The sequence below is a fragment of the Vombatus ursinus genome, unplaced genomic scaffold (assembly GCF_900497805.2).
Source record: "Vombatus ursinus unplaced genomic scaffold, bare-nosed wombat genome assembly UNPS02014870.1, whole genome shotgun sequence".
NCBI lineage: Eukaryota > Metazoa > Chordata > Mammalia > Diprotodontia > Vombatidae > Vombatus > Vombatus ursinus.
In genome coordinates, this window is record NW_020954648.1 from 4,517,477 (window position 1) to 4,589,565 (window position 72,089).

Genomic DNA, 72,089 nt, shown 5'->3' on the forward strand with positions numbered 1-72,089 from the left:
TATGTACGTATTAAATGTGTGTGTATATACACACACAAATGCACATTTGGTGCTTTGGGGTGGAGGGGTGAGATGAAAATTGATACCCTAACTCCTACTCTCATTCAGCATAAAAACAGGCCCCATGTTATTGTGGATCCAAAGCATTTACAAATAAGAATTACATGACATCACCATAAATTAAGAGCCATGCTTTTAGGCAAATATTGCCAGGACTAGAAGCCTTGTGTCTTGAAGGCCAGATGACCACTTGTCAGGTATGTTGGGCAACATGGCCACTGATATCCCTGTCCACTCTGAGATTCCATGATCCTGTGAAATTCAGACGAGTCAGAGCACTTCATCATAGTCATTTGAGGAGGTCACATGTTTATTGCCATGTTGCTGCCTTTGCTCAAAGTATTTCTGTCTCTCTCCTTTTCGAATTGCCTTTACAGCCATTTGATGTAGCTCATGAGAAAAATCAGTTACATTACTTTATAGCCGTACCTCAAAAGGCCCCAAAGCCAAGAAAAATAACATGTGTATTTCATTTTCAAAAAGTTAAATTTTAAGATTGATCCAGGATTTATAAAAACTGCTTTTTAAAAATGAGTTTAACCTTTCTGAGTGTGCTATAAGAACTGGACATTGGCCACTTGTGGGGAAAAATAAATACGTCTAGAGAGAAAATATTGTTTTAAGTCATCCATCAAAGGAAACAGATAAATTTTATTGGTAAAGAACAAGGCAATTTAGAAAACTTATGAAGCAGAAGAAATTGGTGGGGAGAGTCAGTAAGAGGTTTCAGTTGGTGGTGGATAGAGTCAGAGATGTAGGTCAGGAGATTAATACTACCATTGCATCCACAAAGTGAGGGGGATGAAGTTACCTCCTTGAATACCTAAAGTTCTGCCCTTATTCTAACAGAATGACTCATTAATTCCAAGAAAAAGAAAATGTTTCTGGCCTTCCCATTGTCTTTGCAGACTAAGACTCATCTACATGAAAGTTTATGACAGAAATTATTGTTCTCTTATCAGACCTGACCTCAGGATTCAAGCATTCTAGTTATCTCGGCTACCTTTGGAATAGAGCTTTGCTATACCTTAATGGTGAGTTCCTGCCATTAGCAACCTCAGTGTATGTTTCTCACTTCCTTATAGGGCACTGGGCTTATAAACACTTCATTTATCTCTTGACAACAAGTCTCGTACTTCCTGTTCACAGTCAGGTCAATAGGGCCTTAGTGGTCATTCAGGCAACCTCTTCATTTTACAGATGAGTAAACTGAGGTAACAGCTGGTATTTGAAACCAAGTCTTCTGACTCCAAATCTAGCACTCTTTTTACGATGCCATGTTGATTAAGTTCTTTTGGCCGTCTGTGAACTCTTTTTACCTATCAATAACAACAAAAAGTTCTGTTCAGTGATATTGAAGAGAAAGGCGAGGTTTGATATAATCAGGGTTCTGTATGACATCTTCCATGGGCATTCATGCAACTTGGTTTCTAGGCCCAAATAAACCAAAGTGCCAAGTCTCACTATGCTCTCCTACCTGTGTATATGTAACAATATACTCCTGCCCAAAGTGTAGAAGAGTAGAATGATTGCTGGAATAGGAATCAAAATGTGATTCAAATCAAAGGGTTTGAATCCTGAAGCTCTGCTATTTGCTGCCTATGGATCTTGGAGAAATCATCTCTTCCCTCTTGATGCTTGATTTTCCTAATCTATAAAATGGATTAGATAAATACAAAGATCATTTCTGATTCTAAATCCTTTGGTTGTTGTTGTTGTTGTTTGTCCTTTGTTCTCGAAGAGAACATGACATCAGGAAGATGATGCCATGACTTGCAAGTGAGTTGGATTTAAGTGAGGAAGGACTGTTCAAGGTCATTAGCCTCACTTTCTCTTCTGGAGCCATTTGGGACCAGCGGCAAGATACAGATCAGGACAACTGGACCACAAATCCTTTGGTAGGAGAAGGGGAAAGAAGAGTGCACATAATGAGGAGGTGCGACATTATGTTGTAGTACAACAGCATTCTTCCTCTAATGACCCTCTTTGGCTAACTCTGGCTCTGATCCCCAATCCTTTTTATAAACTGGTAAAAAGATGGTCAGGTGAGTAGGTCTTACTGGACAAAAGATCAACAAATCCACCAACAACCATTTCTCCAAAAGAGTCCTCGTTATTTCATTGCAGAAATTTTACTCAAGGCAGTAAAGAAAATGGTGAAGGACAGGACGGAGACTTCCCTTAAGCAGCCTAAACTCTAGTTAAGCTCATCTGAGTTGACTTGTTAATTGCCTTGAGAGCCACCAAACCAGCTGGGCTGCCAACTGTTTTTCTGGGGTAGGGTTTATATCTCTTTCCCTCCAAGAAGAGGGTGAATTAATTAATTTCCTGATTTCTAGTAGGAGGAACATTTGTGGGGAAAGAATTGGATGAACAGGAGAATAAAGGGAGTGTTTGGAGGAGGCTACATGGAGCACTGGGCCTGGAGTCAGAAAGACCTGAGTTCAAATCCAACCTCAGATCCTTACTAGTTATGTGACCCTGGATAAGTCATTTAAACTTTCCTTTTCTTTCTTTCTTTTTTTTTTGCCTTACTCTTCTCATCTGTAAAATGGGGAATAATAGTATCACCTGCCTGCTAGGGTTGTTGTGAGAATCACATGAGATAATATTAGTTTCTGGTATATGGTGAGTTTGTTTTTATTTTATTATTGTTTAGTTGTTTCTAAATCTTTGGGACCCCATTTGGGGTTTTCTTGGCAAAGATACTGGGGTAGTTTGCCATTTCCTCCTCCAGCTGATTTTACAGATGAGGAAACTGAGGCAAACAGGGTTAAGTGACTTGCCCAGGATCACACAGCTAGTTAGTGTCTGAGGCCAAATTTGAACCCAGGAAGATGAGTTTTCCAGACTCCAGGCCTGGCATTTTATCCACTGCCCGCCACCTAGCTGCCCTTCCTAGTACAAAGTAGATTCTATTTAAATTTTAGGTATTATTTTAACAAATAAATAAATAATTTAATAAAAAGAGACTCTAATGTGGATTCCTAAGATCTAGGTTCAGGTCCTTACTGCTTTTTATTTGCTGTGTAACATTGGGCAAGTCATTTAATCTTTCTGAGACTCATTTTCCTCATTTATATAAAATGGGATGATCATGATACTTATATTACCTGTCTTTCCCAGGTTTTTTTGTGAGGATCAAACCTGAGGTGCATAACATGATGTATAAATGTGAACTGTTACTAAAGGCAGGAACATGGGATTCTGGGCACAGACTCCTGTTTTTCTATACCCCTCCCCCAACTCTATTCAACTTTCAGGCTCTGGTCTACTTTGTCTTAACTGCAAATACTCATTACTGTTGGAGAGAAGTTAAGCTTGATTGATGCCAATGGAAAAGCGCCCTGTGCCAGGCTATTGAAAAGGCTATAAACAGGGTGGCTTACCATATTAAGCACTTAATATACGATATATATGAAGTTTCCTCCCTTCCCATACTATGTGCAAAGAATTCTAGTTAAAATTATGCTAGTGATGTCTCTTTCCAGTTATAAACTTATATCATGCTGGAAATTATGGCCTGGAGAACAGTCAGAATAGATACTAGCTACCTCTATGAAAGAGGCAGGAAAAAAAAATCTCCTCATGCTAGATTACTAGGCAGGATTTCTAGGGACAAGAGAATGGAATGGAAAGGTTTTTAGTCTGGGGACCTGGGTTTGAAATCTGGTTCTTCTAGTTTACAAGTAATTTCTCCTTTCTGGGCCTCAGTTTTCTCATCAATAAAATGATGGGGTTGAATCACTAGGGAATGTTAAAGTGGAGATTCCTTTCATTTGTGGGTTGGATTAAATGGCCACTGACCAACCCTAAAATTCTGTGATTCTATCATCAGATGCTTTCTAAAGTCCCTTTCACCTTTTGATCATAGATTTAGAGGTAGAATGGACTTTGGAGGACATAGAGTTCTACCCCTTCATTTAAATTTGCCTGAGAGAGATTAAATGATTTCTGAGGTAGAATTCGAATTTGGGACTTCCTGACTCCAGGTCCAACACCCCCCCACTGAACCATCTATAGCTTTGCTGAGCTTTCTCCTCCAAGGAAACTTTTTTTTTAGGCAATTGGGGTTAAGTGACTTGCCCAGGGTCACACAGCTAGTAAGTGTCAAGTGTTTGGTCTGAGGCCACATTTGAACTCAGGTCCTCCTGACTTCAGGGCCAGTGCTCTATCCACTATGCCACCTAGCTGCCCCTTCCTCCAAGGAAATTTAACAAAATTAAGGCTAGATCGGATCATCCTGATAATAAGGGACCCAATGATTGCTTTTTAAAAAGAATGTTTTCATAAATATAGCATATTCTTCAAGGGACAAAAAAAGCTTGACAAGATATCAAGAATAAAAAATACACAATAAAATTCCTTACACCAACCCAACATGGAAAAGTGTCTGTCATACTCCAGGTTGAATTAGCTGTCACCAGGTCTCTTTTTAGATGGTTCTTGTTGTCCAGTGCTTCTAGCCTCCTCCAGGATCTCTTCCTTTATTCCTTCACATTTGGTAAAGGCTTTGGAGGCATCCCACTCACTACCGTTCACAGTACCTGTCTGCATCTAGGCAAGGAGAATTACCTTTCCCTAGTTGAAAGAGGTCCGGAGGGGAGGGGGCTGTCCAGAGCCCTGACTCCACTGTAGACTGGGTGACTGTAGCAAAAGTGGGGAAAGCAACCGGTTTTTTTTCCCCAAAAGCATCCTCAGAAAACCATCATGTCTTATGACCTCTGATGTCGTTTAAGACACTTAGATCACAGACGTCTATGCCAGAAGTATCTTCCTAGCAAGATTATTGTTTTTAATAGCCTATCTCATTCCTGTATTAATGCTAGCTTCTCCTATTGCAGTAAGATCATTTCCTTCTTACTCGCATCCTCCATCCAAGGTTTGGAGTTACCCACGGAGCATCCTAGATTAATTTCCAGGCCAAAGGGCTTAATTTTTTTTCCCAGTGGGCCCTGCTAAGCTTTTTGGCTTCTCAGTTTGCAGGGAGCTGGGAGACATACCAGGTGTCTCATCACACAGCCTACTGGCTCTTACAAGTGCCTGTCTCTACAGAGGGCCAATGAAAATGTTACTTCCTATCCTGGAGGCTTGGGAACACGAAAGGCCTTTGGCCAGTGTCTTGGAGCCCGTCCCACTTGCCAGGGCTGGGGCTGTTGTCTCGGAGAGCCAGCTGGGATGGCGGAGTGACAGCGCAGCCTGCCAATGGGCAGGCCCAAATAACCTACCCTCCCACCCCTGGCTACTTCTATATGAGCTTGTTTGAGCCTGGCGAAGCTATGAGGAGTCGAGGCTGTTGCTGGCTACTCGGAGGAGAGGGAGAGCTTAGTGGTCTTTGGTCAGGCAAGTGCTTTCTGCTGGGGTTAGGTCGGTGGGAAGGAGCTCTTAATGACTGGATGCCACTGTCATACGTATTTGCACAGGAAATTAGGTGCTTTGGGAGGGAATGAGAAAGGAAGATCATTTTTTAAAATTACCCTGGTGCAGTTTGCATTTGTATGAGCTCACCCTGTGCAGCCCCAATTGCCAACCCCTTGGAAATTCCCTTCTCTTCTCTTCCCTGCCCGCCAAAGCTGTCTTTCCTCTCTCTGAGGCTTTCTGGCAGCTGCCACTGTGACAGCCCTAGATAGAGATCCCACGTGACTTGTAGTGGTGCCCTGGAAGCCAGAGTAAGTAGGAGTTAACGTGAGCAGTGAATGGGCTTCCCTTGTGCTTAGGGATGTAGCTGAGGCTGGGGGTGATGAAGGCCCCTTGACGTGAACCTTTCATTGGAATGCTAGGTACTGTGCTACACATGATGTTCGGTCCAGAATTGGACCTGGCCTGAAGTCTAATTTAAAAGACTAGACTCAAAAGTCTAGTTTTAGTAGCTATTAGTACTTAGTATTTAGTAGCTATTATTTAAATGGTACTATTAAACAGCCTATTGGACTCATTAATTTTTTTAAATGTCTATTTTAAAATATCATAGCCAGAGCCATGGTATTTTATTTTATTTTTGAAAGACCTAAAAATAGGATACCATAATCAATATTATCAGATCTACTTCTGGGTTGACAGTGGAAAGAGCACTGACTCTAGAATCAGGATCTGGGTTCATATCCCATCTCTGATACTACCTTTATGACCTTAGATAAGGCCTTTAACCTCCCTGGACCTCTGTTTCCTCATCTGTAAAATGAAATTGCCCTAGCTAGCCCCTGAGATTCACCCTCCCCCCCCCAGAGCTCTAGCTCTATGATTTTATGAATTGTTTAAAAGCAGTAATTGAAAAAAGCCTAAATGGTGTTATCAGGAACAGGTCAATCCACAGGCAAAGTACCCATTATGGGCCACACACTGAGGGTACAAAGATCTTCCTGCCTTCAGTTCTGTTGGTCACATCAGCTTATTTTTTACATACACACACACACACACACACACACAATATATGTATATATATGTATAGATAGGTAGACAGATAGATACAGATTTAGTAGATTGGTAAGTCAGGGTAGTTCTGTAGAAAGAGCTTGCTCAGATTTTTACAAAGCATTTGTCAGAGTGCCTTGTCCTATTTTTGTGGTCAAATGGAAAGATGTAGGATTCAGAAAGATGTAGGCTAAGATGTGGGAAAGATGTAGGTTTCAGAATTAATTGAATGGTTAGACCTAGACTCAAAGAATAGTCATAAGTGTTCCATATCAATTTGGGCTCTGTCTAGTGGAGGACCCCAGGGATCTAGGTTTTGTTCTGTGCTGCTTAACATGTTTATCGCTGACTTAGATAAAGGTATAAATGGCATACTTATCACATTTATAGGTGACGTGAAACTGGGAGACAAAATCAGGACTCGAAAAGACCTTGATAGGCTAGAACATTGGGTAAAACTCAGGATAAATATAAAGTCATCCTTGGGGTTCAGAAAGCAAATTTCATAAGCACAGGAAGGGTGAAAGATGGCTAGACCATTTGAAAAAGACCTTGAGGATTTAGTTAACTGCAAGCTTAATATGAACCAACAGTTTGAATTAAACTTCTTTCTGTACCTCTGTTTTGAATGTTCTCAAGTGTTGGCATATATACTTGATAGGTGTATGTGTTATGTCCTCTGATAAAATGTAAGTTCCTTGAGGGTAAATACTGATTTTTGTTTGTTTGTTCTTGAAACCCTAATAGTCTAGCAAAATTCTGTCTGAGATGATCACATGTAGTTTCCTGGGCTACATTTTAGGAAGGTCATTAATAAGCTGGAGAGTGATCAGGAAAATGAAGAGTTTCATGATTTTGTTGTATAAGGACTAACTAGAGGAACTAGGAATATTTAGGCTGAAGAGATGACTTAGTAGTAGTCGTGAGGGGATAGGTGTGAATGGGCGCAGGATAGATGTCTTGAAGTATTTCAAGGATGGTCTTATGAAAAAGGGATTAAATTGGTTCTTCTTGCCCTAGGAGATAGAAGTAGGAACAATGGTAGAAGTTGTAAAGAGATAGATTTGATGGAAAGGAGAAAATGAACAAGAACTTACCAACTGACTCCTGTGTTCTGAGGACTATACTAAGTGCTTTACAAATATTATCTTATTTGAGCTTCACAACCCTGGAAGGTAGATGTTATTATCACCCCCATTTTATAGTTGAGGAAACTGAGGCAGGCAGAAGTTAAGTGAATTGCCCAGGGTCACATAGCTAGTAATTATCCAAGGTCAGGTTTGAACTCAGGTCTTTCTAATTCCAGGCCCAGTGAGCCACCTAGCTGCTTGCAAGGAAAAGTATTTCCTAAAAATGGGAAGTATCCACAAGTGAAATGGTCTGCCTTAGGAGGGAAGGAATGGCCCTTCACTAGGGATTAGTCTTCAAACAAAGGCTGGAGAACCCTTCTAAGGATGTTGTAGAAAGGATTCTTGTTAAGGTATAGGTTGAACCTGTTGGCCTCTTGGGTTCTTTCCAACCCTGAAATTCTGTTACTTTATCTAGTGGAGCAGAACAATTACTAAACCCGTGGATAAAATTTCTATTTGTAGCTGTCTTTTGAATGTTCCTCAAGTGTTAACAGGTACATTTTATGTGTGTACAAATTGTTTCCCCTGATAGAATATAAGCTTCTTAAGAGTAAAGATTGATTATTTATTTATTGGTCTTGGAAAGCTAATAGCCTAGCATAGTCCCTGGCATTGAGGAAGTACTTTGTAAATGCTTAATGAGGGTGATTGAATGTGAAATTATTGACAATCTGAGTTCTTCCTTGGCAATGCAATCATTCGGTAATAGGCACTGAGATAGTAAGAAAGGCAGAGGAGTTTATTGTAAACAAAGACCATTTGATGAGTAAAGAGGCCTTAGCACTGGTTCAGCTGTGGTCACTAAGTTTTGTGTGCTTGGACAAATCACTTTTGACCACAAAAGACCTAAATTCCCTTCTCTCTAAGGTGAGCCCCAAGCGTGGGGAACCTGGGGCCTCAAAGCCAAATGTGGCCTTCTCAGGCCTTGGGTGTGGCCTTTTGACTGAGTTGGAGTCTTCTGTGAAGTTTGTATTAAAAAAAAAGTAGTGTGGCTTTAAGGGATCCAACTCAGTGATGTTCAAAGTTCTTATATGAGGGCATATAATCTAAAAAACTAACTAGGATTGTTAAACCCTGATTTACAAGTAATTCTTCCTTGTAGTGGGCCTTAGCCCTTCATTATCTGCTGCTAGAGACACAAGACATATATACATTAACTATTAAGAACATCAAAATCTGTAACAAAAATGTTTCCAAGCCCCAGGATGTTGAGTCTTTCTGAGTAGTAATTGCTACAAAAGATCTCTAATGTGGCCAAAGAGTTTGGATGGACCTTCAGAGATCTAGGAGATCCTTACCCTATGTGAAGGGAGAAAGAATAGTAGGTTCAATTTCATTGAAATCTGGCTACCAACGTGGTATAGTAATTCTTAATAGAAAACAAACTGATTAAATGGTAACCAGAAGCCTAATGCATTTGTGTTAGGGTAGGCCTAAGACTTCTATGTGCTCCTAGCAAGTTTTTAAATTCTGCCTCATCTAACTCTGTAAGCTCATCTCCCATTTTCTTTTCTTTTTTGGGGGGGGGGCTAGACAATGGGGTTAAGTGACTTGCCCAGGGTCACACAGCTAGTAAGTGTCAAGTGTCTGAGGTCAGATTTGAACTCAGGTCCTCCTGAATCCAGGGCCGGTGCTCTATCCACTGCGCCACCTAGCTGCCCCTCATCTCCCATTTTCAACCATAACTTGTGTTGAGTCCAGTGGCATGCTGCTAAATGTTTAACCACTGGTTCTCCAGAGGAGAGTATGTACCTAAGGACATAACTTTTAAATTTAATCTACATTAACATTTTCCCCATCGCTTTCTTAAGTCTAAACTATTCACAACCAATGAAGCCTCAATTTGTAGCATTTGCCAATTTCCAAGATGCAGATGCTCACACGAAGAATTTAACAATCAGCTCTCCCTTCACACTTGCTTTATCACACTCTCGGGTAGTGTCCTATATCACCTATCTCCCCCACATACTTGCTTCATTTCTCTGCCACCCTTTCCACTCAGTTTGTAGGCTGAGCAGAGGGACTGTGACTGGTGTGGGGTTAGGAGAGCTCGTCACTCCTAATTTCTGTCTGACTTGCACCTGGTTTCCCACCTGCCGAGTGTTTGCCAGAACTGCTCTCCTTCCTTTAACCACCTCTGTGTACCTGTGATCCTAGCCAAGGTCCTAAATATGGGGGGAGTAGGAGCTACAGTGTGCTAGTGGATTGGAACTGTGTGTTATTTAGAGGAGACCAGCTTGGCATTGGGGGTGTTGCCCAGGACAAGAAATAATCTTTGTTAAGCCCTGGCTTCTGCTGATCCAAGTATGCCAGTTTTTGACAATCTGTTTGTTTCCTGAGTCAGCATTCAGTTCTCTCAGTTTGTTTAAAAAAGAGACTAAGGGGAAAGGAGTGTAAATTTGGGGGGAGTATTTGAATGGGAAGGGTGCTGGAGTAATGTCACCTACTGAGTGTCCCCTTTGACAAGTATAAGGGCACATGGGCAGGGAATCAATATTCTCACTGATTAGATGTTGATTTTTTTTTTTTTTGGTAATTCACTTATACTTAAGGAAAGGTTTAGGAATGAGCAAATGAAAAAGCATTTCTTAAGTGCTGGGGAAATAAATAGGACCGATAGGCCTTGCTTTCTAGGAACCTGTTATATTCAGATCGGAGGAGACTTTGTAGAAGGGGTCAGCAGCCAGGCAAAAGGTAGAGTGCAAGGTCTGCCATTGTACTGGAACCGTTGTAGCTGGTGTTTACTCTAGAACAGACCCTTGACCACTTTTTAGCAGTGTGATCTTGGTGTAATGAAAAGAATCCTAGAGCAGCAGGGTTCAAATTCCACTTCTCATGATTACTATACTTGTGACTTTGGGCATATCACCTAACCTTCCTAGGCCTCCATTTTCTCATCTACAAAATGAAGAGATTACCCTAGGTGGCCTCTAGGTCCCTTCCAGCCCCAGCTCCATAATCCCTATGATTCTTAACCTCTCTGGATGTTAGTTTTCTCATCTGTGAAATGGGGGGATTGGACCCATGGCTGCTTCCAGCTCTAAGCTTGCATGAACCTTTGCCAATAGACAAGTGCTTACGGACATATAATTGTGATTGGGTTGTTGTGTTTTTGTTTTTTAATCATTCAGTTTGGCTTCCTTGGGTAAGGAGGATTTTTTATTTAGAAAGCTAAGGAATTCCTCTACTTCAACTGAGATAAGGCTTACTGTATTGTAGTCTTCTGCCTCATTGTCATATATTGATATCTCCTCCTAGGAACCAATTGATCAGCCAATAAACATTTACTAAGTGCCCATTAAGTGCTAAGCATTGTGCTGAACGCTGGGGATTTAAGAATGAAAAAGAGGCAAAAGATAGTTCTTGATCTCAAGGAGCTCACAATTTAATGGGGGAAGACAACATGCACATATACATATATATACACACATGCATATATGTGTGTATATACACATGCACATATACATATATACACACACATAAGTAAGCTAGATACAGGGTAAACAGGAAATAATTAGCAGAGGAAAGGCACTAGAATTAAGATGGGTTGAGAAAGGCTTCCAGTAAAAAGTGGAATTTTAGTTGGAACCTAAAGGAGAGGTCACTAGTTGGAGTAGAAGAAGTAGAGCATTCCAGGCATGGGAGATAACCAGAGAATACACCCAGAGCTGGAGCCCAGAGCTCGAGTGTTTTGTTCATGGAACAACCAGGAGGCCAGTGTCACTGGGTCAAAGCATACCATCAGGGAGTAAGGTGTAAGAAAACTGGAAAGGTAGGAGAGGGCTAGGTTTTGATGGACTTTGGGTGCTTTTGTTCTAAGTAAACTCAAGAGTTGATAAAATAGGCCACTGGTTCACTTTATAGGGATATATGCATTAGAGGATTTTCAGTTGGTGTTATGTAGCATTAGATAGCAATGCCTGCTAGTAAGTTGTGGTAACTGCAGGCACTTGGACAATGTAATAAGAAAATGACCCATGGATACTTAGAGAAAGAAGAAAACTCACCTATGGGAGGTACACAAATAGCTGTGGTAGTCTTCAAGCTTGGGAACACTTACTCGGGACTGTTGAGGTGGATATAGTGGCAAAAGAGGAAGCCTAGCTTTGAGGGGAAAGTAGCAGGAAGGTTTGGATTTGAGTCTCAGCCCCACCACTTATTAGCTGTGTAACCTTGGGCAAGTCACCTAACCTCTGTCTCAGAGCCCCAGGTTCCTGTTCTGTGGAGTAGTGACAACTGTACTTGGAATTTTAGGGTATATCATGAGGACCAATAGAAATTATATGTGTGAAAGGATTGCATGCAGGCATAGAAGCTACTATAATGGATAGAATAATATGGAAAGGGCATCTTCCTCTGCCCCTTTCCCAGTCCTCTGTGTCCAACAGGTCATGCCTTCATCTTGAATTGTCCTCTGCCAAAAAGTATGTCCATTTGGAGGACCACTATAAAATTAGAAAACTGTCCCAATGGGGAAATGAGGTTTTCTTAAACAGTAAATATATTTCCCATAAGCAAGGAATACTCAATTCTAGCGTGTTAGTGTGATTTCTCGTGTATGCTTGTAGAGTGGATTGTTTCCTCAAACCACTTTTTTTTTTTATGAGATGACTGCATGGAAACTGCTTCTGAGCACACATGTGCTGACTAAGGTGGCGCTCAGCAAAGCTTCTATCAAGTGAAGGCTTCTCACAGATGGATAACATTCTCATAATGCAATAACAATAGATGGGGGGGGTTACATATATAACAACTGAAAGAGAGAAAATATTTCATCTTTCACTGTTTCATAAGTATTCCTTCCAAAGAAACTCCCCAGCAAAAAGACCTGTTAAGCATCTAAATGTTCAGTAAGATGAAGGAGAAGAGTTGTTTGTTTAATGGGGTGGGCTCCAGACCTGTGACTTCAACAGGGTTCTTCCACCTATGGAGACCAGGGACTCCCCTACCTGCAACTTAGTTTTAGTTGCCTGAGGTCATTCAGAGGTTATGGGACTTTCCCGGCTTCCCCAGGCTGAGAGGGAAAAATGGAAGGCTCAGCGTAGGAACAGGGCTCAGCATTCAGAACAAAGAGAAAGGCTGATCATGGCTATCTTGTGGGCAGAACACTAGGGATGCCAACTTGAGTCAGAGATCCACTGACTTTGATCAGAGCACAAGGCAAAGATAGAAAAGGGCCCTTTTTCTTTGTCCAGGGATCTGGAAACAGAAAAACCAACCTGGGCCTGTGGTGGGAATTGAATGAGCTAGTTACAAAGACAGGGACTTTAATAGTCTGCATCTAAAGGAGACTTTTACCTGGAGAGTCTAGAAAAGAGAGCATAATGCTTTAAATAAGGGGTTCTTAGCCTTCTTGTGTGCCATTGACCCCTTTAGGCAGTCTGTTGAAGCCTGTGGGCTATTTCTCAGAATAATATTTTTAAATGCATAAAATGCATTGCAGAGGAAGCCAATTATACTGAAATAGTTATCAAAGTATTTTTAAAAAAAACACAAATTCATAAGACCCCAGGTTAGGAACCCAGGCTAACTCTAAGGTAAGTTAAAATAAATCTGTGTCTATCACTCACTCACCACAAATGGTTTGCATCTGAGCTTCCTTTTTTAAAACAATATTTTATTTTTCCCCAATAACATGTAAAAACGATTTTTAACATTTGTTGTTTTATTTTTAAGTTTTGAGTTCCAAATTCTATCCTTCCCTCCCTCCCTTCTCCCCTCACACCTTGGTAAGCAATCTGATATAAGGTATACATGTGCAGTCATGTAAAACATTTTCATATTATTCATTTTGTGGAAGAAAACTCAAACTAAAAATGAGAGAAAGAAAGAGAAAAATAGTATGTTTTGGTCTGGATTCAGATGCGATCAGTTCTTTCTGTGGAGGCAGATAGCATTTTTTATCATAAGTCCTTTGGAATTGTCGTACATCATTGTATTGCTGAGAATAGCCAAGTCATTCACAGTTGATCATTGTACAATATTGCTGTTATTATGTACATGTTTTCCTGGTTCTATTCACTTCACTCTGCATCAGTTCTTTCCAGGTTTTTCTGAAATCATCCTGCTGAGCTTCCTTTGAACTATAACAAATAGCCATGCTTGGTAAAAAGCTAACTGTACTATAGACTAGGACTTGGTGGGGGGAAAAGGAAACTATAGTGTTAAGAAGGAAAAAGAAGGGAAAGGACCATAAATCCCAGGGCCATCACTTTAGAAGGCAAATCTCTGCCCCTCTTGACCCACCTGTCAGTAACGAGGAGGCATTGCTAGAGAAGTGGGGATATTTAATTGTCAAAGGGAGATTATCTAGTGACACATTGATGTATCACAAGACAGGGACAGAGATGCCAATTTGGAAGTTACCCATTTAGAAGTGGGAGTTTAAAGCTATGAGAGCAGGCGAGATGTTGGAGGAAGCAAGTTAGTGACAGAAGAGCAAGAACCTTCAAGAATCAACAGATACTAGAAAGGAAAAGAATAGGGGGTTTGGAAGGAGGTGTTATTGCTGTTTGTCCTTCATTCTTGAAGGGGGGTGATGCCAAGACATGCAAGTGAACTGGATTTAAGTGAGGGAGGGCTGTGCAAAGTCCCCACTTTCTCCTCCAGAGCCATCCATCATTGGAAGGAACTATGATAGCAACAAAGAAAAAAAAATCCCTGATTTCTTCAGCATGAGTACCAATGCAGATTGTAACTGTTATACCTTAAGTGATCTTCATGAATTGCTGTGGCCAGAAGAAGGAAGGAAGGGGCCAAGTATTTATATAGCACCTACTATGCGCTAAGTGTTCTACAAATATTACCTGCTTGGATCCTTATAACAACCCTGTGAGATAGGTGCTATATTATTCCCATTTTACAGTAATGGGCACTGAGGTAAGAAGAAGTTAAGTGACTTGCCCAGTGTCATGGAGTACTAGTAAGAGTCTGAGGCTGGGTTTGAACTAGAATCAGTCCACAGATCACCTAGTGGTCTGCCTTCTAATGATGATACTCATTGAATGTAACTAGATTGCTTGTCACAAAATTCATCATTAGGACCACACTCAAAGTGGTCTTCAGCTTGGTCTGACAAACCAGGACTTGGGCTCTTCTAGCACAGCTTTCAGAGATCAATCAACAATCATTTATAAAGTGCTTACCAGATGTGAATCAATGTGCCAGGCGCTGAAGGCTGGGCTTACAGAACATAAATGAAAAATTCCCTCTATTTAGGAAACTTACATTCTAGCATGTGTACATCTAGTACATATATAGGTATATACAAAAGCAGATTAAAATGTTGTCGTTCTTATAGAAATTATTCTTCTGGTTGCTTAGTTCATACTACGGGGGATTTTTTTTTTTAATCATTTCTTGGGGTGAACTACTATTCCGTTATCTTCATGTATAACACAATTTGTTCAGTCATCCTCAAATTGATGGCTGATTTAATAATAGATTTTAGGTTTTTGTATTTCTTTTTTTCCCCCTTTTAATTTATTTTTGAGGATCAGGAAGTTTATTTTTCTAGAAGCTATTCTCTTCCAAGTATTATTAATATTATCCTGCCACTTAACCTGGCCCCCTGTTGTTCCTTGCTGGTTTCCCTTTGACTTTTGATGCATTTCTACACCACTCTTAAGAATGTGCTCAACCACACCTACTACAATAGGCCCTGAGGTCATAAAGATAAAACAAACAGTTTGGGCTGGGAAAAGTAGGAGGGACACTAGAGAGAGCGCTAGAAGGTGGGGGAGAGGAGAGATAAGGTGTGTTTACTTATTTTTTAGGTCTGCTTTGTTTTGTTTTGTTTTTTTAAAGATAATAGAAGGTTTGAACTTCTTTAAAAATAGGAGAAGCTGGGGGCCCCTTCGCTTTCTTCCTCTTTCTGCCCTTTCTAGGATTAACTCTCAACCCAAAACAAAAAGTCTTTTGTAGGATCCATAACAAATGGATTTCCAACTTTTGTTTGAATACCTTCTTTGACCAAGAACTCACTACCCCAAGACTTAGACTGTTCTATTTTGGGACTTTGCTAATTACTCTTTCTCGTATTAAGCCAAAATCCACATTCCACACACCCCCACTTCTCATTCTGCCCTCTGTGTACCAGCAGCATACCCTTAATCCCTCTTATTTATAACAAGGTTCTCAAAAATCCTAAACCATGCCTAACCCTTCCCTTTAAATAGTTTTTCTTCTGGGTTAAAGGAGCTTGGGTCCCTCCAGAGAACCAATCCAATAAACATTTATTAAGCATCTACTGTGTATCAGGTGCTAGGGAAAACCCTGACAAAAAAACAGGGAGGGAAAAACAGCTCAAGGAACTTATTCTACCAGGGATGAACATGTATGTACATGATTAAGAGGGAGGGTACACTAATGACTGAGGAATTGGGAGGACTTTAGGGAAGAGGCAGGAAACCAATTTGGTTTGTAACAAAGAGCATATGAAGCAAGTAATGGGAAAAGTCTGGAAAGGTAGTCCTTCACTGTGAAAGACTTTGATTTTATCTTTTCCCCCTCAATTACATGTAAACAAAATTTTTTTAACATGTTTTTTAAAATTTTGAGTCCCAAATTCTCTCTCTCCTTTCCCTCCTCCGTCCTTGAGAGGGCAAGCAATTTGATAGGGATTATCTGTGTACAGTCATGTAAAACATTTCCATATTATCCATGTTGTAAAAGAAAATGTGGACCAAAAGGAATACAAACCCAAGGATAATAAAGACTGCATCAATCTGCATTCAGACTCCATCAGTTCTTTCTCTGGAGGTAGGTAGGATTTTTCATCATGAGTCCATGAAAAACTTTTAAATACCAAGCTGAAGAGTTTGTCTTTTATCCTAGTGGCAATAGGAACTTACCTGAAGTTCTGGAACCAGGGAGTCACAAGATCAGATTTATACTTTGAGAAGGTTATTTTTGAATTAACAAAAATCCATTCTTTCCCTCCCACCCACCTCCCAGAAAAAAAGAAAAAGATGAAACTAAGCTTTTAACAATTATGCAGGGGCAGCTTGGTGGCGCAGTGGATAGAGCACCAGCCCTGGAGTCAGGAGGACCTTCGTTCAAATGCAGCCTCAAACTCGAAACGCTTACTAGCTGTGTGACCCTGGGCAAGTCACTTAACCCCATTGCCTAGCCAAAAAAGCAAAACAAAACAAAACAATTATGCATAGTCAAGCAAAACAAATTCCCCATGTTGGCCATGTCCAAAAATTATATGTTGAGGAGATTATTTTGGTACCTGTAGAGAGAGGTTGGATTGGAGAGAAGAGGAATTGGAAGCCAAGAATCCCATTAGAAGGCTGTGGCAGCATTAGTCTAGGAAAGAGAGTTAAGGAGGGCTTAAGTGAAGGTGGAGTGCCCCTGTTCTAATCTAATTAATAAATTAATCTGATCTAATAGATTCTCTTGACATGGTTTTGAGTTCCTTTAACCTGGTCCACTTCATCTAGATCCATTCCAGCTTGTTGGTGAGTGTTCTTATGAAAAGAGGTTTCAGAATCACCCATCCTAGCTGCGATCTAAGGCAATAGAACTATTGCCTGCCTTCCTTCCTTCCTTCCTTCCTTCCTTCCTTCCTTCCTTCCTTCCTTCCTTCCTTCCTTCCTTCCTTCCTGCTTGGTGTAGAACAATAGTATAGAGAGCATGTCTGTTCCCATTACTGTGTGTGTGTGTGTGTGTGTGTGTGTATCCCTTACTGAGCTGACCTTTTCTTGCTAAAGTGATTGCTGATGTGCTTCAAATTCTGGATGTCTCTTTCTGCCAAAGTCTGTAGGTGTAGAGCTTTGTAACCCTCAATTCTGTCAGTCCTATTTTACAGTATTCATTAGTCCTCAGTGTTGCTGTGCTGAAATTGTAGTGGCCAAAGCTTTAGAATAACACTCTAGTTTGCGGACTGAACTGGCTCCCTTGTTCCCTTATAATTTGGTTTCCAACCATGGAATGTCTTTAATTCAAAGCGTGTGTATATGCCACAGTATTAATGTTCTTTAAACATTTTTTGACCTAAGATGTTTGACTTCACCTTTTGGGGCCCAACTTTCCTCATCTGTCAAATGAGGGAATTGGGGTACATCACCCCTCAGACGCCCTCCTAACTCTGATACTATCTTAGAGACATACTCCAACTTGGAAACGTTTTGCAAAACCTGCCCTCTTAGTCTGTGTGTTATAAGATGAGCCTCTTGAGCTTCAAAGCATCATAACCTCATTGTTTCTTTTGCAAGCATTTGCAGCAACAGGAAAATGAGAATCGCCATTTGGGAGAACTGTGACAGAAATTCAGTTCACTAAACATTGAGTATTCTGAGGCACTGTGCTAAAACTAAGGTGAGGAGCAGGAAGAGGGAGATACAGAACTCAAAAGGAAACTGAACCTTTTTAAGTAAAGATCTCAGAGGGGAAAAAAGCTAAGCTCCTTGTCTGGTTCTTTGTTGGCTGCCATATGCATATACATATAATTATAATTATATTATATATAATATTACATAAAAGAATATTGCAATTATAACATATATTATAAATATAATTTTATGCATGTGTCGGTGATCTGTAATTTAATTGATATAATTCCCTTCACTGCCCACCAAAACTTAAGTGGTCTCAGAATTGCTGTCTCTCCAACCCCCCCCCCCCCCCCCCCCCCCCCAAATTTAGTCTGAGGCCACATGTTAGTAATATCCAACAACAAATATTTACCACTGGTGCCATACTCTACTTTTTCAGCTGAGTGCAACCTGAGTGATCTGTTGGCATAACCCTTAAAACTCTAGGGTCACCTTCTGATGAGGCAACAGTGTAATGTAAAGCAACATATTTATATGTACTTATATTAGGATAATAGGTTTTCAAACCAGAAGAAACCCCCCCACACACAAAAATCTAGTGTAACCCTTTCGTTTCACAGAGGAGGAAACTTAGACCCGGATAAGTTATGTGACTTGACCAGGGTCATGTAGGTTGTAATAAGTGGAACCAGAATGTGTATCTAGGCCCTATGACTCTGGAGTCAATGTTTTTTCTGGTACTCATGTATTTACCATTTATTCTTGTATAATCATCCCCTCACCCCTTCCTCAGTATATTTGTTGTTATGTATATTGGGGGTTGAGGGAAGGATTCTAGCATTTCCTTCCATATGCATATGTACATACATACATACATATGCAGGTATGCACACATGAGTGCACAATACACACAGATGTGTATAGTGTATATATGCATGTGTATATGTATACACACACATATAGATATGAAGTTCTACTTTAAAGATAGCTGCCACAGCTTCCAAAGCCCGCTTGAGATGAGAATTGCAGCTTGGCATTAATTACTTTTGAAGGGACAGCCAGAACTAATCACTTATTGCCTGATTGCCTTTAAACTCCTTTTCTCTCATCTCTGCCTTCTTCCTGGCCTTCAAAGCTAGGGGCACAGGATTCTCTTTCCCATACCCTCACCCCAGCGATAGTCTAGCTAGGTAAATAGTCTCGAGCTGCCATAGCCTTAAATCACTGCACCCTTGCTCCAGCTCCAAACAAAGAAATGCCTAAGCCCCAAACTTTCCGGGAAAGAGAAATCTTAAATGTAAATGCTACCTCATCCTAATGACTTCCAGATCTTCTCCCTCCTTTGTTTCTCACAAACCCTCAGGCTCCTTTTAAAAGGCATTTTTTCCTGTGGCTCTCCACGCCTCTAAAGGGAGAGAGAAATGTTGAGTCTGGAGTCTTAACCTTGCTACTGATGACGATGTATTTCTGGGTGAATCACTGTCTTTTAGTAAACAGGGAAAGAATTTCAAAGATTAATGAGTTGCTAAGAATAGCAGAGGAGGCCCAAGACCCAGTGACTCCCATAATCTTCACTCCCCACATTGCAAATATCAAAGAGGTTGGGGGCTAATGCATGTAAACACATGCCTTACTTGCCAGGATAGATGTGATTTAACCACTGCTGGAACTACATCTTAATGATCTTTTTGTCTTTTCCAAATACCTAAGCACTGTGCTGTTACATGCATCTTCTTAATACAAGTAGTGGTCAAATGACTGTTCAACAGCCATCTGGCCAAGCTTTGGTGTCTTGTGGCAGGAAGATGAGACGAATAGGATGTGCAGCAAAGCGTCACCAACAGAGGATTTAGAGCTAGAAGGAACCCTTAATTAAGCAATACTTCTTAATCTAGGGCCCATTCACTTGATTTTTAAACTAATAATTTGATTTTTGTTACTGTTCAGTCATTTTTTCAGTCATATCCGACTCTCCCTGACCCCTGAGTTTTCTTTTGTCAGTTTTCTTGTCAGAGATGCTGGAGTGGTTTATCATTTTCTTCTCCAGCTTGTTTTACAGATGAGAAAACTGAGACCAGCAGGGTTAAGTGACTTGCCCAGGGTCATACAGCTAGTAAGCGTCTGAGGCCGATTTAAACTCAGGAAGATGAATCTTCCTGACTCCAGGCCTGGTGCTCTCCTCGCTGTGCCACCTAATCCTTTGATAACTGTATTTTGATATAGGTTTCCTTTGTTAATCCAGTGTGTTTTATTTTATGCATTTAAAAACCTTGTTCTGAAGAGATCCTAGGTTTCACCCTACTGCCAAAGACGTCCATGATGCAAACAAGTTAAGAACTCCTGCCTTAAGATTACTTAGTGGAACCTCCTCACTTTACATATGAAAGAACTAAGGATTAGAAAAGAATGGCCCCTTTTTGGGGAGAGGGGACATATGGCTAACCAGTATTTGGGTTGGTACCACGTATTTGTGACATGTAACATGTAAGTGGCCCTTACTCTGAAGGGTGTGTCTAGTGTCTTCTAGTGAAGGCCCTGTTATCTGTGTCTTGTCTTTGACCTTGCTCAGACCTTGCTTGGTTTTTTTATCTGCTCCTCCAGGCAGCTTTACCCAGCTGCACTGGATAACTTGTTTTTGTGCCCATGTTTTTTTTTTTTTCTGCCGCAGGCTTCCCTTTGTAGCAGGACTGAGACCTGCTGCAAGTTAAATGCCTCTGACTGTTCAGGTGAGTGCCACCACTTTCAGTTCATCTTTCGTGTATTTTTCATGGCTGTCAGTTGTACGTTGAGCTCCTTACACCCTTAGTTGGGGATCAATTTGGGATAGCTGTAGCGTTTGGTTTTTTATTTTGAATGATGAGGGGCAGCATGGTATAGTAGTGCTGGACTTGAAGTCTGGGGAGACGCATTTAAATGTGACTTCTGATTGATCAGTTCTGTAACTCTGGAGAAGTTACTTCAGCGCCTCAGTTTCTTCATCTGTAAAAAGTGGGTTGTACTATCTACCTAACCCAAGGTTGTTATAAGGAAAGTACTTTTAAAATAATTAATAACGAAGTTTCCTTCCCTCCCAAAGCTATCACATTTATTTCTATTTGTACATCTTGTCTCCCCAAATAGAATATAAGTCCCTTAGGGGAAAAGACTTCCCTCCCCCCCCCCCCCCTTTTTTTTCTTCAGCATCTAACAGTGTCTGGCACATGCTATGTGTTTAATAAATACTCAGTGACTGTTGATATAAATATGGGTAGTGATAATGATAGCTGCCGTATTTCAGAATGACTTCTATACATAACATGGATATGCTCATGTTCTTTTTCTGGAGTGACCACTTTTAATAGACTTTGGGGAAGAAAGGTGATGTAAGCTTTCCAGAACCCAGGAATGATTCCTTTTCTCTCCCTCCTTTCTCCCCAGTGAGAGAAAGTGAAGGCCCTTAAAGGTGGGTGGGGCTTCTTCAAAGCCTGAGGCACTGTTAGAAGTTAGGTGTGTTCCCATCTACCCATCACTCTCTGACCCAATTCATTCCATTAAATCCTCTCTCCCCAGAATGAACACACATTGCTTATGCATCTGGAGGAACCACCACATACCATTTGACTGTAGTAGGTGTTCTGTTAATTGATACCCTATAATTAACACATACTATCTTGCCATCAAAACACCCAAGTCAACTAGGTTCCCTGTGATTAATTATCTGTAAGGTGTCTTCGGAGAGTGTGCTACCTAGCCTATGAGTGACTAGGTAGGTATGATGTGAAAAGGTGTTCAAAGGAATGCTAATTCACTTTGGAAGCTGTCCATTGTAAATAAAAATACCTATTGTCTTTGCTGCCTCTTCCCAGTGAGAGTGTTGAAGGAGGAGGAGCATGACTCACTTTGTCTTTTCCTCCTCCTCTTTCTAGATGCATTGCCATCCTTAAACGTGGGTCCATTCGAGAGCTTTAGGAAAACTCACTGTCACAATGGCCAAGTATAAACTTGTCTTGTTAAGGCATGGAGAAGGAGCTTGGAATAAGGAAAATCGCTTTTGCAGCTGGGTGGATCAGAAGCTTAACAGCGATGGAGAGCAGGAAGCCCGAAACTGTGGCAAGCAGCTCAAAGCCCTGCACTTTGAGTTTGATCTTGTCTTTACCTCTGTCCTTAATCGGTCTATCCATACTGCTTGGCTGATATTGGAAGAGTTGGGTCAGGAATGGGTTCCGTTGGAGAGCTCCTGGCGACTAAATGAAAGGCACTATGGAGCCCTCATAGGCCTTAATAGGGAGAAAATGGCACTGAATCACGGTGAGGAGCAAGTGAGAATCTGGAGAAGAAGCTACAATGTAACTCCACCTCCCATTGATGAATCTCATCCTTACTATCATGAAATCTACAACGATCGGAGATACAAGGTTTGTGACATTCCTGTGGATCAGCTGCCCCGCTCAGAAAGCCTGAAGGAAGTGTTGGACAGGCTGCTTCCCTATTGGACTGAAAGGATTGCCCCCGAACTGAAAAGCGGCAAAACTGTTCTCATCTCTGCTCATGGCAATAGCAGTAGAGCACTCCTGAAACATCTGGAAGGTAGGAAACGTAGTGCTGCTTACCAGATTTACATGATGTGCGTAGGTGCTATTTTTGGTTTAGAAAGGATGTAGTTATTAATACATGAACTAGACGTATTTGAACAGCTTTATCTTTCAGCTTCTTTGTAATTCAGGTCTGAGAATCATCCTATTATCAAATAATATGTGTTTCTCTCCCCCCCAAACATCTATTCTTTCCAAACAATGCATATATAAGGGAAAGACAAGGCTAGGAGAAAATATAATATTTAAAATGAGGTCACTGAGCTTCCATTCTCAATATGCACGTATTAAGTGTGTACCATATACCATACAGGGTAGCTAGGATAGAGTGCCAGGCTTGGAGTCAGGAAGACTCATCTTCGTGAGTTCGAATCTGGCCTCAGACACGTGTGACCCTGAGCAAGTCGCTTAACTGTTTGCCTCGGTTTCCTCATCTATAAAATGAGCTGGAGAAGGAAAAGGCAAACCACTCCAGTGTCTTTGCCAAGAAAACCCCAAATGAGGTCACAAAGAGTCAGGCAAGACTAAACAAAAACTGAACAACAACATATACTAAGCACTATTTTTAGGCACTGGTGATACAGATACAAAAATGAGACAGCACTGGCTTTCAGAGAGTTTTCATCTGGTTAGGACAGGTTTTCTTAACCTTCTTTTACATCCTGGCAGTCTAGTAAGGTCGATGGACACCTCAAAATAATACGTAAAATACATAGCAAAGAAAACTACAGATTAGTGAAAATAAAGATGTAATTTTTTTTTCCCTACCCAAGTTCATGGATGTCTTCTAAACTCTATCCATAGATCCCTTGGGGGTCCTTGGACTTGAGGTTAAGAACCCCGTACTAGGGGATAAACAGGGTGTACAAAATAAATATGCAGTGATCTGATGGGGAAGGAAATAAGCATTTACATAAGCACCTATTATGTGCCAGGCACTGTGATAAGTGCTTTACAAATATTATCTTATTTAATCCTCACAACAGCTCTTTGAGGTAGGTGCTGTTATTATCTCTGTTTTATACTGGAGGCAACTGAGGCAAACAGAAGTTAAGTGACTTGATTTGCCCAGGGTCACAAAGCTATGAAGTATCTGAGACCTGATTTGAACTGGGATCTTCCTGACTGCAGGCCAGTGCTCTGTGCATTGTGCCACCTAGTTCTCAGGGTGAAGGAGAAGGAGCTAAACTAACAAGTAGGGGAGTTGGATTAGCTGCCTGGAAGGAGGTAGATTTGAGCTAAGCCTTAAACTGATCTAAGATGGGGAGGTGGAGAATGGGAGCATCCCAGCCCCGGGGAACAGCCTCTGAAAAGGTCTGGAGAGAAGTAGGAGATGTAATGTTGGTACAGGGAACATCAGGAGGGGTGGGTAGGAGCTGGCTAGGCTGGAGCCAGATTGTGAACCAGATTCAAGAGTTCTTTGTTCCGATTAGCTTCAATGCTATTTAATGTATTCAAAGTTATTTTCCATGGCTAATCCTCAGGCCCCACCCTCTTGTTTTCCAAGACTAGCTCAATCGGGTTTTCTATGTTCAGAAGCATAAAGGAAAAGGACAAATCCCTCCAGTTTGACTTAGCATCGCTGAAAGCTGACCCTTTGCCCAAATGGATTTTCCAGATAGCTAAAATTTAAGGACCAAAACCTTTATTTCCACTGTTTCTAATACAGTTCTTTCTGTGGCTTATATGTTTCCCTTCATTCTTAAGCAGCGTTACAGAATTATGACCCCGAACCATAGTTTATAGAAGAGTCAACAGTTTTTAGAATCCCCAGCTCCCTTCGAGGCTCATTCAAGGCCTGAAGGCTCTTTTTGGGAAACCATTAGTTATTATTTGATCCCCAGTTCCTGGTGACGTATCCTCTTCTTCCTGAAGTAATCAGGTGTTTATACGTACCTTCAAATATGATGTCCCCACTGATAGAATGTAAGCTCATGGAGGACAGGGACAACTTTGGCTCTGTATCCTCCAGTGCCTTTAGCAGATGCTCACTGGATCAAATGGAAGCTTAAATTACGAACGATGGTATTTGTATCACAGCAATACAGTGGCTATCAATATTTAAAGTTTGTTTACTTCACACACTAACTCACTCTAGACCACGGTGCTTTGAGATCTTGTGGTGTCTGCTTCTTAGGAGTGCTCTTTGGGTTGTCCTTGGTTCTATTCCTTTTTTTTGTTGTTGTTCAGTCATTTTTCAGTTGTGTCTAACTCTTCATGACCACATTTGGGGTTTTCTTGGCAAAGATACTGGAGTTGTTTGCCATTTCTTTTTCCAGCTCATTTGACAGATGAGAAAACTGAGGCCAATAGGGGTAAGTGACTTGCCCAGGGTCACACAACTCATAAGTGTCTGAAGCTGGAGTTGAACTCATGAAGATGAGTCTTCCTGACTCCAGGCCTGGCATTCTATGCACTGTGCCCCTTAGCTGCCCCTCTGTTCCTTTTACTTCCCTTTAAAATATGTTGTTCCTGTAACTCTTGTCAGCTGGAAGAACAGAAATTTCATATTACTCTTTGTAGAATAGATACTCAGGTACTTATGCTGTAAATAAAGAAGAGAGATTTAGTGTGAAGATATTGACATTTGCTTTTGGCTGCTGAAAAAGCCCTCATTTGCTTTTACACTGAATATAGTTTGCTGCATGAGTAAGCTTTTATCAGGTGTTTTTCAGCCTTAGTTTTATGACACTGTCTAGATAAAGGCTGCTATGAATTAGATCTTAGGTTCCTATATCCATGCCTGAGTATAACTTTTTCATCCAGATTGTAAGCTTTTCAGGGCAGGGACCTTGTCTTATACCTGTAGTGGTTACATATTCCAGATCTCCAGGGATGTCCTAATTTCAGGAAAAGAAGTATTCTTCTAACAAGAGTTGACAAAAAGAGGAGACTTTCCAACTGCATCCTCCATTTTTTTCCTTCTCAGTGCCCCCCAACCAAAAGCCTATTTTCTTTTTTTTTAGCAACAAAGTATTTTTTAATTAAAATGTTACCTTTTTATAGACATAATACTATTGTACACTTAATAGACTACAGTATAGTGTAAACATAACTTTTATATGTGTTGGGAAACCCAAAAATTCATGGGACTCTCTTTATTGCGTATTCACTTTATTGCGGTGGTCTGGAACCGAATCCACAATATCTCTTAGGTATGCCTGTATTATTGAGTCACAAGAAATAACCAAAAAAAAATTCAGAATAAAATTCAAGAAGGTTAATATGAAGTGACTCAGAGAGGCAAAACAAAGATAAAAAACATGCAGTTACCACAATAATGTAAAACCATTAAACAAAAAAGGTATCAGAATTCAGATGAATGCAATGACCCCTTGCCTCCACAGGGCACACCCCCCAATCCTTTAGGGACTGATGTGTTGGACTGAGAGTGAAGGATGAGGCATACATGGTCAAACATAGTCAGTTTACCAGTTTGTTTGACAAAAAGCCTGTTTTCATTGCTTAGATCCCTGCTTTGTACATAATAAGTGCTCAATAAAATCAGTTTGAAAGAAGATATTTAGTACCTATAGAAGTATCTTGTGCTCCACATAAGATTGAGGATTCCTTAGGGGAGGGTGAGGAAGGAAGAGCAAATTTTAATCAGAAATGGATGTTTTGGGGACATTAGAAAAAAGGGTATCTAGACTACCCTTCTATTCCAGGATTCCAGAGAGGACTCTTCTAACTCTACACAGACTTCCTTCCCCAAAGAATAAAGTCTGTGACCTCTTGCAGAGACTGTTCTTTTTTCTAACCTCTTGGTCAGGACATCCTTATGTCTAACCCATCCTTCTAAGGTTCAACACCATTCCTTCTTGTCCTTTTCCTCAAATGTTGCTGTAGTCCATGAATGGGTGCAAGATTCTACAGCTGTAATGGCACCTCCTCCTAGATACTCCTTGTGCCATTAACTTCCTTCGATTCTGTATGAAATGGAAGGTCCTGATCATGAGCCAGTTTATTTAATTGCCCTCCAATCATAGTTGCATTCTGTAGGTCCTTCAAAAGACAAAGTACATAAATGGATGGAACGGGAGTTACTATTTTAACAGAAGGAGGTTTAGGAATTTAGGTTTGGTATAAGAAAAGAATGTAAGGGGAACAATATAAAGTGTTTTGAGGAGACCAATTAGGAGCATATTACAATAGTCCCATAGAGAGATGTTGAGGGATTGAAATAAAATGGTTGTTATGTGAGTGGAAAGGAGTGAACATGTGTGAGCACTGTGCACATAGAGAAGTGATGACGAGTGACCGAATGTATGGGATGAGTGAGAATGAGGAGTTGAAGATGACAGGGAGGATTAGGACTGCGGTGACTGGAAGGATGATGGTACTCTCAGCAGAAACAGGAATATTTAGACTAGGGGTAGATTTTTGGGGAAGATAATGAGTTCTGTTTTGGACATCCTGGGTTTGAGATGCCTAGGGACATATCCGATAGGCAGTTAGTAGTGTTGGACTGGAGCTTGGGAAAAAAGGGTTTGGGAGTCATCTGTATAGAGATGATGATTAAATAAGCCCATGGAACCCGATGAACTCCCTAATTGGGACTGTCAAGAGAGAGGAATAAAGAACCTGGGCCAGAGCCTTGGGTATACCCGTAGATCAGGGAGTGTGTGATTCAGCAAAGGAAACCAAGAAATAGTAGAGAGGTAGGAGACGTACCAGGAGAAGGCAGCATCAGAAAACCTAAAGAGCATGATCAAAACCGTCAGATGCTTCAGAGAGGCCAGGAAGGATGAAGACTGAGAAACAGCCACTGATGTGGCAGTGAGGATAAGATTGGTACCTTTGCAAAGAGCAGTAGTAGAAATAACAGTGGCTTTAAATAAGAAATACCTAGGTTTGTGTCTTGGCTTTCTACTTACCACCAAAGTGACCTTGGGTGAGTCACGTCCCTTATCTTGACCTTGATTGCTTTATCTGCCAAGTGAGTGAACTGGATTAAATCCCTAAGAACCCCGGCGACTCTAAATCCTACAGTTCTCTTGGTCCAACTGTGGGCTTGTATTCTTCAATCCACAGCACCTCCTGGTGGTGTATCATTTCAGACAAGAAGTATGAGACAGTATAGTAATAGTAGAATGGAAAGAGGAGTACACTAGGAGCCGGAGGCAAGCAGGAAGTTGAACTTGGATGTCTGAACTGGCCTTCAGCAATACACAAGTTTGCTTCACCTCTTTGAGCCTTAGCATCCTCGACTGTAAAATAAGAGGGTTAATGGGCAGCTAGGTGGCGCAGTGGATAGAGCACAGGCCCTGGAGTCAGGAGGACCTGAGTTCAAATCTGGCCTCAGACCCTTGACGGGTAATAGCTGTGTGACCCTGGGCAAGTCACTTAATCCCGATTGCCTCACCAAAACTAATAATAATAATAATAATAGGGTTGAATTAAGTAGGTCCTTCCTAAGGTCTTTCTAGTGCTAATCTGTGACTCATGTGCATATATTCCAATAAATTCTTTTGTGGAAACTTAAAGGATTTTCAGTTTCTGAATTTTCTCAGATCTTGAAAAATCAAATATATTTCTTCCATTATGGGAAAGGGTGGATTTTTTTCTTAACTTCTGGAAGAGAAAGGTTAATTACTTTTTTAAAATGATTTATTAATGCTTCCCTTACCTTACTCACCAAAGAACCCTCCTTTGTAACAAAAGAGTATAATTAAGCAAAAACAAAAAACAAAAATGGCCATGTAGCACACACCACCTGTCTTCTGAGACATAGAGAGGCATGCAGCAAAGTTAGTTCTCCAAAATCATTAGTCACTGTTCTGATGAAGGTTCTTAAGCCTTGCAGTGGTTTTTGTTTCGTTATTGTCGTCATCATATAAATTCTTGTGGTTTTGCTTACTTCATTCTTCATCATTTCATAAGGTCCTCCCAAATTTCTCTGAAATCTTCATATCCATCATTTTTATGCCATAAGAACTTATTACTTCATATACCACAATTTGCTCAGCATTTCCTCAGGCAATAGGTACTTACTTTCCTTGCAATTTTTTTCTACTACAAAGTGCTAGAATTATTATTAGTAGTAGTATTTTTTTTTTTTTTAGAACATGTAGTATCTTATTCTCTTTGGCATCCTTGGGATATGTGCCTAGTAGTGGTATTGCTGGCTCAGGAAGAATGTATGGTTTTGTGACTTTTGGAGGTTTGGGGGTTTTGGGAGTTTTGGTGGGTTGGGAGAGATTTGTCTTGTGATTTCATTGGTATGGGGAACTTCAGTGAGGCCTTGGCTGTTCTTAGAGAGGTGCCTGGCTTTTCGAACATAATTCCAAATGATTTTCCAGAATAGTTAGACTGTCTCCCAAGCTCCACCCACAGTGCATTTGTGTGCCTGTCTTCCTACCTTGCCTCTCAATGTAGAGTTTTCCTTTTTTTGTTGTCTTAGCCACTCTAGATGTGAAGTGAAACCAGTTTTAATTTGTATTTCTCTCATTAGTAATCATTTATAGCATTCTTTCATATGGTTGTTAAGCTTCATTTCTTTTGAAAACTGCCTTCTGATGGCTCCCGATAGCTAAAGTGATCAAAGGCTAACAATTTATGCCACAAGTTTTAAGGAAAGCACTAGAGCAAATCCTGGTGGTGAATTAGTAAGCCAAGTCAGAATTTCCTAAGAGAGAGAAATGAATTTAATCTCCTTAACATAAAGCCTCACACGTTCTAAGAATGGGAGCCTAAGTGATCATCTGAGTTCTCCCATGTCTTTATCCTTAAGTGTTTGTTCCTGTGAATACTTTGGAGGGAAATTTCAGACACTATTTCCCCTTTTCTTACTGTACCCCTCCTCCTGGACCTTTCTTAGCTTTGAAAATGAGCATTTCTCAGAGTAGTCTGGCATATACTAACTTTCTATTGAGAAGCAACCACATCTGAGAAGGAACGCTGTAAAAGTGCCTTCATTCATTAACCAGGCTGGAAAATGTTGTTGTTTTTTTTTCCCCTTGTTGATCATGGGAACTAAGAATGCAACCCGAATTTTAAAATATATGTATATTTTGCTCACCGTAGGCTTATGACAGCAGAATTGCTGGATCTTACCAACTCTATTGCCTGCCAACAACTGGTTTTAAAGCTCTAATTAATCATCTTTGGGTGTGGGTTAAATAGTACAAAATGCTTCTAGCCAAGCAGCATGATTTGATTGTGAGATCCTTGAGGGCAAGGACTGTCTTTTGCCTTTCTTTGTATCCCCAGCACTTGGCACAGTACCTGGCACACAGTAGGCATTTAATAAGTGCTTATTGACTGACTGAATATACTTTGGAGACAAGTAGTACGAAAGTCCTCTCATACTTCTGGGAAGGCTGTTGGGTGGGAGTTGGGGGAGGGGGAGGAAGAGGAGCATAAGGAGGGAAAAAGGGGATTCAGCCACTAACATGTCATCTGGTTAGCTGTTCTCAGTTGCTTCTAATTTGCTGAAGGACTGCACATGCTTTCAGCACCTTCTCCATTTGAAATCCCTGGTTATTCTACCCTAATTATGGCTCTAATTGATTCTGGTTATAAATCTGATTAGGGACTGGCCAGTTGTGAAATCTAAAAGGACTTCATTAATGTCTTTCCAAAGTATATTCGTTTATCTTTGCATGATGTAATGGGAAAAAGGGTGCTGAGTCAAAGGACTCAGGGTCTCCTATTTTATGACCATGGTGACTTTGGAAAACCTGTTTAACTTCTTTTGACCTCAGTATCCTCATGTTTAAAATGGAGGGGGGAAGAAATTGGTTGGGACCTCTAAGGTTCCTTCCAGCTCCAAAAGCTATTATCTGTGACCAAATATTCCACAAGGGTAGGGAACTACATGTCTTCTTAAATGTTAGTATTTGGGGATCCTTAATAAGCATCCCCCTACATTCTTGTGAGGTAGCAGAGACAAGTAATGTTTTGTTGGAATGCTGATTAAAGGAGAACCTGGAAAACTTGACCATTATCAGAGCTGACAAAATTGAAAACATGAAGAACTTACTTTACTTAAGTTCCTATGCACCAGATTCCCTAGATGATGCAGTTCATGGAGCTCTGGGCCTAGAGTCAGGAAGATCCTAGTTCAAATCTAGCCTCAAGACACCAGTTGTATAACCCTAGGCAGGTCACTTAATCTTTCCCTCCCTCAGTTTCCTCATCTGTAAAATGTAGATAATAATAACACCTATCTTGAAGAGTTGAAGAGGATCAAATGAGATCATATTTGCAAAACGCTTACCACAGTGCCTGGCACAAGTTGTTCAATCTGTCTGACTCTCCATGATCCCATTTTCGGGTTTTCTTGACAAAGATACTGGAGTGGTTTGCCATTTCCTTCTCCAACTCATTTTACAGAAGAGGAAACTGAGGCGAACAGGGTTAAGTGACTTGCCCAGCTAGTAAGCATCTGAGGCCAGATTTGAATTCATGAAAAGGATTCTTCCCATTCCAAGCCCAGAGTTCTATCCACTGAATCCCCTAGCTGCCTGTCACATGGTGGGTGCTTAATAAGTTCTTCCTTTCTTATTTAAATGTGATATTTTTGCTTTGCATATTCTGAAAGATTCCATCAATCCATTGAAAGTTAGAAGTCTAGTAAAAGGAACTTGCCTTCTGGAGATCTTTGTGATTAACTTTTTGCAGACCCAGGCAAAGAACAGCACTGACTTGGTAAACCACTTAATTGGGATCAAAATGAATAATAAAGCAATAGAAAACACTCTCAGCCCCATTCTCAAATAAGGATAGTTTCAGGCCTCTTTTTCCCCTGGAGTAGTTTTGGACGCAGCCTCCTTCATAACTCACAGCTTCAACAGAGAAGGAATAGGCAAAATCACTGCTGGATGGGTCTCAGTTTGCCTTATTTCAGACACCACTTGTGACACCTCATTGTAATTGGTATCTTTCTGCTTTTCTATGGCCAAGATTGTCTTGTCTCCTTCAATTTCATAAGCATTTATTAAGCACCCACTAGATGCAATGCCAAATGCTAGGAATACAAAGACAATATATAATAGTATCTACTTTCAAGCTTATATTCTACTGGGTGATTCAGCATATAAGCAGACAAGTTTAGTCAAGGTAATTTGTGGAAGGCGAAAACACTGACACTTGCCAATTGACAGGTTCATTGAGAACATACCTGAGTTAATACTTGAAGGATAAGTGTTCTAAGAAGTGGAATCGAGGAAGGCATCTATTCTAGGCATGGGGATGTGGGATGGTGTAGGCAAAATACACTGAGGTGAGAGATGGGATTTTGCAGAATAGATAGACGTTTGCTTTCTCTGAAACAGAGTTAGTAAATAAGGGTAATGTGAATAATGTTGGAAAGGAAGTTTGAAGTCATTTTTTCAATGACTTTATATACTATGCTGAGTGTTTTACATTTGATGTATGGGGCAATAGGGAGACACTGACTATTTTAACACAAGTGCCATGGTCAGATTTGTGCCTTAGAAAGATATTTTGGCAGATAATGTAGAGGATGGATTGTAGAAGGAAGAGACTAGAAGCAAGGAGACCAATTAATAATGATAATAATAACCAAATAATAATGATAATGATAATATGATAAATACAGTCAAGACTGCACCTGAGAAATTACAGGTGAGGGGAGGGGAGGGGAGGCTGGTTCCAACATTCCTTTAACTCTCTTCTAGTGTTTCTTAAAGGCAGAGCTGGCTTCAAGGAATCATGCTGGTTTGATTAATGTCATTTTGGGTTTGGTTATCATGAGAAACTCATATATATTTGGAGATAATAATGACCTAGAAATCTTAGGAAATTAAGAAACCAGAAGATGGAGTACTTAAACAGATTAGGAAGAGGCATCTAGATGGCGCAGTGGACAGAGAACCAGCCTTGAAGTCAGGAGGACCTGAGTTCAAATCCATCCTCAGACCAAATACTTGGCACTTACTACCTATGTGACCCTGGGCAAGTCACTTAACCCCAATTGCCTAAAAAAAAAAAAGACTTGGTAAACAGTTAGGAGACCTGTTAGTGCCTCTACAGTCTCTTGCTTTTTTGCTGAGTCTCTGATTATTGAATCATGGTGGATGATAAAGCAAGTAAGGCCTCAGAATGACTTTTTTTTCTATGCAGATTGATCTCTACTCAAACAATGAATTACACGCAACTTTGAAGGAACAAATTGTATCTTTCCACACAAAGCTACTCAAAATTATCTTCATTTGATTTGTCCACTTGGCAGTGGCTCCTGATTCTCGAAAGATACTTTAAAAAGTAGACTTAAGAAACATTTGATATGTGAGTATCTTTTGTATAATGTTAGTAACTCCTGCCCAAGCCATTAAATTTCAGTTTTAAAAAGGCCCATCCTATGATGTACCCACATGTTAGAGCAGATTCACAATATCCCAGAATCCCAGAATGTTGGAAAGGATCTGCAAAGACATGTGGTGATGATGTTTCAGTCATACCCAACTCTTCTTGATCCCTTTTGGGGTTTTCTTGGCAAAGATACTTGAGTAGTTTGCCATTTCCTTCTCCAGCTCATTTTACAGATGAGGAAACTGAGGCCAACAGGATTAAGTGACTTGCTCAGGGTCATACAGCTAGTATCTAAGGCCAGATTTGAACTCAAGTCCTCCTGATTCCCAGGGCCTGCCCTTTATCCACTGTGCCACCTAGCAGTCTATTTCATACCTAAATAATAATTAACCCCTTTTACATCATACTGCCTTTGCTTTGAAGCTGTCCAGTGTCAGGGGATGTACTGCCTTTTGAGGCAGTCAGTTCACTTTTGGATAGCTCTCAATGTTGAGGACATTTTTTTAAAACTCTCTTCCACCCCCACCCCACCCCACCCCATCGCCCACCCCCAATCGCCCACCCCTGAACTGTGTATCAATGTTGGTTTTGCCTCTTTACTACTTCTCATTGTGCATCATTCTACCCTACGGAGACGTGCAGAATCAAGGCTAATTGGTCCAATTCAACAAGCAGTTATTAATCACTTGCGGTCTGCCGGTTACTAGGATGGGTGCTGGAGATAGAAAAATAACATTCTACTGGAGGGAAACAACGTGTGTGCAGATTAGCGAATGCGTATGCATATGTCACATCCATAGTGACTTAGCAAGGAGCATTAACAATTGGGGGATCTGGAAAGGAGCTAGTGCTGGAGCTATGGCTTGGAGATTTCAGGAGGCAGATGAGGGAGGAATGCATTCCAAGCATATGCAGTGGGAGGTGGAAGGTTGGGTACGGTGAGCACCAGCAGGAGGCTAGCTGGACTGGCGTGTAGCGTGTGTGGTGGGGAGTGGTGGGCAATAAATCCGAAAGATCGGTTGGAGCCAGATTGTGGAGTGAAAACTCTGTATTTTATCCTATCCTAGAAGCAGAGGGAATGATACGGTCAGAGCCGTGCTTTAGAAATACCATTTTATCATCTATGTGGAGGATGAACTGGAGAAGCTAGAAAACAGGGGAAATAATTGGAGGAGAGGCTGTTGTATTAGTCCAGGTGAAGGGTGTTGAGGGCCTATAATAAGAGAAAGAGAAGGGGGAGGGGAAGGGGAAGGGGATACACATTCATATAGCATCTGTTATGTGCCAGGTACTGTGCTAAGTGCTTTATTAATGTTTCATTTAATCCTCACAACAGCCTTATGAGGTAGGCTGGATGCAAAAGATGTTGTGTAGGTAGAAATAACGAGTTTTGGCAACTGATTTCATAAGACAGTGAGGGAGAGTGAAGAGTTGAGGGTAATGCCATGGCGGGCCAGTTGACACGCTGCCGTCACCACACTCTCGATGAAGTCATCAGTGATATGTAGTAGCATCTCTTCCACATCTTCATTCAGGTGTTCGTTGGAATCTACTTCTCTAACCAGGTCCTATGATTTCTTCTTTGTCAAAACCTGATTGCTTTTTAGACTAAGACTCCCCCTCTGCCCTGGGGGGCCTGGCATCTTTCCCACTCCGGTACTGTTGGCCATGGGCCCCTGAGAGGGGGTGTTGGAAGGTTCTGGTTTTATGGGTGGAAAGTTGGAGAGGTTGATCAGAGCTGAGGGGCCAGACTGGTTCGTAATCTGCCGGGCTTTGGCCTTCAGTTCATGGAGCTTGTCATGGTCCTGTTTTTGGGGGGGATTGTGGGGACCAAGGCCAGTCAACCACAAGCCAGGTCTTATCTGTCCATGATCCCTGGACTCCCAGCCGGCACAGACTTGAACTCCGAACTCCCAGGTCAGCTGCAATCTTCTCTTTGACTTAAATATTTAGTTCTTTCAACTAATTATTACATGGCATGATCCCAAGGCCTTTCATCATCCTAGCTGTTCTCTGTACAGCCTCAAACTTATCAATATCTTTCTTAAAACATAATTTCCCAAAGCTGAACAGAATATTCCGTGTCTCATCAGGTCAGAGTACAATAGGGCCATGACCACCACACTCATCAGTCATAAGATTTAGAGCTTGGAGGGATCTTGGACGGCAACCCTCTCATAATGAAACTCAGCAACTTCTTGGCTTTGCCCTGTTGACTCATTTGGGGTTTGTAGGTGTTTTTCAGATAAACTGCTAGTTACCTCACATCTCTTCTGTCTTGTATTTTTGACAGTAGCTCCGCAATTATTTTTCTTTTAGTCACTAGTTATTTAGTCCAACTGGGTTTGGTGACTTACCTTATTAAGGGCATAAGAAGATAACTTCAACTCCATTTAGCCATTTTGTTCTGTTCTCTCTAGTTTAAACATCATTCTCCTTTGGCTTTGTAGAATGGATCTAACTATAGGTTGACCAGGTCTGCCTTCTCTGTCAGATTTCATCCTATCTACCCCAAGCCAATGGTCCTGTCTTGTTCTTGATTTCTCTTCCTTCCCCCAACATGACTTAAACACACACACACACACACACACACACACACACACACACACACACATACACATCCAGCTTTTTTTTGCTATTTCTAGTTTTCATTGTTAGACTTGGCTTTTTTGAACCTTGAAGATTTCTGACAATATTTTTTAAAAATGTTTTTGTGGTAATTTTTATTTATTTTTTTGTTTTCAACATTTACTTCCACAAGATTTTGAGTTCCAAATTTTCACCCCGTCTCGCCCCTCTCCCCACCCCAGGATGGCATGCATTCTGAATACCCCTTCCCCTAGTCTGCCTTCCCTTCTATCTCTCCCCCCTTCTCCTATCCCCTTCCCCTTCCATTTTCCTGTAGGGCAGGATGGATTTCTGTACCCCATTTCCTGTATTTCTTATTTCCCAGTTGCATGTGAAAACATTTTTTTTTAAACATGTGTTTTTAAAACTTTGGGTTCCAAATTTTCTCCCTTCCTCCCCACCCACCCTCATTGATAAGGTAAGCAACTAAATATAGGTTATATATGTGCAGTTATGCAAAACAGTTCCATAGTAGACATACTGTGAAAAACTAACTCTATTTCCCTTAATCCTATTCCACCCCCCATTTATTCTATTCTTTCTTTTAACCCTGTCCCTCCTCAGAAGTACTTGCTTCTGATTACCCCCTTTCCCAATCTGTCCACCTATCTATCATCCCTCTCCTCTCTTGTTCCCTTCCCCCCCATTTTCCTGTAGGGTAAGACAGATTACCATACCCAATTGAGTGTGTATGTTATTCCCTCCTTAAATCAAATCCTATGAGGATAAGATTCACTCATTCCATCTCACCTTCCCCCGTTTCCCCTCCAACAATATTTTTTATAAGACTGTAATAAGCCTTTCTGTTTATCTTCCATTTTCCTGTCCTCTGTTGTTGTTGATGTTGTTTTTGAGTCATTTCAGTCACGTATGACTTTTTGTGACCCTATTTAGGGTTTTCTTGGCAAAGATACTGGAGTGATTTGCCATTTCCTTCCTCAGTTCATTTTGTAGATGAGGAAACTGAGGTAAACAGGGTTAAGTGACTTGCTCAGAATCACACAGCTAGTATGTGCCTGAGGCCAGTTTTGAATTCATGAAGATGAATTTTCCTGACTCCAGGCCTGTGTTTTATCCACTGCACCACTTAGGTGCTCCAGTACATATCTTTTAAAAATTTCAATTGCTTGGCTTGTTGTAAACCTACGTCTTTTGATAACTCCTCCTGCTTCTTCCTATTGGAATTGTATTCTCTGTTTCCTAAGAATTTCTTTTTTGAGAGATTCCCACCTTCCTGTGCTGATTTGCCTGTAGGATTTTAGGCTGTGGGATCCTATCTGTTTTCTTTTCTCTGCCTTATTGAAATCTCAACCCAAATCTAAGATGCTTGTCAGACTATGCCTGGATTTCCTCTACTCTTCTATCACTAATTCAGGGATGGTAGTCATTTCCCCTTGAGGCTTATACCATTTTTCCCTCCAGCACATACATCTTGCTTGTTGATGAGAGATCCAGAATCAGTGTGTCCTTTCATTGGTTCCTCCACCAAAATGAAATGATCACTACAGCAGGTTAAGAAATGTTTATCTGTATCTATATATCTATATCTGTCTACGTCTATATCTATATCTATATCTATCTATATATATAAATGAAATGTTTATCTAGTCAGCTTTTGACAGGGAAAGAAGTCTAACATATTTGGATACCTGAAATCCCATAAGTGGAATAGTGTATAAAGTATCAGAGTCAGGAAGACCTGAGTTCAAATCCTTCCTCAGACACTTAACTAGCTTTGTGATCCCAGGCAAGTTATTTTTCTTTTTAAACCTCTGTCTGCCTGTCTCGACGTCTGGATGGTGCAATGGATAGAGTGCTGGGCCTGGAGTCAGGAAAGCCAAAATTCAAATCTGGCCTCAGACACTTACTGGGCAAGTCACATAACCCTGTTTGCCTCAGTTTCCTCATCTGTAAAATGAGCTGGAGAAGGAAATGGCAAACCATTTCAACATATTTGTCAAGAAAAGCCCCAATGGTATCACAAAGAGTCAGACACAACTGAAAAAGGACTGAGCAACAACACTGCCTTGCCTTCTTCAAAATGGAGCTAATAATAGAACCCCTCTACCCCATACCACCCAAATTGCTGTGAGAGTTAAATGAAATAATCTATGTAAAGTGCTTTGCAAGCTCTAGTACTCGCTCTATAAATATTAGCTGTTATTTTGTCTCCAAGCTAGGCTGTGATCTGTTCCCCAAATGTCTTTTCCGACTCACTTTTTACAAAGCATTTTCATGGAAGCTCTGAATGTGCACCTGAGTCATTTAATAGAAGCTAGTTCAAGGTTTCCCAGACAGGAGGTTTTCATTTCCTTCTCTATGGCTGGCACAGTCACTTCTGGCATTTGTTTTTTGCCAGCCCTCACTGAGGAAAAAAAGGTCCTTCAAATTTAACGTTGGCTTCATCTGGATCCCACCCAGGGAAGTCGTTTATTTAGTCTCTGTGACCGAGCCTCAGAATGTGGAGACTTCTTTAGTTGGGAGCAGGGGTGAGTGTGCCACACTACAGTACATGGATTCAACCCCTGGAGGATTGTATAGGGGAGAATAACTAGGCCCAGAAGTGACTGGGATGAGATTAGAAATAGTCCAAAGGGCAGCCAGGTCTAGTTGCAGAGACTGGGCGTCACAGTGGGGAAAAGAGCTGAGTAAGCTGCCTTTTGACATTTTAGTGGGATAGATTTCCATAAGCAGTCAACTGTTGCCTCCAACAAGAAAAAAACAACACCTACCTACCTAATGGTGTGATGAAATTTGATTAAGTGTTCCTATATGGGAACTGAAATTAAAGCTTGCAGAAATTAGCTCAGCAGTTTTATTTTACAGTTAAAATATGATACCATGTAGGAAGGATTTCCTCCCTAAATACTCCTATCCCCACCCCATCTTTACTATACAATCAAGGCTCATAATAAGCATTTTTGTTCATTTTCAAGTCAGCTTGATTGGTTAACTGTTGCCAGACTATTCCCCTATCTTCAAAACATGAAAACTGGATACTTAGAACATAGGGTGCTCCAAGTTAGGTGAAATATAATTTAAAATAGACCATTTGGACTTAGCATTAAAGGGTTTATTCATTGTTTTTGTTTAACTTTTTTCCTTAGGGCACAATCATTGTGGTATGATGAAAAGGGCATAATCAAAGGACTTGGGTCCAGATCCTGGCTCTGATACTTAATATCTGTGTGACCTTGGGAAAGACGCTTTAACTTTTCTGGGCCGAAGTTTCCATATCTGTAAATTTTTCTTCTTTTTTTTTGTAGGCAGTTGAGGTTAAGTGACTTGCCCAGGGTCACACAGCTAGTAAGTGTCAAGTGGTTGGTCTGAGGCTGGATTTGAGCTCAGGTCCTACTGACTTCAGGGCCTGTGCTCTCTCCACTGTGCCACCTAGCTGTCCCTCCATATCTGTAAAATGAGGGTGTTGGAAGAGATGGATTCTGAGCTTCCTTCCAGCTATAGATGTGTGATTTTATAATCCTATGGAATAAGTTATTCTCATCTTTAATTCATACTATATTAATTTATATCATTTATATTTATAATATAATATTATTATTTATATTTATATATAAATATATATATTTATATAAATATTATAATTTATAGTATAAACCTTGACTCTATTCAGGGAAGGGTGGCTAGAAAATATATATTCTGAGTTAAACACGATGGATAATGATTCCTCTACTTTCTCTTATCCTAAGGAATAAGGTGATAGTACACATAGTGCTTGGGTTTCTCTTGCTAAACAACATATCTTTTCTCAATCTCACTCCTTCTAGCCTTGTGGCATCCAAGCTGGGAGAAATCGAGCTCATCTTTTTCCAACCTGATTTGACTGGTTTTAATTTTATGGATCTTGTAAGCAATTTCCTAGGACTACAGAAGAGTTGAAGATGTGTATTGATTGGTAGAAGGGAGTTCCCAATACCAGCGTTCAGGACAAAAACAAAAGCAGAAACTAAGAGTGATTTAAATGACCACCTCTTGACAAAGCCTAAAGTTACTTCACTGGCTAATTTTGACTCTTTTTGCTTTCTCGTTCTCTTACCTCTCCCAAAAATCATTGAAAAATGCAATTTCCCTAATCTTTAATCATAGCTTCTTAGTAGATTAAATTGTGACCCAGATGTGTGTGTATTTTAAAATATATGCCTATTTGGCAGTTTCTAAATAATTTGGGACTTGAAAATTATTATTGAATAGAACACTTGCTTGCTAGAATCAAAAGGCCTTCCAAAAGGGGAATATAGTCTGGACAGCTAACAAAAGTTCCCACTAAAAGTAGATACTGACAGGAAAGGAATAAAAAGGCACTGTGTGCGTGTATATGTATGTGTGTGTGTGTGTGTGTGTATGTGTGTGTAGGAAGAAACAAAAGCAGCCCATTTCCTATCCAAAAAATTCACTTCTATGAAGTTTCCTCTGGAGGAAAATTCTGCTGAACATTTCAAATGTTATTACTTTTACTTTGTTCTTAGTCAACACAAAACCCAATCTTGCTTCTCCCCATTGGGTTAAAAATTCCTTAGTGAGAGACCCTTCTATCTATTTTATTTTTTTATTCTTGTGGCACATGATACAATATTTCACAAATGATGTTCAGCAAATGTCCTGGATTGGCAGAATTTCTGTACTAACATTAAAACTGGAAGAGACTCACAAGGTCATCTAGCCCAACCCCCTTATTCTACGGAGAAGGAAAACTGAGGCTTAGAAATTAAGTGCCTTGGACAAATAAGTGGTAAGCCAGGATTCAAACCCAGGTTCTTGGGCCCCCAAACTACTGCCACTGTATTGTCTCTTGATGATGAGGCAAGAAGCCAGAGAAGGCATATAGAATTTAATTCACAGTAGGGAAGTTTCCCTCTTCTGCTCTTGAGTACTCTTTAAAAAAAGATTTCAAACTGGGTTTTCAACCACTTCAACCTCTGCCAGGTGCATACCTCCTGGGGCAGTGGACATAATTACGAAAACAAGACTTCTGTTTTTAAAGCTTTCCTCATATCTCAAAGACTTCCTGTTCTGCTACCAGGTGGGGAAGAAAATTCTCTTCTGTCATGCTTTAGTTTTAGTTTTCTCTTAGGTAGATGCTTAGCTGACTGCCCAGCTTAATTTAGGAAGATTTCTGCTAAAAACAATAAGAAATGGAGTTTACATTTCTGAGATCTGGTGTAGATTTAAGATACTCTTGTCACCAAGGATATTATGGCTCTAGAACAGTTCTGAAGAAGAAGCTGGACACTGTCTCGGTCTTAAAGGGCTTCCTATGGAAGACCTCTGTCTCTGGGAAGATGTGAGTAAACAATCCTGCCTTGAGTGAAGTAGGCAATGCAAAGAAGGATTCTGTGGAGTAAAGCTTATCAGAGTTCTGGCAGGTGGTTTATTGATAACTTTGCTTTTGTTCTGGTTAATTATAAATTCTTTATAAAGAACAACTTGTACAGCAAACATTTGCTTCTTTGGTCCCTGTCCTGTTAAATGTCATACTTCTCTTGGCATGTATGGCTATGGGGGCAGAGAAGGGCCCGGGAAGCATACATTAAAAAAAAACAACCCTAAAAAACACCTACAAAGTTAATTACGTGACATTTGCATTGTAGGCTGGAAAGGGAAGTGTGTGCATACACACGTGCGTTGCCACCTTGACATCAAGATACCTCTTCCTCTTCCCAACCTGAAAGAGTCTAACCAATTAAGTAAAGCCTGACGCTCCCTAATTCTTGAACTCCTTTCACAAGCATAGATCCAGGAAGCAGCAGGAGGAAGGTTAAAGGATTTGGTGGTAGTGGTTTTAAAGTTTTAATGACACTTCCTTCCTCATTCTGGGCAGTTCAAAACTGGGCCTGTCCAACTCCTTTGTAGAATGGCAGAATTGGAAGGGACCTCAGAGGTTATCTACTTCAACCTCAATGGAAAACATGAAACTTTTCTCTGACACTGACTGACTAATGGCCATCTAGCTTCTATTTAAAGACCTTCCAAGAACTTGCTAGTCTACGGCTGGGTCCATTTCATTTGGGAGCAGCTCAACTCAAGGTTTTCCTTCCATCGGTCTGAAAGCTTTCCCTGTCTCTTTCCTCTCCAGACCCCTCAAAGGCAGGAAAGCCAATATAGAATGATCGATATTTTGTCTGGCCAAAGTCTATAAAGTACTTTGTGGCGGTGTTTCTTTGATTCTCACAGTAACCCTGTGAGGTAGGTACTGCAGGAGTTATACCAATCTTATAAATAAATAAACTGAAATTCAAAGATGTTAAAAGGACTTGCCTGGGAGCTCAAGGTAAGTGACTGTGAAGAGATTTGACCCTGGTCTTTTCTGAATTGGAATCCAGTACACTATTCATTATGCTTTGCTGCCTTTTATTACAATAATATTACTTGGAAGCCCCATAAAGTGAATTTTTGTAATGGACATTTGTCTGATGTTGGTGCAAATTGGTCAAATCACGTTCTTGACTGGGTTACTCCAGCTTTCTGAAATCTGTCCACTGACCTTCTTAAGGCCATAAGTTGAGGCTGTATTGAAATTATAGACCTAAAATGTATGAACATGAGCAACTATTGGACTGTAACTCTTCTGGAGTTGCCTTTTTTGAATCTTAAGCACCTAGCATCTAGCTGACTCATTAACCAGTTTTCGTGTCTTAAATATTTATAAGCAATTAGTTTGTTGCTCTGTCTGTGTGGCTTGAGTCATTTAAATGGAATGGAAAGTCTGCTGTTTGTTGGAAATGTTTTTGTGTGGTTGTTAAACTAAACTAAGTTCTTTTCTGTGCTTGTGTGTGATGGATATCACTGGTAATTTAATAAGGATGTATTATTACATTGCTGTATACTTTTTTAAAAAAGGAAAATTGCTTTGGTTAGACCCTGCTTCAAAGCTGTTATTTAAATATGTACAGTATATTAACACTTTAGATTGAGAGTGAAAATTATGCTAATGAAATCTTTTTGCTGATTAAAACAAGATCTAATTAATTGGATTGTGAGACTTGTTCATAGAGTTAAGAGCGATTTGGCTTTCTGCTTCACGCCTGATATTTGGGAGCTTGTGAAAAAGGCCAAGTGTACACAGATCCTTTTTTCTGTCCTATTCATCTGGAAAGGCAACTTGGCATAATATTGAGAGTGCCAGACTTTCAATCAGAAAGACTTGGGCCCACAGTTAAGGTACTCTGCCGCCAGGGGATTGATGAGTGGTGCATTGCAAACAGGGCTACCCCTGAATAGCCAGGCATTAGCGAAGCATTGTTGATAGACCTGTTGTCACTTAAGTTTCACTCTACAGCCATGTTATAGGGATGGAGCTTCCATACCAGTCATTTGAAAACAATTTAAGTGGAGAACCTCACTATAAATCCAGACATGTCTTTAAATGAATTTTTATCACACCAGCTTTCCATCTTTAGTACACACCCTGTTTTCTCTGCCCCATCGTGCCTCTGTTCTGCCTCTTGCAAGCAGTACTCAAAGCCTGTCTTTTTGAAGGCATCTACTGTAATGGAATGAAGTACTTTTAATTTAACAGATAGTTTTTGGGCACTTGTTATGTGTCAGCCACTGTGGAGGATATAAGGTCTAGTCCCTGTCAAGTTTAGTCATCAGAATATCAGAAAAGTACCCTAACTACCATGATATAAGGTAGAAGGTAAAAATACATGGAGAGACAAAGTTCTGAAAAAAGAGGGGATTACTTCTGGCCAGGAGGTATCAGGAAAGGCTTCATGGAGGTGGTATTTGAGCTGGGTCTTGAAGGATGGGAATTCTAGAATTGGATAAATAGGGCTGGAAAAGGTGAGGTACGTGGAACAGCATGAGCAGGGGCCGAGGTGACCAAGTGTTTGGGGTGTTTTCAAGAAACAGCAATTAGTTCAGTTTAATTAGATAGTGGGGGGGGTGCCTTTTATATAATGAGGGAAATCTGGAAATGTGGGGTGGGGCCAAATCATAGAGGACCATGAATGCCTGCTCTATCTTCATTTACTTGATAATGGGAAGACACTGAAGATTTTTTTTTTTTATAAAAGGGTGAAGGGATGAGAAGCTTTGGAAGGTTTAGTTTTTTACTGGTGTGCATTGTATAATGGAATGGGGAGAGATCAGAGGCTTGGTTGAGCTGGACACACAAAAGTTTTCTTGGAAATGGATGAAATCAGCCAGTAGGAAAAGATCAGGTGACTTAAAAAAAAAAGCTTCAGGTGATTGAAGAAATTCATTTGGACATCAAATTTTCTTCTCTTTAAGAAAATTTGCCTCCTAGGAGCTTTCTTCTTCTGCTTTTCTTCTCCTTTTTAGTGAGGCAATTGGGGTTAAGTGACTTGGCCAGAGTCACACAACTAGGAAGTATTGTGTCTGAGGCCGAATTTGAACTCAGGTCCTCCTGACTCCTGGGCTGGTGCTCTATCCACTGTGCCACCTAGCTGCCCCAACCCCTTTCTTCTTACCCACCCCCGTGTGTGTGTGTGTGTGTGTGTGTGTGTGTGTGTGTGTGTGTGTTTTATATATTCACCATAGTAACTTTAGGGGTGGGTATGGATCTAGTGGAACATGTTGGACTATGAATTATTATTTTCAGTTAAAGCTGCTTTTGAGAGGTGGGGATTGCAAGCAAAAGAGGCCAACATCAGTCATCATAACCCTTGGCATGTGTTAAATACAAGAGAGCATCTCCTCAAGAAATACAAATGCTTGTTGGTAGGTCCTGGCAGGCTTCAACAGGAAAGAACCTGTTGTCTCTAGCACAAACAGGAGCAGTTCAGGTGCTTAGCAGCTCTGGTCTCTTCTGGGCCAGACCTGGCATCCTTTCAGTTTGGTGTAGGCGTTTTGGTTTTGTTTTGATTTCACCTTTTGTTAGGGGACATCCACGTAAGTCTAGAATAGCCCTGGAGTTCCTGGAAACTGTCAAATGTTCTGCTTAGGGGCTGATTCTCAAGGGGAGGCTTATTCCAAAGCTCCCAGAGAGTTCTGAGTTGCCTTGCAGGAGAGAGACCCCCCCAGATCTCACCCAACCTGAAGAATAATTATGAGTTAGAACTGGCACTTCCTGGGTCTGACTGACGGCATTGTCATCTCTTCCCACCTCTGAACCTAACCTTGTGTTTTTTGAAATGTTTTGGTTTTTTTTCCCTTGTTGGGGAAAATGAAATTAAATAATAGACTCTGAGCTTCTTCAGGGTAAGAACCATGTCCTATGGTTAACAAATACTTGTTGGATGGATGAAGGATAGATTCTCAGAGAGAATAAAGGCAAAAACATTTATTATATGATGAAAAAACTGTAGCCCAAGCTTGGTGATGCCACAGTTGATAGAGCCACTAGGCTTGGAGTTAGGAAGACCTGAGTTCTAAACAAAGTTTGCCTTTGTTTTCCTCAGTTTCCTCATCTGTAAAATGGGGATAATACTAGCAGGGTTGTTGTGAGGATCAAATGAGATAATAACTGTAGAGCACTTAGCTTAGTGCCTGGCAGTAGTAAGCACTATATAAATGTTGGTTGTTGTTATCATCACCCGGCTACGCAGTTTGCTAATGGTGGGGCCTTCTTTGTATATCTCACAGTGTAATTCACTTAATTAGAATTCAGTAAATACTTGGGATTGAATGAGTGGGTAAGTCCTTGAATTTTCAAGGTAGTCAGTAAGAGGATCCACGCGGCAGCTGCTTTGGCCCTGTCAGGATAGATCTGGGACGGCCAGTCTCAGAGTTTACAAAGTATAGTCATGTCACAGAGATCTGGGTGTCTAGTCACCTAGTTTAGTGCTCTTATGTATACTCTGTCTGTCCCTCCTTTCCCCTTTGGTTTGTAGTAGGATAACATGACCCTGGGCAGGTCCCTCAGTTTCCTCATCTGTAAAATGAGCTGGACAAGGAAATGACAAACCACTTTAGTATCTTTGCCAAGAAAACCCCAAAAGGGGTCATGAAGAGACCAGTTGGAAGGGTTCTTAAATTCTGGACCTGGAATTTTAGGGTGCAGGGAAGGATGCAGGGATCATAAACCTAGGCCTGAAGGGAGCTCCGAGGTCACATAATCCCACCCCTTCATTTTATGGATGAGGACACTATGGCCAAGGGAGGTTAAGTGATTTGCCCAAAGGCAACTAGTAAGAGCCATAGGCAGGATTGGGGTCCAGGTCTTCTGAAACCAAAGTCAATACACTTTTCTTTATACCAAGCTGATTAGCTGTTGCCACCCTCTTCCTGCTTCTCCACCTAAAGAGGGAATGTGTGGCAAGATGGCTGGCCTCCTTTGGGTCTGATTGTTTGGTGCATATATGTTCCCGCTTGTCTTTTGAGATCTCTGAGACATTCATGAATGATTCCTTTTGTAGATGGGTTGGTTCCCACCCTTATTTCGATTTGGGAGTCAATGTTTGGCACCTGTTTTCTCTGGCCACGTTCATTGTAAATTTGAGAATTTGGGGAGTAGTGGGGGTACTGCGACCTACCATTTCTTGTATTGCTTGGACTAGATTGATACCTAGGTCTCTTCCGACTCAAATTCTGCCATTTGTTTCCACTAACTGGTCATGATCATACAACAATAGCTAATATTTACATAGCGCTTTAAAGTTTGTAAAGTGCTATGCACATATTACCTCATTTGATCCTTAAAAGAATGCTGAGGTCATGTACTATTATTATTCCTGTTTAACAGATGAGGAAACAGAGGCTGAGAGGTTATGGTTTTACCCTGGGTTATACAACTAGTAAGTTCCTGAGGCAGAATTGGAACTCCAAGCCCAGCATTCAATGCACTATGTCACCTTCTGTATGAGGAGTATCCTTGTGGGACCTCCCTTTCTACCAAGTTAACGTGTGTGTGCGCGTGTGTATCTACTATTTAGCTAGAGGTGTGAATTGTATCTCCCTTGTTAGACTAGAAACTCCACAAAGGCAGGAACAGTTTTGCTTTTGTATTTTTATTTCAGTTCTGGGTACATAGTGGGCACTTAATAAGTGTTTGTTGTATACTTGTGAATTCCTTTATTAAATAAATATTTTCTATGTTAAAGCAGGTAAATTGAGTGTTTATGCTGCTTTCTATTTGTAAACTTTCCTCCATCCTCCACCTTACCTTCCTGTTCTGCTGTGTGCAGGGCCACCCTAGTACCCAGATATAAAGGTTACTCCCCCGAAACGGCTGCTGGGTATCCAGGGAGGGAAGCTTATGCTTGGCGGGGTCTAGCCCAGAGTGTTCCAGGCCTGATTGGTGTTGGAAATGCCAGCCACATTCCTACCAAATGAGGCTGGCTTGTAGAGACATTAGAGGAAGAGATCTAATTTTAGTAATACCCCCAGAGAACTAGGACAGTGTTTGGCTGCGATGGTTTTTTGTTTTTTAAATGCCCTACTATATATAGAAGAAAAAGGAAGTGAGAGAAGAGGCCTCTGGCCTTCAGATTTCTGAGGAGGAGGATGAAGGCTTTCTGAAGAAAACATAGTCTCCACAAACGTGTGTAGAAAGACCAACCACTGTAAGATCCTAGATGTAGAGTAGAGATAAAGAGGACGCAACTCCTTTTTTTTACAGAAGACGCACCATGTAGTCTGCAGGGTGATGTAACTTATCAAGGTCACAAAAGACAGAAATAGGATGAGAAACCTGGTCCTCCAACTCCAAATTTTGAACTCTTTCTTAAAAAAAAAATTAAATTGTATTTTTCTGAACTTAATAGCAAAACATGCATACGCAGAGGAGCATTTCCATATAGAAAAAGAAGATTGTACATGGAACTGAATCTCTGCTGCATACAACTTGCTTTTCCTTTCAAAATAGAGACGAAATCCAATGTGTAACTTTCAAAGCTGCTCTACTTGTCTCTTTTCCCCATGCTTTTTCCAAAGCATTCCGAGTGGGAACAGATTAACAAAATGTTGGTTACCCTCATAAAACTCAGAACTTGAGAGAGTAAGCATGATTTTGTTTTTTCTCATGTGTTTAGTCTTCAACTCTGTCAAAATCTTTGTGAGCAGGGATGAATTTATATTTTATTCGTGTCCCTGTTATCCCTAGATTATGAATGTGTGCCAGGTACAGAATAAGGTACTTATTAAATGGGGTTATTCGGTTACTTTATTATTTAAAAAAAAAGATCCATCTGCCTATTTTTTTTTAAGTACTTCTTCCTTGCTCCCTTCTCCCTCTTCTGCAGGCATCTCAGATGATGACATTATCAACATCACCCTCCCTACTGGTGTCCCCATTCTCCTGGAACTGGATGAGAACCTCCGTGCTGTTGGCCCTCATCAGTTCCTGGGAGACCAAGAAGTCATCCAAGCAGCTATCAAGAAGGTGGATGACCAAGGAAAAGTGAAGAAAGCAGGAAAATAAAATTCTGGCTCTGGGCTGTCTACCGACTGTGTGTAGAAGTTGCGGCAATGTTACGTAGTGTGTTGTGGATACTAATCTGTGTTCTTTTTGTGTATGAAATTGAATGAAACCAAAATTTAGCATTGAGTGGGCAGGCTGTGGGGTGCAGTGTACACAGGGGGTCCTAACCTCTTTTAGTCCAAGTGTGTGTTCAACGCACCTGGTTTTAGACCTGCTAGTACAGATTTGGTCTCCCCGTTAGATCCCTTTTGATGTTCCCAATGCAAACTGGCCAATGGGTGAGGCCTTGAATATTAACAAAGACCTGTCATAGTGTAGTGGTGGGTGTGATTTTGAAGTGAGGTTAAGAGGTTCTGATACAGTATTTTATGGAAACTTTGTGCCTCTTTCCTTTCCCATGTGGCATAATTCACTTTCCCATTCACTAAGCTCTGTTTGAGATTGTACTATGGAGTATTAGATAATTCATTGTACCTAAGAATTATTTATTATTAGATTCCATTCCCCTTCTCCATAAAGGAATGGGTGCCCTGATTTATTTAAGACCAATGGCTCATTGACAAGGAAAAGTCTTTTTTTTTTTTCACCTCATAAAATTGTGCCCTCTATTTTTAATGTTCAGTCCAAAAGTTTTCTTTGTTTGGTATTTGGTAGAATTCCCTTTGGCCACTGGAGTCTTCAGAGCATAAAGATCTAGAATATTTCATGCTCTAATTATTTTTCCCTCCCTTCCCTGAATTCTTGGGATCTAGAAGATTGGGATAAAAACATTTGTCATCAGAATAACTTAGCTTGAAAAATCACATAGCATATGGGCTTTCCCCTTCTAGCCTAACACCCCAAACATAACATTCAACTAAAAGCAGTTGTTTGTGCCTTTCTGTGATCTACTCCATTAGGCTTAACACCCTTCCTGTAACACTGGAAGAGAGGTGGGCTTAGTTCAGTGTCTGGGCACTACCGATTGTTCTATTTAACAGGCTAAATTTTAAAGACTGTGAAGACAATATGGTGAATATGTTTGCAGTGAAGCAAAAAATATAAGTTGTGTCTCAGTTATGTAACACCAGCAGGAGCTAAGTTAACAACTATTGCAGCACATAGCCCAGTACAAGGGGGGAGGAAAGGGTTTCCTTTCCTTTTTCTGTTTCTTTTTTTTTTTCTCCTCCTTATCTGTGCTTGTAGGGCCTCAGACATGTTACTTTGAGCCAGTTTTCTGAGTTTTATCTACTAAGGCAACGATTTAGTTACTGGGTACTTTTTGAAAGTTATTTTTTAATAGTAAATTCACCATTGACCCTATGAAGTTGACCTTTGAAATCCATGTTTATCACAGTAGTTGTTTCCAGAATAGGTAATTTGCTCAGTGAGAAGAAGCATGAGCCTCTTTATAGATGTGAACCTTCTATATGGGATTTTTGAGTATAAGCATTATCTTAGGGCTCGGTTACATCAGAAGACATTTTGGAGGTCTGTCAGTTCAAATCACTTTGTAAGCTCTCAGAGAGGCAATATTCCATTACATGAAACTATACGGAGGTGAAATCTATGCATAAATTTGGTGAAGATTTAATAAGTCACAGGGGCAGCTAGGTGGGGCAGTGGATAGAGCACCAAATCCTGAAGTCAGGCGGACCTGAGTTCAAATAAGGCTTAGATACTTACTAGCTATGTGACCCAAGGCAAGTCATTCAATCTCAATTGACTTAAAAAAGAAAAAGAAAAAGATTTAATAAGTCACAACAGCCTTGAAAAGAAATCTACATATGTACTCAAAGATAGCTTTGTGGTGGTGATATTTTTTAGGAGTGATTTTCTAGAAGCATGAGGTTGAGCATTCTGACAAATTGGGAATGTGTGCTTCCTATATCTTTGGAGGCCTGCCTTTTAGCTGTAGAAAAGAGAGATTCTCTCCCTTTGAGAGGCTGGTGTTTTATGTAAACATTGAGTTTGCCAAGGGTCCTCAGCAGGATGGGCACCCATTCCTTTGCTTCTAGGGGACATGAGGGGAATATCCTGTAGGTGAATGGGCTCACACACGGCAACATTTTTGTGTGTATATGTGTGTGCAAAATCTATACCTATCAATTTTCAATAATAGGTCTGACCACTTATTACAAGGAGTTCAGTCAGAATACTAGGGGAAGTTTTTTCCACTGTGTTTTATCTTCCATGTCTTCCTTTGGGTCTTAAGAGCCTCTTCATTTAGTTTGAGCTTAGGGGGGGTGGCTTTTGAGGCTTTCACTTACCCAAGTGGGTTCCTAACTGAAGCATGAACCCTGAGAATCATGGGAGGAGAGCCCAGATGAGTCCCTTCCTCTAAAAAAAAAAAGACAAAATACTAAAACCTTTTTTTCTTTACCCTTTTGAGGGAAGAGAAACTTTTGTAAAACAAGGAATTTGTCCCATTTTCAAAGGAATAGTTTTCAGCCTCTGCTCTGTTTTGCCTTTACCAGAGAGTCATGCCAATTTTGGGGAAATCAACATTCAAAAAAATTCTACTTACTGGGCAGTGTGAACTAAGTTATATTAAAAAAGACTTGTACAACTGTACAGGAATTAGCCAAAATTAGAATAGGAAAGAGCAAAATCTTTTATTTAGGTCCTGTTGCTTCCAGAAATGTGAGGCTTCAAGAAATCAAGAATTAATTTTTCCTTGTCCCTCAATTTCTTCTAGTTGTATCTCTCTACCCCGTTTAATGTCTTTGGCAGAGGGAGCTGCCAGAGAAATGGGTAGGTTGATTGCTTGGGTTGGAGGTTGGGGGAGGGAGGATAGGGAAGCATCTTGACATGCAACATAGACTCACCAGCCTCAGCAGTATTTTGAATACCTTGCTATGCTTATAAGGGTTTAGTCTAACTATTCTTTTAAAACGCATGGATGAGAAATGAAAGATTTTTGTGGATTGAAATGGAATGATCATTTTTTCTCCCTTCCTTCCCTTTAATTCTACTCCAGAAGCTTCCTCAGTTTACTCTAGAATAGTTGAAAAAGTACTTTAGTCCTTCGTGTGAGATATGAGGGTGGGGGCAGTTGTGTTCAGTGTTACGTTTGATAATGTTTCTTTTGCCTATCATTAAAAGTAAATTCGTTTTCCCCCATTGTATTAAAGATGTGTGAGATTTGGCTGTTACCAACTTTCTTCTTGCTCACTTGGTACACAATTGTCCCATGGGCCATTTCTCTCATCTCACATCACTGTGGTTGCCCCCACCAACAGTGCTATGTAGGTGCAAAAGTGACTCTCAGTATGCTATGAGGGGAATTTAAACCACAACATTCCAAGAAGGACATCAAACACAGACAAACAAGAACACTCTTTGGTTATCCAGTCTCTTCTTGTGATGACAGAGTTGTTTTGGCAAAATTTAAGTATCAAAATCATCTTTTTCTCCACACTTGGTAAAAGACTGTTTACAGAAGGCTAATGAAGTCATCTTTTTTCTAACCTTTTAAAGTCTTTAATATGGCAGGAAAACTTGCTGTGGGTTCCCTCTGTTCTAGGAGAAAGGAGTGGCCCACAGACATGAAAAATCACTAAGACCATTCTCTTTCTTTGGAAACATCAGCTTTGTAATGCTCATAGTTGTGTAGCATGAAGTCATATCCTCCTTTGAGTGGTTTGACTTTGTATGGTAAAGCCCTCTTTGTATGGTAAAGCCCTCTTATGAAGTCATGCTCTCCAAATAGCCAAGAAAATCACACTTCACACATGTTCGTACAAACTGAGAAACTTTTTTTTTTCTGAAAGATTATGGACTAGGTGCTGAAAAGAGGTTATGGGTATGGAAAGAATTTTAATAGATCTTTCAAAAGAGTGCAACAGTAATTTCTGCAGAATAAGAATATTGAATAAACAGACATGATAACTTTGTCTCTGAATCAGGCTTAGTCTTAGAACAAATAATGACCTGCCTTATCCCAACCCCCATTGACTCAGACCTAGGAATTGTGATGAAACACTTTAGCATAATAGATTCAACGCAAATGCTCTAAGAGAAAATGGTAAAGAAAGTAGTCCTTCACATATTTGATGTGAGGTGACAAAAAAAGTAAGGAAAGTAGCTTTTAAAATATAAAGTTTTCATGGCAACTCAGCAACTTGCCATGTGGTCTGAAGAAATTCCATAGCCTGGGGCAGAGTGCTCATTTCAGGATGATGTGAAGGACTTTTTTGAAATCTCGACTACACTCTGCATGTGACAAAATGCTGACAACTGGATAAGAAACAACATTCTTAATAAATTATTAAGCATTTACATTTCATTTCATGACCATATCTATCACTAGGATTATAGTTTATCATTTATAGACCAAGAAACTGAAGCATAGAAACGTTGTGATAAGACTCTCATGTGAGATTCAAGCTGTCGACCTTAGTCACATTAGTATGATCATGCAATATAGTCACTTCTCCCTTGCATCACTGTAAGGTACTTTCAGATTCCCAGAATAGGGTTTAATACTTGGTTTCACTTAATGACACCTAAAACTGCTGAGTAGTATGATGCAGTGGATAGAAAGCTGTACTTAAGGGTCAGAATGACCGAGGTTCAAGTCTCATCTCTGACACTAGCCCTGTGACCCTGGGTAAGCCATTTAACCTCTCTGCACTTGTGGCTGCTCCCTAATGCTAAGGTTTCCTTCTAGAGAATTACCACACAGAGGACATAATGATCTGCTCTGCTTTAGGGTTTCTCCAAAGAAGAAAAATAAATTTGCCCATTTGTGGTCAGTCATTTAAACAAATAAAACATGAACTTAGTGTCCCAAAAGCAAAGTTCATATTGCTTCCTGTTTTCAAGAATATTGGAGGGATAGAGAACCTTAGTACTTTATAATTAAGCTCATTCTTTGTAATTTTATGCACAGGCCCCCTCAGCTTGATGGCAACCTAGAAAATGGCATCAAAGCATTTTTCATGCACCTTCAATGAGATCAAAACTATCTGCTAGTAAACATTGGCTAACATCCTCCAGTGAGCAGCGGTGGTCCTTTAAAGGGGTTGATCCCCTGCAGAATTCCTTGTCCGTCTTGTAGGAGAGCTGTGGTAAAAGCTTCTTTAAAAAGAATGTTTGAACTGACAGGCTGGAAAAGACATCTGTGTGAGTTAGGGAATCATCACAAGATGAGTCTGCCTTTGATATGTCCACCCAAGTGTGGTGACTGAGGGGAGTGGTGTCCTCTTTCCCTCTGTTCCCTATTTCTGATCTACAAAAGCGGTTCCTACCTTTCAAATTAGCTAAACAATACTAAACTGGTTTAACGGGCGAGTCTTTGGAGTTGTTAAAGGTAGGGGTAGATTTTGGGGATGAATGAAGTGCAGCTGTGTTGGGAAGCAGAGGAATAGAGTCTTAGAGCAAGTTGTCCACAAGGGAGATTTTGGACCCATGGGGAGATCATTTATGAACTGATAATACTGGCACCCGCCTCCCAGTTGTTGTGAGGTTGTGACTGGTTGACTGGTTGTGAGGATCAAATGAGAATGTATATTTTTAAAAATGTTTTAAGAACTAATATTAACTTACGTATTGTCTGTTGCTGTCGCTATCACCTCTAGCCTCTCCCCAGGAGGAATTGGAACACAGGCAGTTATCAGTCCATCCTTAGAGACCTGTAGACTTTGGGAAGGTGAAAATAAAACACCAATAAAAAGAAAATTAGGTGGGGGATCCCTACTCTAGATGTCCCTTCTATCCAAAGGCGTATGACACATTAGCAAACCTCTTCCTCCCTTCCCCTTTCATTATAAGTAGCAAGACTCAGGTCAAGACAACTGGTGATGGGAGACTCGGTGGGAAACCTTGGCCTTTTTAAGCTAATGTCTTTCCCAAGTCTCATTTTGTGTGAGGCAACACCCATTCAGTAATTAAAGGCTAGGTAAGAATGGAAGCAAAAGATTGCCTAGCTTGCCTTCATGAATGAGTCAATCTAGGAGGGGAAGACCCTTACAATTCTGGCCAGAATAGGAACAATTGCTATTTGTTGTTATTGGTCTTTGAAGGCAACAGTGAGGCTGATGACTTTGCACAGCATTACCTCACTTAAATCCAATTTACTTGCAAGTCAGGACATCGCCTTCCTGATGTCATTGATCCTCTTTAGAATGAAGGATGAACAACAATAACGTATCAAAAAGTGAAGGAAAGAAAGAAAACCCTCCTCTGGAAGCACTCTAATGATGGTTATTTCTGAGAAACAAATGCCCGATTCAGTGATCTGTTGAGAAAGGCCAGGAGAGCTGAAGTCCAGCATCTTAAGCAACCAAACTACAGAACTGAATTGCGTAGAAAAATGATTAGTCAGTATATGAATATCCAGGAACTCTTCAGGTGAAGAGTAATTCTTTTGTGATCTGAAGCATCTATTTCTGTAGACAGACACTGGAGGTCAGTGTTCAGTCAGAAATGCCTTCTTATATTCAGGACACAAGTAGATCTGACTTAAGAGTTTAGTGACTATTAACGAAGAATATTGCCTGAAAATGCTGAAAGTATGTGCTGGCTTTTGTCTCCTGATGCTTCCTACGTTGAAGGCTGTGGCTCATAATTTATGAATAGCCCGAAGAGAGGAGACGGTTTGCTAAGGAGCCTGGTAGTAGCTTCATGGATCTGGGTTTCATAGGTGCTCTGGTGTGATTATCTGTGTAGTTCCCAGAGGTGGAAGGCAGTCAACCAGAGCCAATGTTGCAGACAGAGTTCTTCCTTTGTCCAAACCCTGTAGGTATGCCAAATAAATGTTAACTAGTATTAGCTTTCTAGTCTCATAATAAATCCTCCCACATTTGTTTTCTGATTTAGAGAAAATTCTAAACAAGAAAAATCTTGGCCCCCTCTGAACATTTCTTCAGGGCAAGAGTACTTTCTTTGTGCTTTACACCCTTTTGGCAGTTTGGTAACATCTCTTCTCAGAATAATGTTTGTTATTTATTTTACTTTTTTTTTTAGAATAATGTTTTTAAATGCATAAAATAAAGTACATAGGATTACAAAGGAAATCAATTATATTGAAATAGTTATCAAAATATTTTTTAAAAAGCAAGTTCATGGGGACAGCTAGGTGGCACAGTGGATAGAGCACCTGCCCTGGATTCAGGAGGACCTGAGTTCAAATCCAACCTCAGACACACAACACTTACTAGCTGTGTGATCCTGGGCAAGTCACTTAACCCCATTGCCTAGCCCCCTCCCCCCCCAAAAAAACAAGTTCAGGGATCCCGGATTAGGAATCCCTGCTCTAGGAGAATATATTAAGACAATGATCAAAGAATCATAGATTAGATCTAGAGAGGAAGTTGCATACCATCTAGTCCAGCCCTCCCATTCTATAGATGAGCGACACCAGGCTTAAAAAAAGTTAAATAACTTGTCCTTGGCCACACAAGTAGTATCAGATTGGGGATCTGAACCCATGTCTTCCAATTTCCGACTCCAACACTCTCCACTAAGTAGTCTGACTTCCAACACATACTCCAAAATATGGTGAAAAGATTAGTCTTTTTTGGGGGTGGGTGAAGGGCAGGGCGAGATGAGGATTATGAGGGTTTTCTGGACTTCTCAATGCCTTCACCTCCTTCAGCCCAGCCCTGGCTAAGGCTCTTGTATGATTGAGGAGCAGTGGAGGGATTAAGTTGCAAAGAAGCAAACTGACTCAATGTACAGCAAAGACTTGTTAACAATTAGATCTGTCCAAAGGAGAAAGTGCCTGTTTGGAGAGGTGGTGGGTTCTGCCTCACTTGGAGGTCTTTAAAGAAAAACTGGCTGTCTGGTATGTTGAAGAGAAGGTTCTTGGGATCTTCAAATTAAAACTAAAAGGGACCTTAGAGGTCAAGTAGTCCAACCCTCTTATTTTACAGATGGGGAATAGGAGGTCCCCAGGGGGGACTTAGCCGGTGTCACATAGCTTCCATCTAAAGCAGGATTCGAATCCAGATCTTCTTGGCTCCAAGTCCAGCCCTCTAACATTCGCTTCATTTATTGGTTGGAGTAGATCCCTGGGCCTCTGGGCTTCCTTCCAGCTCAGAGATTTGGGGATTTTGTGGAACTGCATCACATCTTTGGAGATGCATTTATCTCCATTGTATGAGCACTGCTCCTGTGGCTGTTTTTATCATTACCAAACCACCAAAAAGTTGCCTTAAAATGCTGCTGCTGCTACTGCTCCCTGGACCTCTGACCAAGTTTCTGGGTAGTGTGGCAAGATATTGTTATTGTTATCTTGTCATCATCACCATCACCATCATCACCATCATCATCATCATCACCATCATCATTATCATCATCATCTTGCTGCTTTTCTTTGCAGAGAGCTGTTTGGTATAAAGTCAGCTTTTTTAAGAAAAGCAACCTGTCCACCTAAAATTGAACAACTGTGTTTTCTGCCAATGAGCTGTAGCAATGATGAGGATCAAATGAAATTTTATGTATAAAGCTCTGTGTGAACCTTAAAGTGCTATAAAAAAAGCTAGCCATTAGCAGTGATGGGGCAGCTAGTTAGCACAGTGGATAGAGCACCCAACCTGGAGTCAGGAAGATTCATCTTCCTGGGTTCAAATCTGGCCTTGGACTCTTATTAGCTGTGTGACCCTGGGCAAGTCACTTCACCCTGTTGGCCTCAGTTTCCTTATCGATAAAATGAGCTGGAGAAGGAAATGACAACCATTCCAGTATCTTTGGATGGACCCCAAATGGGGTCATAAAGAGTTGGACATGACTAAAAAAAGACTGAATTACAACAAACTAGTAGTGATAGTTGTAGTCATTTTGAATAGTAGGAGAACAGACAGCAAGAGAAACCAGACGACTACAATGTCTTTTTTTTTCTCTATCTCATAGCTGTTTCCCCTTTCAGAAGGGAGAACCATATTTGTTTCTCTTCCTGTCCTATCCCACTCTGTGTCAGGCCTCCTTCTGGGGGAGTCCAGAACCAGCTGGCTAAACCTGACTTCAATTAAAAGCCACATACAGTAATTGGATCATAAACTGGAGGGAGGGGTGGGGAGGAGCTCAGGGGCACATGAAGGCGTGCACGCGTGCGCTTATGAGCGTGCACACACACACATACACACTCACACACACACACACACACACAGAGGAGTAGGTGGGGTTTATGATCCTTTGGCCTGCAGTTGACATATTTCATCCGGCTTTATTTAAAGCCATCTATCCATGGTTCTCTGCTGACTGAGATGGGCAAGGATGAAAAAACACTGAGAGAGGGGCTTTGGGTCCATTGGTATCAAGTGGTTTGGTATAAGGCAAAGGCCACTGGCTTGGGAGCCAGTACACCTGGGTTCTAGTCTTAGTTTTGTGACTAAGAGTTTGCATTCCTATAGCACTTTAAGGCTGCAAAATCATCTCTGTGTGTATGTGTATATATCTGCATATATGTATATTCATACATGCATATATGTGCATATATGCACATATGTATATATGCATATATACATAAAATCTCAATTGATCATGAAATCCTATGTTATTCATATTTTTTGTACTTTTTAATAGTTTTTGTGTACATATAATATAAATTATATGAAATATAAATAAATGCAATACATATAAAGATAATATTTAATTAAATATAATAAATATAAATTCATATATCTTTAAAAATTCTGATATTAACAAATAACATCTGAAATGAGCATTTACAAATACAAAATGGAAGAGAAAAAAAGGATTGCGTGTCAAACGGAATCTCCATTGTGTTCTATTATGCCCATTTTGTAGATGAGGAAACTGAGAAGTTAAGAAGAAACTCGCCTACGGTGACAGAGCTCTGTCACCCAAAGTGTCAGTGTTATGATTTGGCCCCAGGTCTAGTACCATACTGCCTCTAACTAGCTGTATAATCTTGGACAAATCATCTCCCCTGTCCCTACCTTTGTTTCCTTTGTTGTTCAGTCATTCAGTTGTGCCTGGCTTTTCATGATTATATAGATCATAGCATACCAGGCCCACTTATTCTCCACTATTTCTCAAAGTCTGTGCAAGTTCACATTCATTGTTTCCATGACACTATCTATCTCATCCTCTGCCATCCTCTTTTCCTTTTGCCTTCAATCTTTCCCAACATCAGGGACTTTTCCAATGAGTTCTATTTTCTCATTATGTGGCCAAAGTATTTAAGCTTCAGCTTTAATATTTGACCTTCCAGTCCAGTTTTCTTAACTTGTAAAATAAGGCTTTTGAACTGGGGGATCTCTAAAGTTCTTTTGTGTGCTCCAGTCCTCTGATTTTCCAGAAGGTTGGAAGAATACTTAATTGCCTAAGATCAAGAAATAAATAGCAGTGACAGAGATAGCCATGTGCTCACACCTGCCATAGCCATGTGGAAGACAGGGTTACTTGCCCCTTCCTCTTCCAACTCTTAGGATCAACTCAAAGGAGTCCTAACTTGAAGCCACCAAAGAAAAAGAGAGTGACATAGGGGTGGACTGTCCTTTTTACATACCCACTCAGTTCTAGCTCAGCAGTCCTCGAGCCATTATTTGTTTTAGCTAGAAGACTTCATCATCACACAGTTCAGATCCCAGAGTCATCCATGTAGTTGCTCAGACTGAAACCAGGTGGGAGATATCTGCCCATGCTTCAAGGACTGGCTCTCAGGTTAGACCACCCATGCTACACTCAGGACCTGTTCTGGATCAGTTTACAGTTAATCCAGCTGAGCCGACAAGCAGCAGACTGACTTATCATTTGTTTTCCATGATAATGTTGGAGCATAGTAATGATTGGATTCTGGTGACATCCAGATGGCTGATGTTTAATTGGATCTTCTGCATCAGAGTCTGGTTATGTAGGGCCTGGTTTTATGTAGAGCATGGTTAACTGGTGATGGGGTCTTTGAAGGATGTCTTCATCAGAGTACAATTCAATAAGAATTGAAATGCCTACTATGTAGCAGACACCGAGGATACAGAAACAAAAGCAAACCAGTCTCTGCTTTCAAGGAGTTTCCATTTCTTTGAGGGGGAACAACATATGCATAGAGAAGCGAATACAAAGGTTGGAAGACCGCTAACCTCTAGGGTGGGATCCCCACCTCTAACCTAGTGTAATCAGGAAAAGCTTTCAGTAGGAGATAGAATTTGAATTGTACCTAGGAGAGCTAGTGATCCCAAGGGGCAGAGGAGGAATAATCAGGGTGAGAAAGGGATGATGGAAGAGAATGGGAAGGGCACAGCCTGGGCAAAAATGTAGAAATGTAGATGAAATGTCCTGTGGAAGGAGAAGTAAGCAGGCTGGTTAATAATAACGATGATGGCAGGAATTTAATTCAATAAATATTAAGTACGTTATGACTGCAGAGACAAGAACAAAATAAGCCCTACCTTAGAAGGAGTTTGAATTATCCAGAAAAGAAACATTATGTACACAGATAAGCAAATACAAAATAGATTCAAGATGATTTTTAAAAAATTAATTGTATTGGATTTGCCCAAAGATAAACAACTACTAAGTGTCTGAGGTCACACTTGAACTTAGAACTTCCTGTCTTTGTGGTAACACCTACCACGTTTTACATAGTATTTTTGTTTTAAAATTTTTACTTAGCATTTAAAAATAATTTTACACATAAAAATTAATTGTATCCCCAGTACTTAGCACAGTGCCTAGTACATTGTTGTTTGTTTTTTTGTTGTCATTTTTCAGTGTCTGACTCTCCATGACCCTATATGGGATTTTCTTGGCAGAAATAACTGGAGTGGTTTGCCATCACCTTTTCCAGATCATTTTACAGATGAGGAAACAGAGTTGAGTGACTTGCCCAAGGTCACACAGCTAGTAAATGTCTGAGGCTGGATTTGAACTCATGAATGTGAGTCTTCCTGACTCCAGGCCCAGTGCTCCATCTACTGTGGCACCTTGTTACGGATAGATATACTACTTATTAACACAGCAGCCACAGTTGTCTCCTCTGGGTCTGAACCCAGATTGCCTTAGAATCCTAGAACATTAGAGCTAGAAGAGATCTTAGAACAGGGGTTCTTCTACCTTCCACTAACTTTTTTTAAATATCTTGATAACTATATTTCAGTATAATTGGTTTCCTTTGTAAAGGTATACATTTAATTTTATGCATTTGAAAACATGATTCTGGGAAGGAGCCCATGGGCTTCACCACACTGCTAAAGTAGCGCCACGTGCTATGACACCAAAAAGCCATGATCCTCCCATCTTTCTGGTTCCTCTGTTCTACGGGGGAGTGTTGTGGGCCTCAGGATGCATGAGAGAAGGGGAATATTCAAAGGCAGAGGGAAGAGACATATAAAGAGGAAAAGATCTGTGACCACAGAGGAGAGCGGTAATGATGAGAGTGGTCAGATGTGGACAGAGGCCTGGTGTGGGAGCAGGATGCGGAGAGAGCCTTGGCAAGCCTCATAGACTTGGAGAAGACCAATCTCAAGAGAAGTTCTCAGCTGGAATCAGGCACTTGGCATCTGTCTGGGAACCTTATGAATTTGGGGTCACAAAAAGGCGTTCGTGGGAATTGTCTTCTTTCTGTCCTACTCCCATCTGTCTCTAACACGCCATCACCAGCCTACTTTCAATGTGAAGTCCAGTGAGCAGATTTCCCCCAGGATGTTGGGTTGGGGCTCTGAGCCAATTAAGTGGGAAACTATCTCCCCACAGTGACCCAAATCCTTTTCGCCAGAGATCTCTAGCACAAAGATTACATGCCTTTTAAGGTTAGGCAATAAAATATTTCTAGAAAAAAAATCTACTTTTTTTTCCCTGTGTGTATGCTTATCTTTGAAGAGAGAACTACTAGCATGGCATAGATGCTAGAGGACTGGCCTTGGTGTCAGAAAGATCTGGGTTCAAATCCTGCCTCTGAGACATACTAGCTGTGTGACTTGGGCAAGTCAGTGGAAGATTTAGGGTCCCAGACAATTCTCTAAGACTATAAGTTGCAAAGTGGTTTTTGATCTATTTTGGCCAAGGAGTTTCCTCATTGGGAACTCTCTGCCTTAATGAAATTACTCGGTCTGGACCAAAAACCCCCAAATCACCAATGGTCTGCTGTTCCTACCTACCATTCTCAAAATCCTCCCCCAGACAAAATATCACTCAGTAACTTGACCTTCATTTTGCACTACAAAGGAAGAAGAGAACTGGTGGTAGAGGTCGGGACCAGAGTATCAGATATGTTCTCCTTGGGTGAGATTTCCTGACATCTGCACTTCTTCTTCTGCCTGGGAGTGACTTTTATCCCCTTGATCTAGTCTTGAGCCAAGATAAGGTAGAATTCAAACACTTTGCTGTTTATTTATGTTAGTGGGCTACAGTGGGATAACTTTAACTGTGGAAAAATGTTAGTAAATTTCAAACTATCAAATCACTTAAAATAATTACTCACATTCTTCATATTGCTTGAAAGTTTACAATGTCCCTTATGATAAATCTGGAAGATGGGTGGTGTATTATCCTTATCTCACAGATGAGGAAACCAAGGCCTTATCTTAGGAATGAGAAAAATGTCAGGCTCTTTGAAATTATAGTGTCAGAATTCAGTTCTTCTATCCTGAAAAATCAGCATTCTTATCACTGTGATATACTGCATAAGCAGTATAACTTAACTCTCCCTTCTGCCTTTCCTACATGGGTGCCTAGGTTTAAGCCCACTTTGGATTATAAGGCAGACTGACTGGAGGACCCAAACCCACAGGTTACTGGCAGACCTCAGGCCGTACTTCAGTACTGGAACTAAGCAGCATCCTTTGGGTGAGTAAGCTAGAGAGGTGGGGGAGGTTGCACTTTGTGCAAAGTTCTAAGTCCAATGCCCTGGACCTAAGAAGTCAAGTGATTTGCACAAAGTCACAAAAAGAGTAGGTGGCAGGGCCTCTGACCCCAAATTTAGTTTTATTTTTAACAATATTTCTACTCTTTAAAGCCATTTCCAAAAATTCCTTACTTTGTATTTGGGTAATCTTGGGAAAATCCCTTAAGCTGACTAGGACTCAGTTACTTGGGTTGAACCTTGATGCCCTCTGAGGTCCCTTCTAGCCCTGACATCTTCTTTTCCCCATTCATTATGTAAGACCAGGGCAGATCTGCTATGAATGGAAACACTGCTGGCTTGACCACTTCCTCCCCTTTATTTTCCATTGTCTTCCATGGCCTTGTTCAGGTATCACGCTGTGACCTGGGCTTGAATCACTCTAAAAACTCCAGCCCACATACATACCCTGTCCAGACATTCATTATTTCATCATATTTTAACCAAATAGCTTCGACTCTCAAACACAAAAAGTTCCCTTTAGGATTCAGGAGTTTGCTTTTCCCTTTTTGTGCATATGTCCCTCTTCTCCTCTCCTTCTCTCTCCAAATTCCATATATTATATGTGAATTTGGGTTGTAGTTATTGTTTTTTGTTTCAGAAATGAGGTTAAATAGCCTTACTTAGGGGGGAAAAAGCCTACATAGGTTCCTCCCTCCTCTCTTTCAGAGTAACCGTAACTTTTTCTTAAAAGGTTTTGAGACATTCCTCCTAGATTTGGATGGTCAGGGGACGAAGGAGTAATGCTGTTGCCATCATTTCCTCATTGTTTCAGGAAGCCTTTCCCAACCCCTCTTAATTCCAATGCTTTCCCTCTGTTAATTATCTCCCATTTATCCTATATATAGCTTGCTTTCTAATAATTTGTTTGCATGTTGTCTCCCCTATTAGACTCAGCTTCTTGAGGGCAGAGACTCCTTTTTTTACATCCTCAATGCGTAGCACAGTGCCTGCCAGGTAGGCCAGAGTCTGATTAATTGATTGTGTATAAAAGCAACCTCTAGCACCCCGGGGAGGGGCTCAATGATGTTTGGCTGGTGGATTGTAATAGGAACTTCCCTTGGCTGAATCAATTCAAGGCATTCTTAATGTCTATTCTTGTTAAATAGCCTTCTGCTATGGCTAGGTAAATCTCCTTTTGTTGACTGTTGAATGACCTATGAGTGTCTCATTTTGTTCCAAAATTGAGCCTAAACTACCAGGGGCCTGTCCTGAATCAGGCCTAACCCAGAATGTCTTCCGACCCTCAGAATTTGGAGTTTGAGGCCCAACTTAAATGACTTTCCCAAGGTCATGTTTGTGATTTTGTTGGAGGTTTGCACTAAGAATTGGGTATCATCAATTTATGTCTAAAGTTCCTGGATCCTACTTGTTCAGTGTTTTCAGGCTATGATTCAGTTCAACAAGTCATGAGGCCACCGTTCTGTTTAAGGCATTATGGTAGGCCTTGGAGTTTCCAGGATGGATTGATATCAAGCCTTGCTCTTGAATTTGTAATCTCGATTCTTACTGAGTCTTTAACTACTAGATGGGTAGTGCCTCATACAAAATGAGACCTGGGAAAGACCTTAGCTTTAAAAGACCAAGGTCTGCCACTACATCCAGGGCCATCGCCAATTATCCTGACCTATGTCTTGCTACTGGACTCTGATGACTGTAGAGGAGGGAGTGAAGCTGATGACTTTGCCCAGCTCTGTCTCACTTGAATCCAATTCACTTTCAAGTCAAGACATCACCCCATGATGTCACTGGTCCTCTTTGATAACAAAGGACAAATAACAACAATCTCATGGGAGGAAGAACAAGTACAAAAATCAATTAGGACAAAAAAGAGTATGAGATATATGTAAAGGAGAGACCTAAGCAAAAGTTAATGGAACCCTCTAGCTTGCTTTCCAAACCTTTCAGTTTTTGGATAACTGTAGATCAGTGGAGGTTTGGGGTGGGGGAAGGAATGGGTACTGTCCTTGGGCAGTCAATTAAATCATGTTTAATGATTAAGTAGCATAGCAATAACTTTTTTTTTCAATAATTCTTTTATTGAACAGGATGTGTTCCAATGGCAGACATCTTAGTCTGAAACATCCTGACTAGAAGTGAAAGTAACATGGGAGGCACAGAGTGTTCTGGAACATCTGATAAAGTGGGTGGTCCAAAGATATCATTAAATACTAACCGAAAGAACATACAATGTGCCAGGAAGTATGAAACAAGATTTGGGAGATTTGAGGGCAAAGGAATGGAAGGCTAGGGTTTGAGTCAAGGAGGTTAGGCTACATGATTACCAAAGGTCCCTTCCAGCTTTTTCCTTCAGGTGAGCAGAGAACCTTCTAGATTATAGAACCATAGAATGTTAAAACCAGAGGGGATCTGGGGAGATCATCCATTCAAGGGTGTCTTTTCGTGTTATGGACCCCTTTGGCAGTCTGGTGAAGCCTGTGGACCCCAACTTGAAATAATGTTTTTAAATAATTGAAAGAAATGCTAAATTTTAGTTAGAAGTTAGTGAAAATAAAGATGGGATTATTTCTCCCATCTAAGTCATTAGACCTCCCACCCTCCCTTTACCCCCTCCCACCCCCCCCAAATCTACCTGTGGATTTCAAGGGTGATTGGTTTGTGGAGTCCAGGTTAAGAACCTAGTCTAACTGCCTTGTTTTACAAATAAGGAAACTGAGGCCCTGAAGGGTTAAGTGACTTACTGAGTCATATTAGGTAGTTAGTGGCAGAGTTGAGGCTCAAAGCTTCAAGCAAATTCACTTTTTTCCCCCTTAGGCAATTGGGGTTAAGTGACTTGCCCAGGGTCACACAGCTAGTAAGTGTCAAATGTTTGGTCTGAGGCCGGATTGGAACTCCTGACTTCAGGGCCAGTGCTCTATCCACTGAACCACCTAGCTGCCCCCAAAATCACTTTTGTAAGATTAAAAAAAAAAAAAGGGTGAACATACAAAAGCCTGATTGATGTAACCTATAAAAACTCTTTCATACGAATAGTGTAATGGGTCAGTTCATCAATGACCATAACAGACTGATTAGAAGTCCCTCCCTGATTTGATAGAGGGGGAGGGGTTAGAGAGCAGGAGGACATGGGGTTCCTGAAGTGGAAGGAAGGGTTTCAAGCAAGGAAGGAAAAGGATGCAGAAGAAGGCTGGGACCTAGAGGCAAACTTGGAAGATTTCATAATTTAGTCCAGGGTCAACCTGGTTTACTTACCTTCAGCTGTCCAGGTACAAATAGTGAGGCAGCTGTGTGGCACAGTACACAGAATTCTGGGCCTACAGACAGGATACACATGGGATCGAAGCTGACTTCAGACATTTAGTAGCTATGTGACCTTGGGTAAGTCAATTCACCTCAGTATCCTCAAATGTAAAATAGAGATAATGATAGTACCTACCTCCTAGGGCTATTGTCAGAATCAAATGAGATCATAATTGTAAAGCTCTTAGCAGAGTGCGTGACATTTAGAAAACTATATAAATCTGAGTTACCATCATCATCATCATCATCATCATCATTATTATTATTATTATTATTATTATTATTATTATTATTATTATTATTATGAAACTGCATCACATAGAGACAGCACAGCTGAGTGGATCAGGCAACACTTAATGAGCCTTTATTGAGGGGCTGGAGGTGCAGAGAAACTCAGCATGATGGACTTGGATTCAGAAAGATGGAGGTTCAAATTCTGCCTCAGATACATGACTTTGAGTAAGAAACTTAACCTCCCTGAACCTCAGTTTCCTCTTCTGTAAAATGAAAACAATAATACCTACAGTCCCTACATCATAAGACTTTGTGAAGTTCAAATGAAACCGTATTTGTAAAGTGCTTTGCAAACATGAAAGGGATATAGAAAATTATTATTTAAAGCAACTGTTCATTAAGTGATGTATGTATGTACGTATATATGTATGTGTGTGTTCAAGAGCCTATCTCAAGATCTGACCACCAAAAGAACTTTGACTTTAGAAGATAAATCTGATTCCCCTGCTTCTTCCTCCTCCACATCAACAGCCTACTCACCCTGAAGATGCCTTAGCCCCTGTGGCCCCTCCTCTGATTGGTGAATTCCTGTCTGGGATCATTATTTCATGAGAATCCCAGGCATCCATACTCACTTCTGTACCAGCTCCATTCCTGTTACTCCTGACTTTTCCATTGTGTCTCTATTAGAACGAAAGCTCCTTAAGTCAAGGAATGTCTTTTTTTGTTCAAAATTTATTCCCAGAACTTAGCTTAATGCCTGGCACACATAGTAAATGCTTAATAAATGAACTATTTATTTATCATCTGTCTATCAATCATCTATCTTTATCGTCTTTATGGTTCTATCATCTATCTCTCATCTATCCTCATCTCTATCATCTATCAATCTATCTCTGTATCTCTATCATTTATCATTTCTTTCTCCCTGTTATCTATTCCTCTATTATCTTTCTATCTAACCAAATGGAATTTGAAAAGTAGTCGGTCCCATTTTTCAGAAAGGTAAATATGCATAGGGGTTAATCCAAATCTCTCTTTCTTCACCGTAATGTAGAGACTGTAATGGCAGAAGCAAGAAATCCCCAGGGCAAAAAAGGGTCTGGATGGAAAGGAAATTCTGCGGGAAAACCAGAAGAGGAAAGGGAGACTCAATTACTTGTAGCCACGGAAGATTGGAATGACACAGCAGTACTCTCCTGACCCTTTGTTAAAAGGACTCGACCCTAGTGACTGAGAGAAGGGCACTTTCATTAGACAGGAGATACAGAATGAGCAAATGAGGTACCGGGTCCAGCGAGCATTATTGGCTTTCCTGGAGCAGAGAGGCCATCTTGGTGAGTAATGAAGCGAGATTGGATGGTGACTGGGAGATGTCTAATCACAGGAGCATAGATTGAGATTTGGGAAGGGACCTCAGATGCCGTCTAGTTAAAACTCTTCATTTTAGAGTTGAGGAAACTGAGATCTAGGGAGGTGAATAACTCATGTGGTCCAGGATCACATGGATGTTAAGTGTTACATATCTCTCTTAATCTGTTGTTGTTGAGTTGTGTCTGACTCTCCATGACCCCATTTGGGGTTTTGTTTAAGAGTCCAAATTTGGACTTAGATCTGGAACTTCTGCCTCCAAATCCAGCACATTTTTCAATATCTCCTCCCAAATTTACAGGTGAAGAGACAGATCTAGAGTAAATATATGGCCTGCTTGGGGTTACCTAAGTAGTTTGTGGAATGGTGTAGGCATGGGGAATCAGGTGAAGGAAGTTCTGGAAGGCCAGCCTGAAGAATGATGAGCACAAAGTAATGTGACTAATTTAAAAAACAAATATGGAAATGACTTTATAGTCATTACAATGTTAATGAGCCATTATAGAACCTTGAGCATGGAGTGATATAATTAAAATCTGTTTGAGTAGGTGAGGCTTGTTTGGGAGGTAGAGTGGCTCAGTAGAGAAAGTACTGGATCTGGAGTCAAAGGACCTGTGTTCAAATTCTGACTCTGCTATGTACTATCTGTGGGACTTTAGGCAAGTAATTTCACCTCTTTGACCTCAGCTTTCTCCTCTGTGAAAAGCAGATGTTGGACTAAACGACTTTTGAGATCTCTCCTAATTCTGAATCAATGGGGCTAGGTTGGATCTAACTGGGAGAAGGTGGTGGCAGAGAGACCACTCAGTAACTCTAGCAGTAGGTAATAAGGGTCAATACAATAAGAATGGCTATTAGAATGGAAATTTGTTTTCCATTCTAAATACATTTTATTTGTTTTCCAAACAAAAGCATACGAACTAAACTTTCCTTTTTAAATAAATCAGGTTACATAAATTAGGTTAGCTGACATTTATCCCAGGGCAGCTGAGTGGCATAGCTGATTGAGTGCCAGGCCTAGAGTTAGGATGGGCCTGAGTTTAAATCTGGCCTCAGACACTAAATAGTTGTGTGACCCTGGGGAAGCTACTTAACCCTGTTTGCCTCAGTTTCTTCATCTGGAAAATGAGCTGGGGGGCAGCTAGGTGGCACAGTGGATAGAGCACCGGCCCCAGAGTCTGGAGGACCTGAGTTCAAATCCAGCCTCAGATACATAACATTCACTAGCTGTGTGACTCTGGGTAAATCATTTAACCCCAATGGCTTCAACTCAAAAAAAAAAAGGAAAAAAAAAAGAAAATGAGCTGGAGAAGGAAATGGCAAACCAGTCTAGTATCTTTGCCAAGGAAAACCCCAAACAGGGTCACAAAGAGTCTGAAATGACTAAACAACAACAAACATTTATATTGTGCTTTAAAGTTTGCAAAGGGCTTTACAAATATTATCTCATTGTGTGGGAAATGGATTGGAGGGTTTCAAGAAAAAATAGATTAAGGAAGAAATAGCACAATCGTAGGCTCATAGAATGTTTGAACTGGAAGGGACCTTAGAATCTAACCCCTTCATTTTACAGATTCAGAAACTGAAGTCCAGAGTGGTTATATGATTGTGTCTAATAAAAAAGAAGAATGAAACCTGCTTCCCCATCTACTCCTTTGGATGTTTTTTTTTTCTTTAAGGAAATACATCAGGAGGAATATCTGAGCAAGTTGTCATGTAAGGATGTCATGGAAAATTATTGCATCACAAGAAACAGTGGAAATGAAGAATTCAGAGAAATTTGGGATCACTTGCGTGATCTGATGCATCAAGAAGAAAACAGAAGGGTCACAATTTGCAAAGTTAAACAACACCAAATGAATCAGAATTCAGATTAGTGAAATACCAATCTGTTATAGAGGACTCATGATGAAATCTATTGCTCTCTTCTCAATAGAGAGACAGTAGGCCCCCAGTACAGAGTTTCCTGTATGTTGTTGGATATGATTCTTCTGTCAGATTGTTTTGCTTAATTGTGTCTCTTTGTTATTGGGAAATGACAAACAATACTTTTCTTTTTAAAAAAAGTTTTTATTTTATTTTTAATTTATGGAATAAAATAAACATTTCCATAACATAGTATAATTTTAAAAAGATGATTACACATGAAACTGCAAATCTATTGTGCACCACTTGCTATTCCTTTTAAATATATAATAAAGTTACCATCTAATTTTTTCCCCTTTATTCTTCCTTTCCAACCCCCCCCCCCCCCCCCCCACTCTGCCCGAGAAATGGCTACCATTAGACACAAATAAAGGAATCAGGTTACATAGTAATAATATTAGCTAGCATTTATATAGTGATTTAAGGTATACAAAAAACGCCTTACAAAGAGTATCCCATTGCATCTTCACAACCCTAGAACCAAGTTAGGCAGGGATGTGCTAAAAGTTTGACAGGTAAGCATTTAAACAGATAAATGTTTAACAACTGGTTCTCTGGAGAGAGAAATGAATGTAAAACACATTTTTAAGTTCAATCTTCATTGTTAAGATTTTATCCATCACTTTTTAAAGTCTAGACAATTGACAAAACCATAAATCAAGTCCCGATTTGTAACTTTTTGCTGATTTCCAAAGTGTAAATGCTCACACTAAAAATTTAACAATCACTCTAATGAGTTGGCTCCAACACATGTAAGTGTTATTATTATCCCCATTTTACAGATGAGGAAACTGTTAGATTTGAATGGACGTCTTCTTTACACTACGTCCAGTGCTTTAAATCCATGTGCCCCCTAATGGTTTCATCATCTGCAAAGGTCCTTCACAACAGCTGTCACCTTAGTTCATTTGATTCTTACAATGACACTCTGAGGCTGGCACTGCAGGTGTTAGTACCACAGTACAATGAAGAGAGGACTGGATTTGGAGTTAGGAGCTGTAGGTCACATTTTTTTTTTTTTTGGTGAGGCAATCAGGGTTAAGTGACTTGCCCAGGATCACACAGCTAGTTAAGTGTCAAGTATCTGAGGCTGACTTTGAACTCAGGTCCTCCTGACTCCAGAGCTGGTGCTCTATCCACTGCACCACCTAGCCGCCCCCTAGGTTACAATTCTTGCTCTACCTTTCATTCTCTGTACGATCTTGGACTGAGTTTCTTCATCTTTCTAGCCTTCATTTTTCTAGAATCATAACTTTAGAGTTGGAAGGGACATTGGAGGGCCAACTTGTCCAGTGCCTTCACTTGAAGCCAAGAAAAATTTAGTGACCTCCTTGATGTCATGAGGTTAAATAAGAGACGGATCCAGGGTTCAAACCCAGAATGTGATCACCATAAAATGAGAGTGTTAGATTAGTTCAGGGGTGTCGTGGACCCCTTCTCAGAATCATACTTTTAAAAAATTGAAAGAAATGCTAAACTTCAGTTAGAGATAAAGATGTAATTTTTTATTCCATCCAAGGCTATTGACTCCATGAAATCTCTCTGCAAACTCCAGGAAATTAGGAAACCTTGGATTATATGATATTTGAGTTTCCTTGTGGGCAGCTAGATGGCACAGTGGATAGAGCACTGGGTCTGGAATCTGGAAGACCTAACTAAGTGAATTCAAATCTGGCTTCAGACACTTACTAGTTGTGTGACCCTGGGCAAGAAACTTAACCCAGTTTCCCTCAGTTTCTTCATCTGTAAGATGAGCTGGAGAAGGAAATAGAAAACCATTCTAGTATCTCTGCCAAGAAAACCCCAAATAGGGTCATGAAGAGTTGGACATGACTAAAAATGACTGGACAGCAATAAAGTTCATCATAGCTCTGATTCCAATATCCTCATTTTATAGATAAGGAGAACGAGGATCGGAAAAACATAGTGGCTTATCCAGGGTCACAGTGCTTCTAAAGTGGAAGCTGGCACTAGAACCTGAGTTTTCTGACTCCTCATTGCTCTTTCTAGTATACTGCACCCTTTGGGATGAGGCTGGTATATAAAGGCACACAGTAAACACCAGGTGGTGGTATTTCAGAGTGAGCTGACTCACCCAGTAGAGAATAATTAATGGTTAGATCTCCTATGGCATTCGACTTTGCATCTGCTCACTTGCTGTGGTCTGTTTTCCACTCAGCCCATCAATTGAGCAATGTTGAGGGAAAAAAAAAAAAAAAACCACCCTAGCAGAGGTTGCAAAGAAACGCTATCATTTGTAACCTTACAAAGGAGCCAGCAGCTATAGGGGTCTGGAAGTAATATAAACTTAAGCCAAAAGACTGGTGCATTGGTTTTAAAGAAATCTACTTAAAAGCTGGTATGTGAGTTGACTAAGAGAACGGAACCATTGGCAAGGATGCAAAAGATTTATGGAATGTATTTTTGGAAAGGATTAGGGGATAAGACATGTTATTTCTTATGAACCTGGGAGTTGGGAGAGTAGCTTCCAGGGTGCATCGATTTTAAAGGATTTAAGATTTCTTTTCTTTTCTTTTCTTTTCTTTTTTTTTCAGATCTTGCACTTGGGATCAAATCTAGCCCATACCGGGAATGCTAAAAATCATTTACATCTGACACCCAGGAAGAGGCCTGGAAGTAAAGAACCAGTTTCTAGCTTGTATTGAAAGCTGCTTGTGAACTGTTCAGGAGAACCAAGAGACCAGTTTCTGCTCAGACAGACCAGTCCCTGCTCTAATTATCTCTCTGATCAACATCACTATTTTTTTTTTTACAAATTTTTTTTTATTTTTTAAATTTTTTATGGTAATTTTTTTTTGTTTTCAACATTTACTTCCACAAGATTTTGAGCTCCAAATTTTCATCCCATCTAGCCCCTCCCCCACCCCAGGATGGCATGCATTCTAAATACCCCTTCCCCTAGTCTGCCTTCCCTTCTATCTCTCCCCCCCCATTCTCTTATCCCCTTCCCCTTCAATTTTCCTGTAGGGCAGGATGGATTTCTGTACCCCATTTCCTGTATTTCTTATTTTCCAGTTCCATGTGAAAACTTTTTTTTTAAACATGTGTTTTTAAAACTTTGTGTTCCAAATTTTCTCCCTTCCTCCCTCCCTACCCACCCTCATTGATAAGGCAAGCAACTAAATATAGGTTATATATGTGCAGTTATGAAAAACACTTCCATAGTAGACATGCTGTGAAAAACTAACTCTATTTCCTTTAATCCTATCCCACCCCCCCATTTATTCTATTCTTTCTTTTGATCCTGTCCCTCCTCAGAAGAGGATCTGATTACCCCCTTTCCCAATCTGCCCTCCTCTTTATCATCCCCCTACTCGCTTGTCCCCTTCCCCCCCCCACTTTCCTGTAGGATAAGACAGATTTCCATATGCAATTGAGTGTGTATGTTATTCCCTCCTTAAGTCAATTTCTATGAGAATAAGATTCACTCATTCCCTCTCACCTTTCCCCATTTCCCCTCCACTGTAAGAGCCTTTTCTTTTCTGTTTTTTTTGTGAGATAGTTTACCCCATTCTACCTCTCCCTTTCTTCTTCTCCTAGTATAATCCTCTCTCACCCCTTAATTTTATTCTCCAGATATGACCTCTTCATCTTCAACTCACCCTGTGCCCTCTATCTATCTATCTATCTATTGGTATCTATATATACATACATATAATTTTTTCCCCTCCAACTACCCTAATACTGACAAAGTTCTCATGAGCTACAAATATCATCTTTCCATGCAGGAATGTAAACAGTTCAACCATAATAAGTCTTTTATGATTTTCTCTTTCCTGTTTACCTCTTCAT

The 72,089-nt window shown here is 40.5% G+C and overlaps 1 protein-coding gene across 2 annotated transcripts; it reads left to right on the top strand.

Moving 5' to 3' along the window:
• Positions 1-5,202: 5,202 nt before the first annotated feature.
• BPGM (bisphosphoglycerate mutase) lies at positions 5,203-47,720 on the top strand. 2 transcript variants are annotated; one of them, XM_027842317.1, is made up of 3 exons: positions 5,203-5,403; positions 21,787-22,447; positions 47,520-47,720. In XM_027842317.1, the coding sequence occupies exons 2-3, from the start codon at positions 21,847-21,849 to the stop codon at positions 47,696-47,698; spliced, it is 780 nt and encodes a 259-aa protein (XP_027698118.1). In that variant the 5' UTR covers positions 5,203-5,403; positions 21,787-21,846; the 3' UTR covers positions 47,699-47,720. The 2 variants fall into 2 exon arrangements, with proteins under 2 accessions (XP_027698118.1, XP_027698119.1); XM_027842318.1 differs by lacking the exon at positions 5,203-5,403 and adding an exon at positions 20,547-20,607.
• Positions 47,721-72,089: the final 24,369 nt, after the last annotated feature.

Excerpts from the sequence above, each read along its gene's own strand:
- BPGM (XM_027842317.1), top strand. The coding sequence starts at position 21,847 with ATGGCCAAGTATAAACTTGTCTTGTTAAGGCATGGAGAAGGAGCTTGG. Across the intron at positions 22,448-47,519 it reads ACTCCTGAAACATCTGGAAG|GCATCTCAGATGATGACATT; the intron begins GTAGGAAACGTA and ends CCTCTTCTGCAG.